Here is a 60948-nt window from a genome sequence, read left to right on the forward strand (position 1 = left end):
TACATCGATATCAAGCGTCTGGTCCCGGTGCAGTTCGATGGCAGCAGGCAATTTAAGTTGTTTGGGCATGAATAAGAAGGTCATATGGATCTGTTTCTGTGCTGTAATTCTGTATGACTCTATTGTACCACATGGTGTCAAAAATGAGGGTGCTAAATCTCCATAGGATTCAAAGAAGTTTGGCTTACAAGCAAGAGACAAAGCCTGGGAATAAAGGTGGGGGTGGGGGAGGGATTCTGGATGGCATGCCAGAGGGTTCCGTGTTGAGGCTGCCTCCGTAACGTTAGATTTCAATGATCGGGATAGACAGATTGATCGTTCTGTAGCCACGCTGCAAACGAAACGAAGATAGGCGAATAAGCAGTAGGGTTGAGAACGCAGGCAGTCTGCAGAGAAATCTAACCTTGTAACACACGACTGGGTTCACATTGGGGGGAAAGTTTCAATAACCTGTAGGCTGGATATTAGTCCATACCCATTGCTGAATGCAATTTCGAGAGTGACTGATGGAGTCTAATACAAGAGGGCATGATGTAAGGTTTGCAGGGCGCCCATTCAGAACAGAGATGCGAAGAGATTTTTTGAGTCAGAGGGTGGTGAATCTGTGGAATTTGTTGCCATGGGTAGCAGTGGAGGCCAAGTCATTGGATGTGTTTAAGGCAAAGATTGATAGGTATCTGAGTAGTCAGGGCATCAAAGGTTATGGTGAGAAGGTGGGGGAATGGGACTAAAGGGAAGATTGGATCAGCTCATGATGAAATGGTGGAGCAGACTCGATGGGCCAAATGGCCGATTCTGCTCCTTTGTCTTACGGTCTTATGTGATTTATTTTTCATGTGTGTTATTCCTCTTCCTCCTTCAGTCCAAGGTAGTGTTAATCTCAGTGGGTCTGAGTGTAAATAGTCTTTTCTAAACTTGTCATTTCAGTTCTTACTTATCTTTGTAAATTTTACTGATCGAAATGGGACTAAGATTTTTCATTAAAAAAGTCAATGTCGGTATTGATGGAAGTGTTTATGGCCTTTGTTCTATTTGTTAACTATTGAGCTCTGTTCCGCAGTTTTTTAAAGCCTTGAAATAAATTTTGTCAAAGGTTTTCGCAATATTGCACTACTTTCTATTGTCTTTGCTTGTTGGTTTTTCAGATACGTGGTTATCAAGAGTCCCAAAGAAGGGTCATGGCTGGAAATGTTGATTCCCATCCATAGATGCTGCCTGACCTGCTGATCTTCTCCAGCACTTTGTGTGAATTTCTCTTGATTTCTTGCATCTGCAGGTCCTCCTGTTTCCCAGATATTTATATGTTTAATGACAATAACAAGCCGGTCGTGGGGTTGTGTGGCTCTGTTGGTGAAATATTAAATAAAATCATTAGATAAGAGTTGGCATAGGGTTGGGCGGTGTAGAATCTGTGGGTAGTATTAAGGAATAGCAAATGTACAAAAAGACCCTGATGGGAATTGTATAGTGACCCCAAAACAGTAGTAAGTATGTGGTGCACAAATTACAATGAGAGATAGAAAATGAGTGCCAAAAGAGCAATGTTACAGTAGTCATGTGGGGATTGTCATGCAGGTGATTAGGAAAATCAGGATGGTGTTGGTCTCAAGAGGAGGAATTCCTAGAATGCCTACAAGATGCTTTTTTTAGAGCAGCTCGTGGCTGAGCCCACTTGGGGGGTCAGCTATTCTGGATTGGGTGTTGTAATGAACCGGAATTAATTAGGTCACTTGAGTTCAAGGAACCCTTCGGGACAAGTGATCTTAATCTGATCAAATTCACCCCGACATTAGAGAAGGAGAAACTGAAGTCAGATGTGGAATAAAGAGAATTAGAGAGGAATGAGAGAAAAAAAATGTCAAAATTGATTTGAAAAGAACACGGGCAGGGATTAAAACAGAGCAACAATGGCTGGAATTTCTGGAAGCAATTCGGAAGTCACAGAGAGGAAGTGGTATTCTAAAGGTAAGGTGACAAAACCGTGGCTGATAAGAGAAACCAAAGACAACATCTAAAACAAAGAGAGGGCACAGAACAACAAATACTGGGAAGTTAGAGGATTGGGAAGCTTTTAAAAATGATCAGAATGCAACTAAAATCATTAAAAAGGAAAAAATAGAATACTTAGGTGAGCTAGCCAGTAATATTAAAGAGATATCATTTTTTCTTCAGGTACGTACAGTGTAAAAGAGAGGCAGAATTGGATATCAAACCACTGGGGAATGATGCTGGAGAGGTAGTAATTGGGTGATGGTGAAAGGTGATGGCTGATGTACTGAATCAGTGTCGTACTCTTTGGAAGACGCTGGCAGGAGTATCGAAGTCCCAGATGTCAGTGGTCAGAATGTGTAAAGTTACGTTACTCGGGGGAAAGTAGAAGGAAAGGCGATGAGCTGTGATTTTTTTTACTGGAAGGAGAAATCGATATTCATGCCTTCAGGTTGGAGCTATGCAGTTGGAATATGATGTGTTTCATTTCAACCCTGAGGCTGTCACGTTGAACAACTCCAGCCATTGCTATTCTGCCATCATCCCTGCTAGTGTCCCCTTCCAATCAACTTCGGTAAGCTCTTCTCCCGTGCCTCCGTAGTTCCCCTCACCCCACTAATAATGATGCATCTTGTTGTACCTTTCCCTTCTCAAAGTGCAGGGTGAATTGCAACAAGTTATGATCACAGCGTCAACATGTTTCCTTTACCATAATCTCCCTAATCAAATTTGGTTCTTTTGACAACACCCAATCCAGAATCAACATTTCTCAAGAGGGCACAATTACAAGCTATTCTAAAAGCATCTCATTAGTATTTTCCAAATTCCCTCTCTTGTGATCAAGCACCAACCTAATTTTCATAATCTACCTCCACCCATCCCACTCATGGACTATTTGTCTCACTCCCATCGGGGGTAGATATGCAGCGTCCTCACCAGGACTACCAGCCTCTGGGACAGCTACTTTTCCCAAGCAGTAAAGCTGATAAATATCTCTACCCTCTAACCCACACTTCCACAACACCAAACACCTCTACTTTAACATTTCCTCTCTGTCATCTTATATGCAGGCATCCTATGCCGAGCGTCACTTTATGAACATATAATCAATCCGTGTACAGTATATAAGCCGTGGATATATGTTGCTTTTATTGTGTTTCTGTATTGCATTGGAACTGGAGTAATAATTATTTCAACCTCATTTACACCTGTTTGCTGGAAATGAAATTAAACAACCTTGAATCTTGAATAAACATTTCAGCAGGCTGCAGCGTCACATTTCTGTCTCTCAGCGTTTTTGCGGCAGAGCGCCATCGGGTGACAATGGAGTCCACCGATCTGGGGGTCCTGTTATTATGGCAAATCACCACTAAGTGGCAGTGTTGTCCATAAGAGGGAGCGGTTTACAGCGGTAGAGTTGTGTAGTGGACTGGAAGCCAACTGCAAGTGGATGAAGTGCCAGACCTGCCCCTAACCACTCTCCTCACTACTAGTCAGGGTCCCAAACAGTCCTTCCATTTGAGGCAACTTTTCAACATCGTGCCTGTTGGGATCATCTACTGTTTCCAGTTTTCCAGGTGTGGCCTCCTCGACCTGATGTAGTCTCTGCGTTCTGCTCTCTGTCCCGGTGAGATTCTGCAGATGCTGGAGATGCAGAGTAACATACACAAAATGTTGGAGGAAGTCAGGAGGTCAGGTAGCTTCTATAGAGGGGATAAAGCAAAACAGATTTCCTGCCGAGACCCTTCATCAGGACTGGAAGTGGGGAGAAGCCGGAATAAGATGGTGTGGGGATTGGAAAGAGTCCAAGCTGGTAGGTGATAGGTGAAGCCAGATAAGAGTGAAGGTGAGTGGGTGGGGGAGGTGGGAGATGAAGTGAGACGCTGTGAGGTGGTAGGTGGAAAATGCAAAGGACTGAAAAGGAGGAATCTGATAGGACAGGAGAGCGGGCCATGGGACAAAAGGAACCAGAGGGAGACGATCCGCAGCGGAGGAGAGAGAAGTGAGGAGACAGAATGGAGGAGACTGGCGTGTGGGTTGATGAAATGAAAAGGTGGAGATAGAAGTTAAAGATATCGATGTTCATGCCATCCGGATGTAATATGAGGTGTTGCTCCTCCAACCAGAGAGTGCACTCATCGTGTTAGTTAAACAATGAACCGGAAGGGAGAGTGGATTAATAATTTTCCCCTGGGATCTCTATTAAATCAATCCTCTCTCACCTTAAACCAGTCCTCTCTGGTTGTTGATTCCACAAAAATGGGGTAAAAGAAAAAAATAAACTTAGAAAACCTACAGCATAATACAGGCCCTTCGGCCCACAAAGTTGTGCTGAGCATGCCCCTAAATTAGAATTTACGAGGGCCACCCATAGCCCTCTATTTTTCTAAGTTCCATGTACCTATCCAGTAGTCTCTTAAAAGACCCTATCGTAGCCGCCTCCACCACTATTGCCGGCAGCCCATTCCACACACCCACCACTCTATATAAAACTTACCCCTGATATCTCCTCTGTACCTGCTCCCAAGCACATTAAACCAGTGCCCTCTGTGGCAGCCATTTTAGCCCTGAGGAAAAGCCGCTGACTATCTACACGATCAATGCCTCTCATCATCTTGTACACCTCTATCAGGTCACCTCTCATCCTCAGTCGCTCCAAGGAGAAAAAGCCGAATTCTCTCAACTGCGCACATTCTCCGTTTCTGTACACTTATAGTTTGGAACACCTGCATAATGTCGGCCTCATTAGTAAGTCTTCGGAATCTGTTGAATTTATAACACTGCTAGTGTACTGTAGAGAGTCATCTCAGGCCTGCTAAACCCTACCACTGATTCTGTTCCAAGACTGTCCTTTTAAATCCTCCCCTGTCTTAATAAGCTGGTAAGGAAGGCGGGCTCTGTCGTGGGCAAAGTACTGGAGAGTTTAACATCGGTAGCTGAGCGAAGGTCGCTGAGTAGGCTACGGTCAATTATGGAAAACCCTGAACATCCTCTACATAGCACCATCCAGAGACAGAGAAGCAGTTTCAGCGACAGGTTACTGTCGATGCAATGCTCCTCAGACAGGATGAAGAGGTCAATACTCCCCAATGCCATTAGGCTTTACAATTCAACTGCCAGGACTTAAGAACTTTTTTTAAAGCTATTATTAATGCTTTTTGAGTTAGTGATTTAGATGCATATCATATTATTACTGAGTTAAGTATTGTATGTAATGAGTTTTTGCTACAACAAGTGTATGGGACATTGGAAAAAATGTTGAATTTCCCCATGGGGATGAATAAAGTATCTATCTATCTATCTATCTGTTGTTCCCCTCTTGTTCTCCCTGTGGAATGGGTTTCAGTCACCACTTTCTGGGTGAAGAGGTTCCCCTTGAATTATCTGCAGACTGAAGAAGACGAGCTGACTGCTGTTCTGTCCAACATGTTCTTCGCCCCTCTTATCTCTGGACTGAGGAAGAATTACTTTGGTAGTTAACCTCCTTATTCACGACTCATTTCCACATTATGGATCATTTCCCTGCTTCTAAAAGTTGTTGAAAACACCCGTCCTTTAAAGACTGAAAGCGGAATGGGGAACCACCTGTCAGATGTTCAACGAAGCAGGGTCAGAAACCCAAGGGGGGTCTACACAGGGCAGAGTTTGGGGCTCTGGGCAATGGTCGGGTGATGAAGAGAAGGGAATCAGTAGTGGGACGTGGCAACGAATGACAGAGTCGCAACATTTGGAAGCTGATTGACAGAGAAAATCTTTCGGTTGTCTGACTGATGACACAAACAATGCCTGTGGTGCGGTACTCCACTGGTCGAGGAACACAGGTGTGCTGGGAATGGTTTAATCTGTTGGGGGAGTTGTTCCTGTTTGTTTATCCTATAATATTATATCCGGATGGTTATTATGGATGGCCTATCTGAAATAATGTATTGATTATCATATAATTTGTAAGATTTTGACACTAAAACTGTATCGGGCTTGAATTTATGGTACCTCTATGAAGTGATGGAGGGCATTCATGAGTTTGTATTTTAAAGCAAGATTTTGGTGAATGATATTTGCCATTTGTTTGTACCTTTGTAAGTAATGTGATTGAGTTACTGCTGCAGGATCCTGGAATGTGTTGGATTGTGTCTGGTTTCTCTGGCATTTTCTGCACTTACTGCCTTGTTTGTTTATATTTCATGTATTTTTGATGTTTTCCCCCTTTTGTAAAACATCTTGTCCTGTATTTCTGCAGGGAACCCCTTTTTGAGAGTCTCCAACTCTCAGTCAGGTGCCCAAGGCTTCCTTGTCACCATCTCGTCTGCTCAGATCGTTGGGATGTCTCCCATGGAGGATCGTACTCATTCCACTGGTTAATGTTTTCTTCCAGAGTGATGATTTATTGTTCTGAGTTGGCCTCTCATTTAAGTTTTCTGGTCTGTATTTCTTATCACGATTGCATATACACACATGGAGTGCTGAATCCTGTTCATTTTTGATGAAAATATATACTTAAAAGTTTTATCTGACTGTTTTTTCTTGTTTTTTTAATTGAAGTTCATCATCAAACATTTCCAGAAGATGTATCTCAGATATTGTAGATATATATCATATAATCATATATGCCACAAATCTCCGCATAGAATTTATCTGAGGTATACACTTATAGAAAAGAGTGAAAGAAAAAACAAGCAAAAGGAAAAAAAAAAACTTTGTACAAGTCGGGAGTGATCTTTTTTTTACAACATATTCATTGATTTGTGAGAATAAAATCAGGCCTATGAGGCATTATGTAGTTAAACCATTTTTCCCAGTATGAATCAATTTGTTCCAGATTATGATTATCTTCTCCATTTTGTAAATGTCCATTGTAATTTCCATCCATGCATTTAAAGTTGGGCTCTCCTGTGATAACCATTTCCTAGTAACAGTCTTTTTACCAGCCGCCAACAATATATTCATTAAATATTTATCTTTTTTTCAACCATTCTTGATGTATATATCCAAAATATATGGACTTACTCCCCAAGGGTATTTCACATTTAAAGATGCCATGTCCGGCATTGTGTATCCCCCTCCAATAGTCTTTGATAACAGGGCAGTCACAAAAAATATAATAATGATTTGCATTTCGATTTCCAGTTTCTCCAGCAAACAGCGAGGTTACTATCATAATGGGATTTCTAAAAGGGTGTAATAAAATATCTTATCAAGTTTTTCAGTCGGAACTCCCTCCATTTCTGAGAACTGGTACACTTCCATTGATACCTCCATTGTCCATTCTTCCTCAGATATAATTTCTCTCCTTGCTTCTCCCATTTTGTTTTAATGTATGAAATCAAATATGTTTTAAGATTTGACAAACCCTGATGCATGCTTGAAATAATTCTACTACCGTTATCTGAATTATATGCTTTTCTAAATAGCTCTAACATGCATATACTTGCCTTGGTTACAATTTTAAGCATCCTATTAACATCCTGACGCATCTATATATACTGATAAAAATCTTGTTTTTCTAAATGTTTCTCTTTCAGCATTTCAAAGCTGAACAGTGTTCCTTCTTTCATTATGTTGCAAAGAACTGTTATTCCTTTAGCTGTCCAGTCCTTAAATCTAGCATCCAATTTATTTGGTGTAAAATCCGAGTCATATGCACACCATTTAAGAATTGCAGTATCTCGCTCGAGATTATATTCTTTTATAGTAGTTTTCCATATTTTAAGAGTCAATTTCACCCATGGATTATCAATAGTATTTATGTACCTTTGCAAGTTATTATCAGCCAAAATTGCTTGCATGGGGATGGGAAGTACTCGCTCCTCAATGTTTTTCCATTGAGCGTCATATGATGGGTTGCTCCAGCATATCACAGCTCTCAACTGTGCTGCAAAATAATAACCTCTAAGAGAAGTTAGGCCGCATCCACCCTTTTCCTTTGCTAATTGCAAAGTTTTGAGACGAACTCTAGGCCTTTTACCTTGCCAAATATACCTTGATAACATCTTGTTCCATTCATTGAATTGATTTTGATTAATATCTATTGGTAGGGTCTGAAAGAGATATAACAGTCTGGGCAGTATATTCATTATAATAGACTCAATCCTTGAACTGAAACTAAAAGAAAGGAATCAGGTTCCATCTTGCTAGATATTCCTTAATGGTTTTTTTTATATAAAGGCTGATAATTACATTCTGATAATGTTGCCTAATCTTTTGGCATAATGATGCCCAAATATTTGAAAAACTCTGTTTGCCATGCCCAGGGATATCTACTTTCAATTTCTCTTGGTGGGCTATAGTAATATGAAAGTAATTGGGTTTTATCTGTGTTGATCTTGTATCCTGATAATTGACCATATTGTTCAAAGGATTGCATCAATCAGGTAGAGTATGTTGGTTGCCCTAGATAGATCAAAATGTCATCCACATAACAAGCCAATTTATGCCCTGTCCCTTTACTAGTAATTCCCCATTTTGTCTGATGTATTGAGCAAATGGTTCCAGATATAATGCGAAGAGTAGTGCTGACCATGCACAACCCTGTCTTGTGCCCCTTTCCAGGGTAAGACTATTTGATAAATATCCATTGATTTTAATCCTAGCGGTAGGGTTGTCATATAGTGCCTGTATAGTTTTAATAATTGTTATGGAAACCAAATCTATGTAAAACTCTGTAAAGAAAATTCCAATTAACCGAATCAAATGCCTTTTCAGCGTACACGCTTATCACTATTGCTTTGATTTTATTTTTTTGTATATATGATCCATAATGTGAAGTATCCTTCGTATATTGTGCAAACACGAGGAAATCTGCAGATGCTGGAAATTCAAACAACACACACACAATGCTGGTGGAACACAGCAGGCCAGGCGGCATCTATAGGGAGAAGCACTGTCAACGTCTCAGGCCGAGACCCTTCGTCAGAACTAACAGAAAGGAAAGATACTAAGAGATTTGAAAGTAGGAGGGGGAGGGGGAAATGCAAAATGATAGGAGAGGACCGGAGGGGGCGGAGTGAAGCTGAAAGCTGGAAAGGTGATTGGCAAAAGTGATACAGAGCTGGAGAAGGGAAAGGATCATGGGACAGAGGCTTAGGGAGGAAGAAAGGGGGAGGGGAGCACCAGAGGGAAATGGAGAACAGGCAGAGTGATGGGCAACTAAATATGTCAGGGATGGGGTAAGAAGGGGAGGAGGCGCATTAACGGAAGTTAGAGAAGTCAATGTTCGTGCCTTTCTTTCTCCCTTATCACTATTGCTTTGATTTTATATGAATTTGTATACAAGTTCCCTCTCTTCAGCAAGAGTCATTCCTTTGCCACCCGGCTGGCAGTTTCCGCAGCCGCAATCCCCGCATTTTGGCTCGCGTGCTGCGCCAATACTATCCCACTTCCGATTTCCACAGCAGTTTTCTAGAACACGAAAGATGTCATCTGCAGTTTTATAAGTACTGAGGCAAAGGTCTCTTCTGACTTTGTCGTCAAGACTGTCCAGCAGTTGAACCTTTTTCACCTCTCTTGAACCGGTCGGCTCTCCCTGCCTCTAGAGTGTTTCCCAGTCCTTTCTCCACCTGTGAAAATCACGTCTGCTGCCAGGAAACTTGGGAAGGGCCGTCGGTTTCAGTCTGATGGCTGGCGTGGGAAAATTGGAGGAAAAGCCCAATGCTGTCGGTGTTAGTCTTTCAGCATCCTCCTTTCTCCTTGCCTGTATGAAGTGGGCCTTCTTGGAAACCAACTTAGGGACGTTGAGTTCGAGCCCCTTTAGGCGACTCTGAAGGTGCTTCCGATCCCCTGGCGGGATCCATCGTTCCCAACTCCTTTGCTGTCATTACCAGTCCTTGCAGGTGGTTAAGCATGAAGCCATACGCCTCCTGGTGGCCATCGGGTTGTACAGCAGCGACATCTTCACATTCATCCTCTGCTGCTTGTAGTGCTGTGAGCAACTCAACATTTCCAAAGTTGGTCCAAAGAGTCTCCTGGATCCGCCTTCTGATTTCCTTTAGTTTCAACTCACACTCATTTGCCGTCTTTGCCAGGTCGGCTTTTTGCTGTTCAGTTGACACAGCTACTTTCTCTGTGTTCAGCTCCGCCTCCCGTTCTGCAGTGAGTCCGGCCTCCGCATCATCATTGGCTTCCATGACTCTCTCGGCTTCCATTGTGAGTTTATGGAAACTCACTCTGAGCTCCTCTTCAGACATGTCTTCATAGGTCCTGGTAATGCTGTTGGCCAGACGAGAAAACAATCTTTTTGCTGTCATTCTCTCCAGCTTGAGTTGCTCAACTGATTTCCCAATAGCTTGATCAGCCATGTTTGATTCCCTCTGCAGGCTGTTCACAGGTGAGAGTACAACTTTTTAGTGATGTTTTGATGTTGTTTTATCTGAACTTGATTTCCTTCCTTCTTCAGGACTCCAGGTTATTGCTCTTGCTGTTCCAGCTCAAAGCTCCCAGATTTCTGTTTCCTGGTCAAACAGTTTTGTCAAGCAGTATTTTCACTGTCAACCAGTTTTTCACTGTCAAGTCGGAGTTCTTGCTCCCATGTGCAGCTTCCCCACTTGAAAGGGACTGAATACGCCCACCCGAAGGTTTTAATACGATTCCACTCAATGACCAAACAACTTTCCTTCGTTCTCCTTTTTTATTTTTATTTTCGCAAGTGTGGCAGTTGGTAATTATTAGTCAGTAGTCATAAATAATCAGCGGTAAGTCAGTCATTAGTCTAGTCAAGGATAGTCATAAGGCATTAGTCAGAAGGCAGTGGCAGTAGCATTAGCATTAGGATCAGGTGAAAAACTGGCTGCCTCTCGGACTTCGGAGACGATTTCGGACCTGCACCTCCGTTTCTCTACTGGACCATTATGGTTCCAAACTGGGTGAACTCTCTCGAACGTTTGCGAGCTCTTCTTAAGCCTCGCGCCGTTTTCAAAAAGTGCCTGCATGCGATGATCCCGATGGCGGAGTTAACCCAAACACAGTGACAGCAGTGCTCCTTTCCCTGAAACAGTCTCAACAATTATTTAAAGTTCGGCATCTCACCGCGGGTTGTGACGCTGCTCCTGGCTGCCGATGTGACGCTGTGGGTTCTGCCCAAATGTTCTGGGCAGAAACCACCCTCAGGCAGCAGGTTCCGTCCTCTCTGCCAGTGAATTCTTGCTCTTTCTTAATACCTTCCTGAAACTCAAGTATGACTTGACAATCATGCACATTTGCTGGAGGTAGCCGAGAGAATCTCTTCCCAAAGTCTGAGCAGGTGATCGGCCTCTACCCAGTGTGAACTCGCTGGTGTCTGCGTAGGGCGGATGAATCTCTGAATCCCTTCCTACATTCTGAGCAGGTGAATGGCTTCTCCCCAGTGTGAATTCGTTGGTGACTGTGTAGGCTGGATAACTGTGTGAATCCCTTTCCACAGACTGAGCAGATGAACGGCCTCTCCCCAGTGTGAACTCGTTGGTGACTGCGTAGGGTGGATGAATCACTGAATCCCTTCCCACAGTCTGAACAGATGAATGGCCTCTCCCCAGTGTGAACTCGTTGGTGACTGCGTAGGGCAGATGAATCACTGAATCCCTTCCCACAGTCTGAACAGATGAATGGCCTCTCCCCAGTGTGAACTCGTTGGTGACTGTGTAGGGTGGATAACTGAGTGAATCCCTTCCCACAGTTCGAGCAGGTGAACGGCCTCTCCCCAGTGTGAACTCGCTGGTGATTTTGTAGATCAAATAATTGAGTGAATCCCTTCCCACAGTTCGAGCAGGTGAATGACTTCTCCCCAGTGTGAACTCGCAGATGTCTCTGTAGGGTGGATGAATGACTGAATCCCTTGCCACAGTCTGAGCAGGTGAATGGCCTCTCCCCAGTGTGAACGTGTTGGTGACTCTGTAGGTTGGATGACCGAGTGAATCCCTTCCCACATTCTGAGCAGGTGAACAGCCTCTCCCCAGTGTGAACTCGCTGATGTACCAGTAGGGTGGATGACTGAGTGAATCCTTTCCCACATTCTGAGCAGGTGAACGGCCTCTCCCCAGTGTGAACTCGCTGATGTATCTTCAGTTGAGATGACGAAGTGAATCTTTTCCCACAGTCTGAGCAGGTGAATGGCCTCTTCCCAGTGTGAACTCGTTGATGTACCTTCAGTGTGGATGACTGAGTGAATCCCTTCCCACAGTCTGAGCAGGTGAACGGCCTCTCCCCAGTGTGAACTCGCTGATGTATCTTCAGTTGAGATGACGAAGTGAATCTCTTCCCACAATCTGAGCAGGTGAACTGCCTCTTCCCAGTGTGAACTGACTGGTGTCTCAGTAGGTGAGATGACTGAGTAAATCCCATCCCACAGTCTGAGCAGGTGAACGGCCTCTCTCCAGTGTGAACTCGTTGATGTACCTTCAGTGCAGATAACTGATTGAATCCCTTCCCACAGTCTGAGCAGGTGAATGGCCTCTCTCCAGTGTGAACACGTTGGTGTGCCAGTAGGTCAGATGACCGAGTGAATCCCTTCTCACAGTCTGAGCAGGTGAATGGCCTCTCTCCAGTGTGAATTCGCTGGTGTACCAGTAGGTAAGATGACTGAGTGAATCCCTTCCCACAGTCTGAGCAGGTGAATGGCCTCTCTCCAGTGTGAACACGTTGGTGTGCCAGTAGGTCAGATGACCGAGTGAATCCCTTCTCACAGTCTGAGCAGGTGAATGGCCTCTCTCCAGTGTGAACTCGCTGGTGTACCAGTAGGTAAGATGACCGAGTAAATCCCTTCCCACAGTCTGAGCAGGTGAACGGCCTCTCCCCAGTGTGAACTCGTTGGTGAGCCATTAGGTCAGATGACCAAGTGAATCCTTCCCCACAAATTCAGCAGATGACCAGCCTCTGCCCAGTGTGAACTGACTGGTGTGTCCACAGGTGAGAAGACCGACTGAATCCCTTCTCACACACAGAACAGGTGAATGGCCTTGCCCAGTGTGAACTTGCTGATGTACCTTCAGTTGAGATTACCGACTGAATCCATTCCCACTGTCTGAGCAGGTGAACGGTCTCTCCCCTGTGCAAAATGATGGACGTGCCAGTTGGTCAGATGACCGAGTGAATCCCTCCCCACAGTCTGAGCAGGAAGGATGGTTGATTGAATCCCTTGCTCCTTAAATATCTAGTCAGAGACAGCACAACTGGTGTGTTGTGTTTGAATTCCCATAGACAAATTCCTTGTCGATTTTAACCTGTAAAAAGATTTAAAAATCAATCAGTGGGTGAAGGACAACATTTCAGATGAGATCACTTGAGTTGCCAAGGTGTGATCTGACATCACACTGTTACAGTGAAGTTCAACACATTGGAGAACGAAATCTCCTTCTAACTGGGCACAGTGCTGGTATCTGGAATGACCCCCAAACTCTCCAATGCTCTGTAAGAATGGGGCACTTATGCCATTTCCAGTCTGTGACTTGGCTCTGTTTGACTCTGTCCATTTGAATTATTCCCTCTTCCCACTGAGCTGAAAGGGTGTCTGGCCCCACAGTAACAGAAACCCTCTCACACAAATAGCCTTTGTTGACGTGCAGCTGGGGTTTTCCTTTATGTAATGTTCATTTAAAGTGCCACAGTTTCAATGCCATGTCAATATCTCCTGACCTGGCTGGTGGCGTAGTGGCATCAGTGCCAGACTTCGGGACGAAAGGTCCTGAGTTCGAATCCAGCCGGCTCCCCAGCACGCTTTCCTTCCGTGCTGGGTTATGAGCTGGTGATCACTTTGGAAACTCACCCGGCAGATGTTCCCCTGAATGTTTCTCCTTTCACCCTTAACCCATGGCCTCTGGTTGTAGTCCCACCCCATCTCAGTGGTAAAAGCCAGCTTCCATTTTCCCTATCTATAAACCTCATAATTGTAGTATACCTCCATCAAATCTCCCCTCAGTCTTCTACATTCCAAGCAATAAAGTCCGGACCTGTTCAATCTCTCCTTATAACCCAAGTCCTCCAGACCTGGCAACATCCTTGTGAATTTTCTCTGAATTCTTTCAAAATCTTTCCATCTTTCCTGTAGGTTGGTGGCCAAAACTGCAAATACTCCAAATTAGGCCTCACCAATGTCTTGTACAAAGTCAACATAACATACCATTCAGTGCTTTGGTTTATGAAGGACTATATGCCAAAACCTTTCTTTCTGTCCCTATCAAACTGTGACACCACTTTCAGTGAAATATAAACCTGTATTCCCAGATCCCATTCTTCAACAACACTCCTCCATGTCCGACCAGTCACTGTGTAAGACCCACCCTGGTAGGTCCCACCAACATGCAACACCTCGCACTTGTCTGCATTGAATTCCATTTTCCATTTCTCAAGCCATATTTCCACCTGATCCCGTTCGCACTGCAAGCCATGATAGTCTTCTCGCAGTCCGCTGAATCCCCAGTCTCGGTTTCATCCACAAATTTGCCGATCCCTAACCATCTTATCATCCAGATTACTGATATAGATGACAAACAACAACAGATCCAGCTCTGATCCCTGTGGCACACCACTAGTCACAGGCCTCCGGTCAGAGAGGCAACCATCTGCTACCACACTCTGGCTTCTCCCAAAGACAGTGTTTCATCCAATTTACTGTCTAATCTTGACTGCTGAATGACTGAACCTTCTTGACCAACCTCCCATATGAGACTTTGTCAAGTGCCTTGCTAACGTCCATGTAGACAACGTCCACTGCCTTGCCTTCATCCACTTTCCTGATACCTTCCTCGAGAGACTCTATAAGACTGGTTAGACATGACCTACCATGCACAAAGCCATGCTCTCTATCCTTAATCAGTCCACATCGATCCAAATACTTATATATCCGGTTGCTGCACATATGTTCTAATAACTTTCCCACTACTGATGTCAAGCTCACTAACGTAACATTTTCTCGTTTCTCCTTAGAGCCCCTCTCGAACAGTGGAACAACATGGTCTGTCCTCCAATCCTCCAGTACCTCACCTGTCACTAAGGATTATTTCAATATCTCTGCTTGGACCCCGACAATTTTTGCACTTGTCTTCCGCAGGGTCCTAGGGAACAACTTGTCAGGCCCTGGGGATTAATCCACGCTAATTTGCCTTAAGACAGTAAACATCTCCACCTCTGTAATTTGTCCAGGGTCCCTGAAGTTGATGCTGCCTTGCCTCAACTGTATCGACTCTGTGTCCATCTCCTGAGAAAATACAGATGCAAAACTACTATTTAAAACCTCCCCCATCTATTTTGTCTCCCGTATAGATTACTATTCTGATCGTCCAGAGTGGGCATGTTTCAGTTCTGACCTTCTCCATGTTTCTGTGACAGAGAAGCTGGCCAAACCTGACTGGAAGGGGAATCTGGTAGGAGTGACGACAGAGCAGCAATGGCTGGAGTTTCTGGGAGCAACTCGGGAGCTGAGTGATAGACACATCCCAAAGAAGTGGAAGAAATGGAAAGGTAGGAGGACACAACCATGGCTGAAATGAGAAGCCAAAGTCAACATAAAAGCCAAAGAGAGGACAAATAATAGAGCAAAAACTATTGGGAAGCTTTTAGAAACCAACAGAAGACAACTAAAGAAAGTCAGATGAGCTCAGGGTGTGGAAATATGATATTGTAGTCATTAATGTGTCTTGGTAGCACCCAACAGCCTGAGGAATTTAGAGGAACAAAATATCCAGGGCCTCGATATCTCTTGAAAACAAAGGTTCCCTGCACCAGTTACCTTTCAACTTTTATTTTGGCAGGCACATACAAACTCTACACCCTCAAAATTTCACTTCTGAAGAACCCCCACTTACCAAGTACTCCTTTGCCAGAAAACAGCCTGTCCCAATCCACCCTTGTCAAATCCTTGCAAATACCATAAAAATTGATCTTTCTCCAATTTAGAATCTCAAGAGAGGTCCAGGCCTCTGTTTTTCCGTACTTACTTGGAATCTCATGCCATTATGATCACTAGACACAAAGTGTTGCCATTCACTAATTTCTGTCCCCAGCCCTGGATCGTTTCCCAACAGCTTATTGCACACTTCTACGCCGGATGTTTTACGTACTGATTAAGGAGCATTTGACAAACTCGACCCCATCTAGTCCTTTTACAGTATGGGAGTCCCAGTCAATATATGGAAAGTTAAAATCACTTACTATATCAACTATTGTTTCTTGGTGTAGTCTGTGAACTCTCTACAAATTTGTTCCTCTAAATCCCTCAGACTGTTGGGTGCAACCAATTCCCAGTAATGCCTACGATATCACAATTCCATGCCCTGGGCTCATCTGGCTTTCCTACGATGCTTCTTGCATCGTGATTTCCACAGCTCAACACATCCATCGCACCATGCTCAAGCATTTGGTTGCTGACTGTATCTGAGGTCTGAACAACATCTGTCTGGTGTCAAGAAAACAACCTCTCCCTCAATGTCAGAAAAACCTCTGACGCTGAATTTTGTGATGAGGATGCAGGAAAGGTTTTCTTCTGATGACTCTTCCATGAAGGTCATGTTTGTGCAGGTGTTGCTGCACAGTAGAACAGTGCACCACCACTCCAGAGGCTGCTAAATCTTCCTGAAGGTCTTTTTACAGTCAAACAGGGGTTTTGATTTGCCTTTCTGGCAATCCTACGAGTAGTTCTCATGGAAAGTTTTCTTGGTCTTCCAGACATCAACTTGACCTCCACCGTTCCTGTTAACTGCTATTTCTTAATTACATTACGAACTGAGGAAACGGCTACCTGAAAACACTTTGGCATCTTCTTATAGCCTTCTCCTGCTATGTGAGCATCATTTATTTTAACTTTCAGAGTGCGAGGCAGCTGCTTAGAGGAGCCCATGGCTGCTGATTGTTGGGACAAGGTTTGAGGAGTCAGGGTATTTATAAAGCTTTGCGATTTGCATAACCTGGCCTGTCCTAACGACGACTGTGAACAAGCCATTGTCCTAACAAGCTAATTCAGGTCTGAGACCTTGGTAAAATTTAACTGAGAGCTCAAATCTCTTGGGGTGCCCAAACTTTTCCATGGTGCTCCTTTCCTTTTTCTCACTCTAAAATTGTATAAAACATAATAGTACACTAATATTGCTTAAATTTGGAAAATAATATTTCATCTTTATGAATTTTGGAGACCAGTTCACCTTCTACTCACTTATTCATAGTAACAGGAAGTTTGACCAGTGGTGCCCAGCCATTCGCATACCACTCTATGGGATGAGGTGCAGAGCACGGGGTGTGATGGGAGAGGGGGGGAGGAGGAGGAGGAGGAGAACTGAGAGAGGGCAAAGAGGGAGAATGCGTGGGGTGAGTGGTAGATTTAGAGGGTGAGAAAGAGGGGAAGACAGTGTGGGATACAGGAGCCAGCAGGCGACCAGAACAGAAAACAATACTTCAGGTGGGATCTGACCAGGGTCCTAAATAGCCTCAACATTACCTCTCGGCTCTTGATTATTCCATGATTATTAAAGGCCAATGCACCGTATGCTTTCTTAACCACAGAGTGAACCTGCACAGCTGCTTTGAGTGTCCTGTGGACTCGGACCCCAAGATCCCTCTGATCCTCATATATAAAGACCATTACTGAAGATCTACAACCTACAAGGATCCTTGTTATAAATTCCACTTTGCATTTAAATATTGTTGATGTATGTATGGGATGAGGTGCAAAGTGAGGGGTGTGACAGGAGGGAGGGAGGGAGAGGAGAGCGAGAGAGAGATTGAGAGAGGGAGAGGGGGTTGAGAGACTAAGAGAGAGAGAGGGTGAACGCGTGGGGTGAGTGGTGCATTTAGAGGGTGACAAAGAAGGCAAGACAGTGTGGGATACGGGAGCCAGCAGGGAGAGTGTTTGGGGGGGAGGGGGGATGTAGGGAGACAGATAGAGAGGAAGAGGGCTGGAAATGGAGGAAGGTACAGAGTGGTGGAGGTGAGTGAGTGAGAGAGAGTTAGAGGGAGCCGAGAGCGTGTGCAAGAGGGGGAGATGGAGATGGGAAGGCAGAGGGTGACTGAGAGTGAGATGGCGGGTGATAGGGGTAGGGGCAGGGATTGTGGGATGGGAGAGAGAGAATGGAAGAGTAAGAGAACCAGATAGAGGGGAGAGAGTGTGAGAGAAATGAAGAGAGGCATGAGAGAGTGAGGAGATGAAGAGAGACGAGAGAGGAGTACGATTTGTTACTAGAGGAGTAGAGAGAGTGGTGATAGAGAAGGAGAGCATGAGGAAAGGGGTGAAAGAGTGGGAGGCTGGTCGAGTAGCAGTGTAACTGAGAGGGATAGGGAAGAGAAGAGGGGAGGGAGAGTGGCGGTGAAGAAACAAGAATGATTGAGGGGCGATGATAAGGAAGGGGTGAGGGAAAATTGAGACAGTGAGGGAGAGAGGGAGCAAGAAGGGAGGGCTGGAGTAGAGGAAGAGGAACTGTGAAGAGGGTGTGGTGAGGGAAATGGGGTAAGTAGCTAGGGGTGAGGGAGAAAGACAAGGAGATTGGTGTGTATGATTTGAATTGTTAGACTAACTATTCACTCAGTCCCCAGTTGCAGGGTCATTAATCACGTATGTTCACAAGTCACCGAACAAATCCACCGTGGGATTACGGTTCCATGCTGGGAATTATGAGTGTGAGGGCAGCTTGCTGTTCTCGGTGTCGGATGTGGGAGGTCCTGGAGTCTCCCAGCCTCCCGGACGTTCACATCTGCACCAGGTGCGCCGAGCTGCAGCTCCTAAGGGACTGTGCCAGGGAACTGGAGATGCAGCTCGATGACCTTCGTCTGGTCAGGGAGAGTGAGGAGTTGATAGAGAGGAGTTATAGGCAGGTGGTCACACCGGGGCCATGAGAGGCAGACAGGTGAGTCACGGTTAGGAGGAGGAAGGGGAAGAGTCAGGTACTAGAGAGTACCCCAGTGACTGTATCCCTTGACAATAAGTACTCCTGTTTGAGTACTGTTGGGGGGGGAGACAGCCTACCTGGGGGAAGCAACAGCGGCCGTGCCTCCGGCACAGAGTCCGGCCCTGTAACTCAGAAGGGTAGGGAAAGGAAGAGGAAGGCAGTAGCAATAGGGGACTCGATAGTTAGGGAGTCAGATAGGCGATTCTGTGTACGCAGTCAGGAGACCCGGATGGTAGTTTGCTTCCCTGGTGCCAGGGTTTGGGATGTTTCTGATCACGTCCATGATATCCTGAAGTGGGAGGGTGAGGAGCCAGAGGTCATGGTACATATAGGTACCAATGACATAGGTAGGAAAAGGGAAGAGGTCCTGAAAGGAGAATATAGGGAGTTAGGAAGGGAGTTGAGAAGAAGGTCCGCAAAGATAGTAATCTCGGGATTACTGCCTGTGCCACGTGACAGTGACAGTAGTAATGGAATGAGGTGGAGGATAAATGCGTGGCTGAGGGATTGGAGCAGGGGGCAGGGATTCAAGTTTCTGGATCATTGGGACCTCTTTTGGGGCAGGTGTGATCTGTACAAAAAGGACGGGTTGCTCCTGAAACCGAGGTGGACCAATACCCTAGTGGGGAGATCTGCGAAGGCTACTGGGGAGACTTCAAACTAGAATGAATGGGAGGGGGGAATCAAATTGAAGAGACTAGGAGAGAGGAGGTTAGTTCACAAGTAGAGAATGCTTGTAGACAGTGTGAGGAAATCTAGGAATAATGGTGCATATTTCCCTGAAGGTGGAATCTCATGTGGTGGTGAAGAAAGCTTTTGGTATGCTGACCTTTATAAATCAGAGCATTGAGTATAGGAGTTGGGATGTAACATTAAAATTGTACAAGGCATCGGTGAGGCCAGATTTGGAGTATTGTATACAGTTCTGGTCACCGAATTATAGGAAAGATGTCAACAGAGTACAGAGAAGATTTACTAGAATGTTACCTGGGTTTCAGCACCTAAGTTACAGGGAAAGGTTGAACAAGTTAGGTCTTTATTCTTTGGAGCATAGAAGGTTGAGTGGGGGCTTGATAGAGGTATTTAAAATTATGTGGGGATTGATAAAGTTGATGTGGATAGGCTTTTTCCTCTGAGTGTAGGGGAGATTAAAACAAGAGGACATGAGTTGAGAGTTAAGGGGCAAAAGTTTAGGGGTAACACGAGGGGTAACTTCTTTACTCAGAGAGTGGTAACTGTGTGGAACGAGCTTCCAGTGGAAGTGGTAGAGGCAGGTTCGATTTTGTCATTTTTAAAGAATTGGATAGGTATACGTACAGGAAAGGAATGGAGGGTTATGGGCTGAGTGCATGTAAGTGGGACTCGGTGAGAGTAAGCGTTCGGCACAGACTAGAAGGGCCGAGATGGCCTGTTTCCATGCTGTAATTGTTATATGGTTTTACCGCGTACGATGCTGGTCTCCATATCCGACAGCGGGGAGTTTTAACACATATGGGGACCAACTGCAACTTGCCGTACAATATCAACCCCAGCTGATGCGGGTGTTTCTCCTGTTCAGTTGGCAGTGAGAAAGGGGTTAATCTTGGGTTTTTGAAAATCGAGGACCGGTTGCAGTGGGAAAGAGCCGGGACCAAGCCGGACAGCTGGAGGCTCCGGGCTCTCCAGTCTTGCATCCCTGGTTTTAGTTTTGCACTGAGTCAGGATTGCGGGATCAGTTTGCTCTGGTTCCCCAAGCTGGGAGGGTGGATGTGGGTGAAGGGGGCCTGTCTATGTGACGGTGTGGGGTGAATGGTCAGAAGGGTGTGGGGCCACTGGCGGGACAGAGGGTGGTTGGGGTACTGTGGGTTATCGGAAGTAACATGACCTGGGTGGATGGGCAAGGGATAAATTACGTTGTCAACGAGGGTGGATGTGGTCCACTGGATCAGACAGTTCAGCTCGCGTGTCCTTTCAGGAGGCCGCAATTCTCTCTTCATCTTAATCACTGACTAATCTTCCTGTTAACATTGAGTTTGTTACAGAGCCCCAGGGTCTGGGAATGGCTGGGTGGTAGGAGGCACAGGGTGATGGTGAGAGGCTGTTTCTTGGACTCGAGTCCCGTGCTTAGTGACGTTCCCTGAGGTACGCCCATTGCTACTTGTCATCGATGTCAATAATCTGGTTGAGAAAGTACAGGGTATGGGTAGAGAGTTTGCAGCAAGTTCAAACAAATACTGTTTTTGAAAGACAGTCAGCATAAACACTCCCCTCTCCTTCCGTCTCCCCACTCAGAACTGACCAAAAGCTACATCGGAGGATGCAAGATCTTGAACTGAGTAACCACTGTGAGGGAATGGGAGTGGTTTCAAAGGGCTGGGCTGCTGGAAGCACATTACCAGACCTGGAGTGATTGCAACTGGGTCTGACAGAGGCATAACTGGTTCTTCTGGGCACATTCTGTCTCACTCCCAACTATTTCCTACCTTCCTTTGTACAGTTATGTAATGTCTAAAGGACCAGTGTTTGAGTAAACGAGACTCACCAAACTTTCTCCTGACTGAATCAATGGAAACCCTGAGTCAGATGCGTTCTCTCCAGTTGATGCTCTCAGTCCTCGGGCTGGTTCACTTGTTGCTGTTCCCTCATCTTCAGTCGTGGTTTGCCTCCAGTTGGAGTTTTTCTTCAAATAAATCTCTCACCACAGGTCTAACTTTAACCAGAGAGACAATGAAGCACATTAATAATGAAAAGGAGAACTAAACATTTCTGCTTAATGTTACTAAGAACAAAACTCACTGAAATTTAAACACTGAAGGCAGATTTAATGATCTCAGTGAACAATCTTTTATTGTCCCTCACACGTCACAGGATAATATGGGATAAGAAGCAGTCATCATTCAGTCATGGTAAGACATAAGACACAGGAACAGAATTAGGTGATTCGATCCATCTGGTCTGCCCACCATTCAATCATGGCGGATTTTTATTCCAACACCACATTCCTGCCTTCCTCCTGTAACCCTGCAGCTACTTAGCAATCATGAATATATTAATCTCTGTCATAAATATACCCAAATCGCAGCCTCAACCAAACTCTGTGGCAACAAATTTCACAGATCAGTCATCTTTTCGCCAAAAAAATTTTCTCATCTTATTTTTTAGGGGAAGCATCTTTATTCTGAGACTGTGCTGTCAGATCACAGACTCCCTGTCTAATGGAAGCATCCTCTCCGTGTCCACTGTATCCAGGCTTTTCAGCATTCGGTAGGTTTACTTAACAATACATCCCCCCACCACCCCCACCGTCCCTCTGAACTCCATTGAGCAGAGGTCCAGAACCATCAAATGCTCCATCGATCATTCCTGAGATTACTTATGTAAACCTTGTTAGCAACAACTGTACTGAGCACATTTCCAGGAATAACAGACAGATTGGTATCAGGATAATTTAAAGGGAAACGTTGTGCTTTCTTTACTGTTCTACTATCACATGTGTTGGCGCGTGGCCAAGTGGTTAAGGCGTTGGTCTAGTGATCTGAAGGTTGCTAGTTCGAGCCTTGGCTGAGGCTACGTGTGTGTCCTTGAGCGACGACACCGGTGCCAAGCTGTATGGGTCCTAATGCCCTTCCCTTGGACAACATCGGTGGCGTGGAGAGGGGTGACTTGCAGAGACTCCAACGGAGGCCTACAAACTATCACAGCCATTTTCATTTCCAGGTTAAGACAGGTCCATGTCATGAAATATAAACCAAGAAATAAAAAGAAACTGGAATTACCAGAAACACTCAGCAGGTAAGGAACAGCTTACAATACAATTCAATGAATAACATTTCATCAGATTGAGCTCAAACATTTTCAGTTTTTAGTGTAGATCTCCAGCACAGCTGCCTGATTTCCACTGTGTGACAGTGAGGGGGGGGGGGGGGGGCGGAGATTTCCAAACACAGTTTGAACACCAGACTCAGGGTCTATTTCTACGGAAACAGACCATTTACTCACAGCCTCTTCCTGTGAGGATGGAATGGGAACTCATCCTCTCCTCAGATTGGCAGTCATTGCTTCCAAAGGAACTCCAGAAACAAACATCTGATCCCAGACCAGAAATACTCGATCAACACCTCACAAGCCCAAACAGCTCAATCCCGGGTCCATTTTACCTGGATCAAAAACCGTGATCTCCCAGGACCCAACCTCACAGACTCACACAGCTGAATCTGCCACTCACTGACCCTGAACGTCTCACACATTGGCCCCACATCTCACACTGGGTAGTGCAATCTAGGATTTCACCACAACCAATGTCCAGCTGCTCAAAATTTCTGCTTCATTGCAGGACGAGCATCCAGCCCCATCTGTAGAAGCTCAAATCAACGTCAAAGCCAAAACACCAACAGTTCCATTTGCCTGGAATGCCGATCACAGGATTAGAGCCCAAGCACCAACTCTCCCAGTACTCTTTGCTGCCAGTAAAATGCTGCAGTGTGTCAGCCCGTCACTTTTCATAAACTAGCACCTCCACACCAATGCACAACAGAACTGGGACCTGATGACCCTCCGGCATTCCAACTAACAATAACCGATTCTGGAAATGACTCAGCGAGGCCAAAGGTACAAAAGAACACTTCCCAATGAAGACAAGGGTTGGAAGAAAGTTTGCTGATATATAACATTGAGGAGGTGGGATACAAGGCGGACTGAGGATGACCCAGATGGTTGATGTATATCACTGAAGCGGGGTTGGGTGGTGTGAGGAGACTGGACAGAGGTTGAACAAGATGAGCAGATGGAACCAGGTGGGAGAAGGGATCAAGGACGATCACTGATGGTCCTCCAGCAACACATAGATACTGAATGAATAGTACATACTATTGTACAAAAGATTCTAAAATGACAGAATTAGCAAAAATAACAAGAACGTTGCCAGATATACTTTGACCCTCACCAGATTTTTATCAACACACCATACAAAGTTTCGCATCCGGACACTTCACGCTTTGCACGGTAACTACTCTGCCCGTGACTGCGAGGAACTGGTAAGACCTTTGGATCCAGATCAGCACATCACAGAAACCATTCTCCCCCCTAGACTTCCCAGTCCCTCGGTAAAGCAGGCAGTGAAATCAAAGATCCCCATAACCTGGGACGTTTTCCTTTCTCACCCACCCCAATCCGGGAGAAGACACAACAGCCATAAAGCTCCAGGACAAATATGTGGAGCCTCAGGAAGCTAGGCGAGTTTGGGGGAAGTTAACGGGACTCAGTGGCCAACATCAGATTTCCCCAACACAACATGGAGGATGCGTGACCACACACCTGGAGATTGTGAACATGCACAAAGAGATCGTTAGATCTATGGTTAAATGGAAGGGGCAAATGGAAGGGGCAAATGGAAGGGGCAAACGTGACCGATGGGGACTTACACCCCATGCATAGACTCCAACTTCCCAGCATTCTGTGGAAATAAACAGACGCCCCTCACATCTCCTCTCACCTTAAATGTGTCAGACATTTCAAACCCTCAGGAAAAAATATACCCTCTGTCCACTCTATCTATTCGTCTCGTAATCTGATAAACGTCCATCCAGTCTCACCCCAGCCTGCGCCGCTCTGGAGAAAACAACACAAGTTTGTCCAGTCTCTCGTTACAGCTCATGCCCTCTAATCCAGGGAGTATCCTGGTGAACCTCTTCTGCGCCCTCTCCAAAGCCCCGACATCCTTCCGAGAATGGGGGCGACAAGAACTGTATGAAACACTTCAGATGTGGGCTGACAAGTTTTACAAAGCTGCAACACAACTTCATGACTTTTGAACTCAGTGCTTCAACTAATTAAGACAACCATGCCATTTGCCTTCTTAACCACCCGATCAATCTGTGCAGTCGCCTTCAGGGAGCTATGAACTTGGAGTCTAAGATCCCTCTGATCATCGACACTGTTCAGGATTTTGCATTTAACACTGTATTGTCTCATACATTCAGGGCTGCAGTGCTACCAGAGCTCACCGGAGAGCCGCTCTGACACCTCTGTAAAAAAGTCAAAATAAACAAGCACGGAATTTAACAACCCCGGATATTAAATAGAGGGAATTTTACGGAAGCGGGGGTGTTGGCTGGTGGGGAAAAATACCACTAATAACATTAGGATACTTGATCGTTTTTGGTGAAATCCTGGAGCTGTGACTGTTTTTAATTTAGGTATTTGTGAAATTCCTTCTCGCTCGACCCGTTGTCCTAGGAAGCAGGGAAATACCTGTACACAAATGTGAGCATTCTTCCGCTCTTTCCAATGGTTAACATTGGATACCAGGAAGGAGCTATATTAAGCAAGGAATGAACATGGAAACCCAAGTTTAAAAGTCAAAAACAATGAAAGAAAAATTCACTGCTCGCTCATCTTCGGCCTGATTTTAATGAAATATTCAAGGTAATCATCCAAAATCTTCTTCTACACCTGGATAAATTTAGTTTTGTTTTGGAAGCCAAATGGAAAAAAAAAGTCTAGGCTACAAGCTAGTTTTACGTCATTTCATATCATTAGTAGCTGATTAACTCCTTGGCCTCGCTCCACCAACTGTAGCTGATGGGAAAGAGGCTCTTTTTCTCTTTGTGTTGATAGAAAAAAGAGTAATTTAGTGAGACAATGAACGAGGTGAAATGCATTTCCAAACCTCCCAAATGGTTGCACTCCTCCCGTTAACATTTGTCACTTCCAAAATACAATATTTTCTATTCGTATAGTTGCGATAATAATTTATGTAAAGATTCAAGCTTCTTTAACTTTTTTATATATTTAAACACTAAACAGGATGTATAAAGGTCGAACCATGTAACACCTGACGTGTGAGGATATTTTGAGTATCGACACTCACAGGTAAACTTCAATATATTGAGAAACGGATGGAGCAGTGGACCCAGAGTGAAGTGATCAGCAGGTGAGAGGTCGTAAAACGACAGAGAGGATGAGAGGGAGTGGGAGGGAGGGGTGTGAGGTAAATTTGTTCACCAGAAGGGGAAATCGATATTCATGCCATCAGGTTGGGTGGGGGCACCCAGACGGAATATAAGTTGCTGATCCTGCACCCTGAGGGTGGCCTCATCTTGGCAAGGGATGGGATGACTCATCGGAACGGGAATGGGAATCGGAATTGAAATGTTTGGACACCGGGAAGTCCCGCTCGGAGTGGATAGTTCAAAGGTAAATTTATTATCAAAGCAGGTATTCATAAATAACGCTGAGTTTTTTTCTTCTCCAGAGAACCATGAAACAAAGAAAGCATGAAAGTCGTTCAGAGAGATGTTATGTACTCATGACTCATGACAGTGGTACCCTTGTCACGTGACTGGTGTTGAAGCTATACTGGACTTGAGGTAATGGTCTTGTGATGGTGGAGTGACGTCATTTTCCTGCCAGTAGAGATCATGTGACAGGTTTTTTTTTACAGGGTATAAAAGGAGAACCCCTCCCTGTGAGGAGGGGCAGTTCGTGGCTGGATTTGCCATGTTGACTTCATGCCACTGCGTGATTTAATATTATGATGCAGTTTAGTTGAAAGATGAAGTTTTATCTAACGCCTGAAGTTTAAAAGGTCATTGCCAGCAGTTTCTTTACAATACTGCTAGCTGAGAATCAGTGGAGAGTGAAGATCGGAGTTTGGGAGTTAAAGATTGAGGAGAATCGATTTTCGACGGTGAAACAGGTTCGACCTTGTTTGATCCTAATTCGGAAGGATTTCGTTGACTATTCTCGTGTTAATCCCTGGGATTCCAGAAAGCATTGAGAATAGTGCGGTAAAGGAAAGCTCAGTGCCTTTAAGCCGCTTCGTTTCATAAAATACTTCATGGGAAAAGTTCGACTTCTGGGACTGAAGAAAAACGACGTGAAAGAGTATTTAAATCGTCTTAAAAAGTCTCTCCTTTTAAATGGACTGTGAGCATTTCGAACTTATGGCAATACTACTTTAAAGAACTGTTCTTGCAACATCGCTTTAAGGACTGTAAGCTTCATTGCTTTAAGAACTGTTTAAGCTGCCGCACAGCAGTTGATTTCCGGTTACGTTAGTGTTTTGGTTCCTTTTATAACCATATAACAATCACAGCACAGAAACAGGCCATTCCGGCCCTCCTAGTCTGTGCCGAACTCTTAATCTCACCTAGTCCCACCTACCCGCACTCAGCCCATAACCCTCCACTCCTTTCCTGTCCATATACCTATCCAATTTTACCTTAAATGACACAACTGAACTGGCCTCTACTACTTCTACAGGAAGCTCATTCCACACAGCTATCACTCTCTGAGTAAAGAAATACCCCATCGTGTTTCCCTTAAACTTTTGCCCCCTAACTCTCAAATCATGTCCTCTCGTTTGAATCTCCCCTACTCTCAATGGAAACAGCCTATTCACGTCAACTCTATCTATCCCTCTCAACATTTTAAATACCTCGATCAAATCCCCCCTCAACCTTCTACGCTCCAATGAATAGAGACCTAACTTGTTCAACCTTTCTCTGTAACTTAAGTGCTGAAACCCAGGTAACATCCTGGTAAATCGTCTCTGCACCCTCTCTAATTTATTGATATCTTTCCTATAATTCGGTGACCAGAACTGTACACAATATTCCAAATTTGGCCTTACCAATGCCTTGTACAATTTTAACATTACATCCCAACTTCTGTACTCAATGCTCTGATTTATAAAGGCCAGCATTCCAAAAGCCTTCTTCACCACCCTATCTACCCTTTTGGGGGGTTTGTTTTCAGTATTTAATAAACCTGTTATTTGTTATAAAAACTCCTTGCCTAACTCATATATTTATTGTTGCCTGAATCCGTAACATAAATATGGGGCTGCGTCCGGATTGGATCATTTGAGTTTAAATGCTTGTTGAATTTTGAGTCGGTGTTTTGGAAACGGGGAATACTCGATTCTTTTGTTTGATTGGCTTCTGAGTGGTATTCGGCAACGATGAATATTGATGAGTTTCTGGTTTCGCCAGGCGCGGAGTTGTTAGCGAAGGCGAAAAAAACCGCGGTATCTGAGATAGCTAGTAAATTACAACTTAAAGGTATTTTGCAGACTACATCTAAGGCTGTAATACAGAGAAAAATCGTGTCACACTATGTGGATTCAGGTGTTTTTGATGAATCGACTTTAGAGTCATTTCCAATAAGTAATATAGAGATGCAGTTGCAAATTGAACAAATGAGAAAGTGCAGTGCAGATAGACATATGGTGCAGGGTCACGTCGAGTTACATTGTGAGGCCGAGTCCATTTTATCATTCATTTGGCTTATAACTGCAGACAGGAAACCGTCCTTCAGCCTGGTGGTACACCAGGTACACCTTTAAGGCTTTTGTATCTCTTCCCCGATGGGGGAGCGGGTTTAGAGCAAGAATGTCCAGGTTATGAGCTTCTTTGTGTACATGGCCTGCTTTTCCGAGGGAGGGGAAGTGTAGGGAGAGTCCATGAAGTGGAGGCTTGTTTATCTGATGTTCTCTGCTCTCCAAAGTTCTCTGCAGTTCCTTGCAGTCATGGGCAGAGCAGTAGCCATACGAAGGCATGAAGTATCGACAAGGAGCTCAGAGACCTCGGCCTTCACCCTGCCTTGTGTAGCTGGATCCTGGACTTCCTGTCAGATCGCCGGCATGTGGTAACAGTGGGATCCATCTCCTCTGTCTCTCTGACTCTCAGCACACATACCCCACAGGGTTGTCTCTTTGGCCCCCTCCTTTACTCTCTCTGCACCCATGACTTGTGTAGCCACCCACAGCTCCAATCTGCTAATTAAATTTGCTGAGAATACTACATTGATTGGCCTAATCTCAAATAATAACTTTCAATCGATCAAATGCCTCCTGACAAGGTTCAGTCCAAACAAACTTTTCACCCTTCTTCAGGAGATTGGTCAGAGGAAGAGCGATAGCAGCAAAGTTCTTACAGAACTTACGATAATATCCATCCATTCCCAGAAACCTTCTAAGAGCCTTCTTAGAGGTCAGAATAGGAACTTGAGAAATTGCCTGGACTTTTGCCTGAACAGGAGCCAACTTGCTTTGACCTACAACATAGCCAAGACATGTCACAGAGGCATGGCCATATTCACTCTTAGCCAAGTTAACTGTAAGGCTGGCCTGGGAAAGCCTGTCAAACAGCTTTTCTACTGCAGAGATATGCTCTTCCCAAGTGTCACTCCCTGTGACTAAGTCATCAATATAGGTATCTGTGTGTTCTAACCCTCGAATTACAGAATCAATCATTCTCTGGAATGTTCCTGGAGCATTTTTCTTTCCAAAAGGCAAAACATTGTATTCATACAACCCAGATGGTGTCACAAATGCAGAACTTTCTCTACCTCTGTCCGTCAATGGAACACACCAATACCCTGTCAACAGATTAATCTTTGTAAGAAATTAGCTATTCCAACCTTATCAATGCAATCATCTACCCAAGTGACAGGATAGGCATCTGTTTTTGTTACCGCATTTATCTTCCCATAATCAGTGCCTCTGAGACCTACTGAATCTGTTTCCACATTTACAACAATTGCTTAGCCAATTTACATTTTCTACGTTCATGCGATATGGCTGTTGTTTAATCAGTTTGGCTTGACCAATATCTGCGTCATGTACTGAGACCGTGGTTTGCTTGGGAACATCGGGAAATAAATCTTTAAACTTCAGAATTAATTCCTTCAGCTGTTGTTGTTGCTTTGGCTGCAGATGAGCCAACCTGTTATTAATGTTTTCCAGAACAACCGAGTTCATTAGTCTAACTGGGACAATGTTTGGCTTGTGAAAAGTCTCAGACGAGTCAATTGTTTCATTCTCAGGGTTGCCAGATTCATATATTTTGACAACAACACTCACAGATGGTGCCTGATTGTCAAAATAAGGCTTTATCATATTTATGTCTACCAGCTGTGTTAGTTTACCTCGGTCGTGTGTTGTAATAACATAATTCACATCATTAAATTGAGAGACTATTTCATACGGTCTATTGAATTTCACCTGAAGTGGATTCGTCAACATAAGGCAAGCACCTTATCCCCCACCCGGTATTTTCTTTCGCAACCCTGCTTCTCAAACCAACACTTCATTTTGTTTTGAGAAATCTTTTAAGTTTTGTCTCGCTAGACTACAGAATTGGTGTAGTTTATTTTTGAACTTTAAAACATAGTCTAACAAGTTAACATGTACATCCCCATCAATCCACCGCTCCTTTTACAAGGTCAAAGCTCACCTCACTCTGCGACCAAATACAAGTTCAAATGGAGTAAAGCCCAATGATTCCTGAACCGACTCTCTTACTGCGAACAAAAGTCGTTTCCATTTTCAACACAGTATGTCTTAATCATTGTTTTGGGGGTAGAGTGAAATCTTTCTAAAGCCGCTTGTGATTCCGGATGGTATGTAGATGATGTAATTTGGTTTGCTCCCAGTTCATAAACTACCTGCTGGAATAATCCAGATGTAAAACTACTTCCTTGATCAGACTGGATTTCTTGAGGCAAATCGAATAAAGTAAAAAAAAACCTCGGTAAGAGCCTTCGCCACAGTTTTAGCTTTAATATTTCTGAGAGGTATTGCCTCCGGGAATCTGGATGCAGTACACATAATAGTTAGCAGATACTGATGGCCAGCTTTAGTCTTTGGCAATGGGCCAAAACAAAGCACTATAACTTTGGAAAACGGTTCACCGAATGCAGGTATAGGCTGGAGTGGGGCCACTGGGATGACCTGATTAGGTTTAGCCAAAACTTGACAAGTGTGACAAATCCCAGCATTAATTTCTGGTTTACCCTGGTTATCCCTGCTACTCTTTTCAAAACTCTTATTCAGGGTAAACATAACCTTATGAGTTAAAGCAAACTGATCTACTAATCTAGCAGACTCCTGCATAGTGGCAGCATAATTTCCATCTAAATATGTCTTTATGTCATCAGGGACGCACTTTTTGAATTCTTCAATTAAAACCAACACTTTCAAGCTGTTAAAATCATCATGTACATTTTTATATGTGCACCAGTGGGCAATACACACAAATTTCTCATAAGCAAATTCCATATACGTCTGGTTCACAGATTTCTTCAAATTTCTAAACTTTTGCCTGTATGCTTCTGGGACCAACTCATAAGCTTTGAGCACAGCCTGTTTCACTAGGTCATAATGTGTGGTGCGTGACCATGTGGTTAAGGTGTTGAACTAGCGATCTGAAGGTCATGATTTCGAGCCTCAGCCAAGGCAGTGTGTGTGTCCTTGAACAAAGCACTGAACTACACACTGCTCCTGCACGTTTATAGCCCAGTAGCGACAATGGGGGGGGGGGGGGGGCGCGCAGCATAAATAAAAAAATAATCAGCTGCTTCAGCAACTGTCAAGGCAGAATAGGCTTGCTAAGCCTTCCCCTTAATTACACTTTGTAAGAGAATTTTCTGTCTGCTTAACTGCCTCTGCATTTCCACAACCTCCATCTTGAATTTTTCTAACTTCTACTGGAGCTCAAGCTCACGAGGTTTACTTTCAGGAAACACCTCCAACTCATCCACTTTAAACACACCCTCGGATACATAATGTTCAGCTATTATCCTCTGCATCTCTGCCCTCCTCATTGTCAATTTCACCTTAGCAAGTTTTAACGTTTTAGCAATACTCAACAACTCAATCCTTCTGGTGTCCTCTAATGCCTGAGAGGTTCACACTTCCAGATATCTATCAAAATCCATTGCTGCTGATTTTCCAGGCACAAATAAATCAATAGGGATTTCCAAATGATATCGATAATAAATAAATCCTTAAATTTGTTCATATCCCAGACGCAGCCCCATTTTGTTACAAACCGTAACGCTTTAAAAATGAACCAGCAGCAACAGACTACTCCCAGTGGCCACACATTTTAATTCCACGTCCCATTCCCATTCTGATATGTTTATCCATGGCCTCCTCTGTCAAAACGAATCCAAACTCAGGTTGGACGAACAACACCTTATATACCAGCTGGGTAGCCTCCAACCTGATGGCATGAACATTGACTTCTCTAACTTTCGTTAATGCCCCTCCTACCCTTCTTACCCCATACCTGACATGTTTAGTTGTCTGCCTGTTCTCCACCTCCCTCTGGTGCTCCCCCCCCCACCTACTTATCCTTCTCCCGAGGCCTCCCATCCCATGATCCTTTCCCTTTTCCAGCTCTGTATCACATTCGCCAATCACCTTTCCAGCTCTCAGCTTCATCCCACCCCCTCAGGTCTTCTCTTATCATTTTGCATTTCACCCTCCCCCAACTACTTTCAAATCTCTTTCTATCTTTCCTTTCAGTTCGTCCTGACGAAGGGTCTCGGCCCGAAACGTCGACAGTACTTCTTATAGATGCTGCCTGGTCTGCAGTGTTCCATCAGCATTTTGTGTGTGTTGTTTGAATTTCCAGCATCTGCAGATTTCCTCATGAGTGTTATGTGTATATATGTGTGTAAATATAACTCCCAAACTATTGAGCTCAGGGCTTGGAGTCTTGAGATGGTAAAGTATTAAAGTTCAGTTCAACCATGGAATACGTGATGAGAGAAAGATATTTGTAATCAGGGTAAATGTTGAGAGAAGGCAATTATGTCGAATTCCACAGATTCCATGGTGGTAAAATGAGAGAACAGTCACTGTAGATTTTATCCATCATCTTTACAAATGTACTTACAAATTATCACCAAAAGTTACTCGTCATAAGGGGTATCATCTTCAAATGAATGACCACACCACAGCCAGGCAAGGGTTAACACATAAGTGGTCTCCACAGGATATCCCAAATCAGATCCACTCCTATGGATCAAATGAGGGGACAACCACACATTCGATATATGGTGAATTGATAATTAACCCACCCTTATGGGCAAAGGAAACTTCTAAATAGTGACCCTTGGCCACTAGTTCCCTGGTTTTGATCCTTCCATTTTTCCTCCTTCGTCTCCACCTGACTCTGAGTGTCTGTGTCCTCGGTTAAAACTAAACAAAGCTGGGAGTGATGTAAACAAGCTGCAAGTCAGACTGATTCGCTTTCTTAATCTCTCTCTCTCTCTTAAAATGACACTCCACAGCAAACAAAACCTAGGGATTCATAACAATGGCCACTCCCCATTGCGAACTGACAGGTGTGCCAGTAGGTGCGATGACTGAGTGAATCCCTTCCCACATTCTCAGCAGGTGAACGGCTTCTCCCCAGTGTGAACTCGCTGATGTCTCTGTAGGGTGAATGACTGAGTGAATCCCTTCCCACAGACTGAGCAAGTGAACGGCTTCTCCCCAATGTGAACTCGCTGATGACTCTGTAGGTGAGATGACTGAGTGAATCCCTTCCCACATTCTGAGCAGGTGAATGGCCTCTCCCCAGTGTGAACTCGCTGGTGTCTCTGTAGGTTGTAAGAGTGAGTGAATCTCTTCCCACATTCTGAGCAGGTGAACGGCTTCTCCCCAGTGTGAACTCGCTGGTGACTCTGTAGGGTGGATGACTGAGTGAATCCCTTCCGACAGACTGAGCAGGTGAACGGCTTCTCCCCAGTGTGAACTCGTTGGTGACTCTGTAGGGTGAATGACTGAGTGAATCCCTTCCCACAGACTGAGCAGGTGAACGGCTTCTCCCCAGTGTGTACTGGATGGTGTTTCTGCAGGTCAGATGACTGAGTGAATCCTTTCCCACATTCTGAGCAGGTGAATGGCTTCTCCCCAGTGTGAACTTGCTGATGTCTCTGTAGGGTGGAAGATTCAGTGAATCTCTTCCCACATTCTGAGCAGGTGAATGGCTTCTCCCCAGTGTGAATTCGCTGGTGTCTCTGTAGGGTGGAAGAGTCAGTGAATCTCTTCCCACATTCTGAACAGGTGAACGGCTTCTCCCCAGTGTGAATTCGCTGGTGTCTCTGTAGGTGGGATAACAGAGTGAAACTCTTCCCACATTCTGAGCAGGTGAATGGCCTCTCCCCAGTGTGAACTCGCTGGTGACTCTGTAGGTTTGATAACTGAGTGAATCTCTTCCCACAGACTGAGCAGGTGAACGGCTTCTCCCCAGTGTGAACTCGGTGATGACTCCGTAAGTCGGATGACCAAGTGAATCCTTTCCCACACACTGAGCAGGTGAACGGCCTCTCCCCAGTGTGAACTCGCTGATGACTCTGTAGGGTGGAAGAGTCAGTGTATCTCTTCCCACATTCTGAGCAGGTGAACGGCTTCTCCCCAGTGTGAACTCGCTGATGTCTCTGTAGGGTGGAAGAGTCAGTGAATCTCTTCCCACAGACTGAGCATGTGAACGGCTTCTCCCCAGAGTGAATTCGCTGGTGTCTCTGTAGAGCGGAAGAGTCAGTGAATCTCTTCCCACATTCTGAGCAGATGAACGGTTTCTCCCCAGTGTGAACTCGCTGGTGACTCTGTAGGTGGGATAACTGAGTGAATGTCTTCCCACAGACTGAGCAGGAGAATGGCTTCTCCTCAGTGTGAACTCGCTGATGTCTCTGTAGGGTGGAAGAGTCAGTGAATCTCTTCCCACATTCTGAGCCGGTGAACGTCTTCTCCCCAGTGTGAACTCGCTGGTGACTCTGTAGGTGGGATAAATGAGTGAATCTCTTCCCACAGACTGAGCAGGTGAACGGCTTCTCCCCAGTGTGAACTTGCTGATGTACCAGTAGGCGGGATGACAGTGTGAATCCCTTTCCACAGTCTGAGCAGGTGAACAGCTTCTCCCCAGTGTGAACTCGCTGATGTACCAGTAGGGTGGATGACTGACTGAATCCCTTCCCACAGACTGAGCAGGTGAACGGCTTCTCCCCAGTGTGAACTCGCTGGTGACTCAGGAGGGTGGATGACCGAGTGAATGTCTTCTCACAGACTGAGCAGGTGAACGGCCGCTCCCTGGTGTGAACTCGCTGGTGAGCCATTAGGTCAGATGACAGAGTGAATCCTTTCCCAGAAATTCAGCAGATGACCAGCCTCTGCCCGATGTGTTGTGAACTGATTGGTGTGTTCACAGGTGGGATGACCGACTGAACCCCTTCTCACACACAGAACAGATGAATGGCCTTGCCCAGTGTGAACTTGCTGATGTACCTTCAATTGTGATAACCGAGTGAATCCATTCCCACTGAGCAGGAGAACGGCCTTTCTCCTGTGCAAAATGATGGTCTTGCCAGTTGGTCAAATGATCGAGTGAATCCCTCCCCACAGTCTGAGCCGGAAGGATGGTTGATTGAATCCCTTGCTCCTTAAATATCTAGACAGAGACAACGAAACTGGTGTGCCATGCTTGAGCTTCCTGGAAATGAATTCCTTCTCGTTTTTAACCTGTAAAAAGATTTACAAAATCCATCAATGGGTGTAGGACAACATTACAGATGAGATTACTTGAGTTGCCAAGGTTTGATCTGGTATCACACTGTTACAGTGAGGTTCAACCCAAGTTGGATAGAGAAATCATCTTCTGACTGGGCAGAGTGCTGGTATCTGGAATGACCATCAATCTCTCTGATGCTCTTCCTGTCTGTATAAGAATGGGGCATTTCTGCCATCTCCAATTTGTGACCTGGCTCAGTTTGACTCTCTCCATTGGTATTATTCCCTGTTCCTGCTGAGCTGCATGGGTGCCTGGCCCCACAGTAACTGAAACTCTCTCACACAAATAGTTTTTCTTGACGTGTAGCTGGGATCTTCTTTTATGTATTATTAACTTAAAGTGCCACAGTTTAAACGCCACATAAAAATTCCTGCTGAAATGACTGGTTGGTCCTCACAGCTGTCAAAAGGGGTTAGAGTGAATTTTTCTATTATTTCAGGTTGTTGTCACAGTCATAAAAAATTTCAACACAGAAACAGGCCCTTTGGGCCATCTAGTATGTGCTGAACTATTTAAATTGCCCACTCCCACACCTCTACCATCCGGGTACCAACACAAACCTCTTAAATGTTGAAATCGAACTCACATGCACCACTCGTGCTGGCTGCTCATTCCACACCCGGATAACTGTCTGTGTGAAGAAGTTTCCCCTCATGTTCCCCTTAACATTTCACCTTTCACCCTTAACCCATGGCCTCTGGTTGTCGTCCCACCCAATCTTCGTGGAAAAAGCCAGCTTGCATTAACACTATCTGTGCCTCTCTATCACAATCAATCTTCTGCATTCCAAGGAATAAAGTCCTGATTTGTTCAATCTTTCCTTATAACCTAAGTCCTCCAGACATGGCAACATCCTTGTGAATTTTCTCTGAAATCTCTGAACTTCTTTTACATCTTTCCTGTAGGTAGGTGACCAAAACTGCACACAATACTTCAAATTAGGCCTCACCAATGTCTTCTAGAAGTCAACATAACATCCATCTATTGTTATCAGTACTTTGGTTCATGAAGGGGAATGGGCTGAAATCATTCTTTCCATCCCTATCTACCTGTGATACCACTTTCAGTGAATTAAGGACTTGTATTCCCAGGTCCCTTTCTTCTACAACACTCCTCCGTGCCCGACCAGTCACTGTGAAAGACCTCCCTTGGTAGGTCATACCAAAGTGCAACAACTCACACTGGTCTGCATTAAATTCCATTTTCCATTTCTAAAACCATTTTCCCACCTGATCCAGATCACACTGCAAGCCATGATAGTCTTCTCGCAGTCCGCTAAACCCCCAGTCTTGTCGTCATCCACAAATTTGCTGATCCAGTTAACCACACTATCATCCAGATTACTGATATAGATGACAAACAACAACAGATCCAGCATGAATCGCTGTGGCACACCACTAGACACAGGCCTCCAGTCAGAGAGGCAACCATCGGCTACCACACTCTGGCTTCTCCCAAAGACAGTGTCTCATCCGATTTACTGTCTAATCTTGACTGCTGAGTGACTGAACCTTCTTGACCAACCTCCCATATGAGACTTTGTTAAGTGCCTTGCTGACGTTCATGTAGACAACATCCACTGCCTTGCCTTCATCCACTTCCCTGATAACTTCCTCGAGAGACTCTGAAAGATTGGCTAGAGCCATGCTGTCTATCCTTTATCAGTCCACACCTATCCAAATACTTACAGTATATACTTGGTTCCTGCACACACATTCCAATAACTTTCCCAGTTCTGATGTCAAGCCCACCAACGTATAATTTCCTAGTTTATTTTTACAGCCTTTCTTGAACAGCAGAACAACATTGTCTGTCCTCCAATCCTCCAGTACCTCACCTGTCACTAAGGATGATTTAAATATCTGTGCTTATTCCCCAATAATTTCTGCACTTGTCTTCCGCAGGGTCCTAGTGAACAACTTGTCAGGCCCTGGGGATTGATCCACACTAATTTGCCTCAAGACAGCAAACCCCTCCACCTCTGTAATCTGTACAGGGTCCATGAAGTTGATGCGGCTTTGCCTCACTTCTATAGACTCTGTGTTCATCTCTTGAGTAAATACGGATGCAAAAAAAAATCTCCCCAAGTCTATGTTATCCCTTCATATGGATTACCATTCTGATCTTCCAGAGAATTAATTTTTTCCCTTGCAATCTTTTTGCTCTTAACAAGTCTGCAGAATCCCTGAGGATTCTCCATCACCTTGTATGCTGGGGCAACCTCGTGCCTTTATTTCTTTCATAAGTGTTCACTTGAATTTCCTGTATTTCATCAGTACCCCATTTGTTCCTATCTGCCTGTACCTGGTATGCACCTCCTTTTTATTGATTTGGGAGAGGAAAGCCAAAGGGGTGATAGATCTGCATGGTGGGAGGTGGGGGTAAGGAGGGTTAAACTAAAGTTGCAGGGTGAATGGGAGCCTGAATAACAGAACAGATAGTGGAGGGGTTGTGAAGACAGATGTTGTTCAGGCCTCAGACAAAGTCAGGAATGAAAAAGTTGAGCATGGTGCAGTGAATATGCTGAGCCCTGTATATTTCAATACAAGGAGCAGCGTTGGAAAGGTGGATGTGTTCAGGGCATGGATCAACACCTGGAATTAAGATACTAGGATCTGGCAACTGTGGTTTGGGACAGGCTGCATTATGGCAAAGGTGTGCTTGGTAAATGGGAGGCCTTCAAAGCAAAATTTTGAAAGTAGTAAGCGGGTATGTCAGAATAAAAGGTAAAGATAGAAACTGTAGGGAAACTTGGATTGCCAGAGATATTGAGACCCTGGTAAAGCACAAAATGGAATTGCATAACAGGGATAGGCAGTCAGTTTCTTATGGATATCAGAAATGCAAGAGAACACATAAGAAATCAATCAGGATGGCAAAAAGATGGCATGAGGTTGCTGTCACAGAAAAGGTGAAGGATAATTCTCAGGGATTCTAGTGATAGATTAAGAGCAAAAGGATTGCAAGGCACAAAGTTGGTCCTCTGGAAGACCGGAATGGCAATCCACGTGTGGAAACAAAGCAGATGGGGGAGATCTTAAATATTTTTCCATCTCTACTTACTCTGGAGATGGACAAAGGGTCTATGGGAGTGTGGAAAAGCGGCATTAACCATTTCAACCCTGGGGGGAAAAAACACTCCTCTGGCCACTCACACGCTCAATACCCCTCATCATTTTATACACCAAAAAATGTCTCTAAATATTAACAAGGAAATTATACATTGCACAATCTACTTTCCACGATTCAGTACATTTACACAGACAGGTGTGTAAAAAGGGCCCAAAGAATATCAGGGACAAACAGGCGCAATTCACCACAACCACAACCTGTTCCTGCTGCTACCATCCAGGAAACGGTACCACAGCAAAAGGACCAAAAGGCTCCAGGACATCATCTTCCACCAGGCCATCACACTGTTTAATTCATGCTGTTATAATTGCATTTCGATGTTATATTGACTGTCCTATGTGCAAACTATCTATTATAAATTACTATAAATTACACATTGCACATTTAGATGATGTAAGGTAAATATTTCTACTCCTCATGTTTATGAAGTATTTATCTAATAAAGTCAATTCAATTCACTATCTGTTCTGGCATTCTGGCTCCCATTCCCCCTACAACTTATTTTAACCACATCACACCCTCCCCTGCTCACTACCACTAGCAAGCCTTACCACTAGGATATTCCTCCCCTCTTGTTCTGTACCTCTAACTAACGAATCCCCGATCAGCCTTTTGACTTTCCTCTGCCAGGTAACACCCCCCAACAGCTTCTAAAGTGGTCCACCTGTTGTTGTGGGGGATGGCCACTAGAGTACTCTGCGATGGATATTTAACCTCATTCCCCTTCCTGACTCTCACCCAGTTTCCTGTGTCCGGCACCTTGGGTGTAACTCACCTCTCTTCATGTTATATCTATCACCCCCTCCAACTGCTGGATGATCTGGAATTCACCCATTTCAAGTTGCAGCTCATTGAAGTGCAGGGTTACAAGCTGCACATCTTGTAGGTGAGGGCATCAGGGACACTGGAGGTCTCCCCTCCTTCCCTCCAATACCCCTCTAATTTGTAATAATCTCCCCTCTAATTTGTAATAACCAGCGTGCAGATAAATCTTGTACTGTGCATTTTTTACTCAGTGACAATATGTGCACAGTGACACACTAGCAAATCACGTTCTGATCTCCTCTGGGTTCGATCCAGTTTATCTGCACTCTCACACAACCTACGTAGCAGGCCTGTAATGGGTAATGAAGGATTTTCTCCAAAACTTTTGCACATTGTCCACATGTGGTTTCATTGCTAAATTACGCTTTAAAAAGTCAGATTTCCAAATATCACTCCACTTCTTCCCACTTGCAAATTCTCCAGCAACTTTTGCATCACCACAATGCACACAGGCATCACCAGTTTCTGTATTCTACATAAATATTCCCCCTGAACCCTCCCCCAATGACTGACGGTGGTGAACTCATTGAATGAAATCCCAATGAGTATGAAGGGAAGGGCAGTTCTCTGTCTCATTGGAGTCTGGCACATTTGTGATGTGAAAGCTACTTGTTTCCCAGGGCAAAGGTGTTTGATATCATTACGTACCCAGAGAGAATGGGACAAAACATGTTCTCACCGGTAGAAAAGTCCAGAGCAAGAGGAGGTAGAGGAAGCAACACACACAAAATACTGGAGGAGCTCAGCAGGCCAGGCAGCATCTACGGAAAAGAGTACTAATGCCGATTTTGTCAACTGCTGATGTAAAAGATTTTGTTCCCTTTCTCCGAGTTCCTAATCCTTGCATTTAGATAGCTGGAGCTCAGCTCTGTCTGAGAGATCCATCGGTTCCCATTCCCTCATCAACCGGAAGCTCCCCGGGTCCTGTGTACGGATCGTGGGGCTGAGAGAGAGGGAAGAGGGCAGGACTGTCCCAGGTTTGCTGGTCACGGTGACCGGATTTCACAGGAATTATCCCGAAGTGGTGTTTAAGATAAAAACACGGAGAAACGCTCTTACCTGCAACCGACATTTTCAAGGCCCTCTGTGTACTGCGCGCATGCGTGAAACTCGGGGACGTCCTCAGCCTGACGCCTGCGCATTTCATCGGCACTTCAGCGCCAGCAAAATTCTTAACGCATGGCCTTATGGGTAATCACGGTGCCATTAAACATTTCTGCAAGCACCGGTTCAATGTCCATACCTCATTTTTTTTATCTTTTGGGTATAGAAAAAATCTGCAGCTGTTTTAATGCAGAAAGCGGCTCCCATAAGCAATATACTCAATATCAACGTGTATCCAATGCCAAAGTAAAATGCAGATATAAAACACAGGAGATTCTGCAGTTGCTGTTAATACAGAGGCGCGCACACACAAAACGCTGGAGGAACTCTGCAATTCAGAGAGCAACTAAGCAGCGGAGTACACAGTCTAGGCATGCTGAAGGGGCTCTGCCTAAACGTTTTCTATTTATTCCTCTCCAAAATTTCTGCCTGATCTGTTGATTTCCACCTGTGTTTTGCAGAAATTACCACCTTTTTTTTCGATCAACCAGTTTCCAAATGCTTCTAATCTTTCACTTTTGACCACATCCTGCTGGTCTTATTCGTCCTCCTCCTCTGGACCCCATCTCTCTCTGAAGCCCCTGACTCAGACTGGCAAATCTTCGGTTTCTGACTCTGCACCATCGAAGATTCACTCGCTAGTCTGCTGTCAGACTTTAGAGGTGCATTGTGTTACGAGACCGCAGGTTCGTTTACTGTGAGTGTCGCTTTAAGTGCCTGAGTGAGGCGGGGCTGTGACATCAGACACACGGAGAGAGAGAACGTCACAACCACAGTGAGCTCATCGTCTTATTCAGCCCGGAGAAAATCATGCAGGAAATTCATGCAGGTGTATAAGATGATGAGAGGCATTGGTCATGTGGATAGTCAGAGGCTTTTTCCCAGGGCAGAAATGGCTAACACGAGGGGGAATAGGTTTAAGCTGCTTGGAAGTAGGTACAGAGGAGATGTCAGAGCTAACTTTTTTAAGCAAAGAGTGGTGTGTGTGTGGAATGCACCGCCAGTGACGGTGGTAGAGGCGGATACAATAGGGTCTTTTAAGTGACTCTCAGATAGGTACATGGAGCTTAGGAAAATAGGTGGCTATGTGGTAGAGTAATTCTAAGCAGCTTCTAGAGTAAGATACAAGGTCGGCACGGCAATGTGGGACAAAGCATCTGTAATGTGTTGTGAATTTATATGTTTCCATGAAATTCATGGGAAATCTCCTATCCCACGGAGTGGTGACTATTTGCAACCTGTCATCTCAGGGAGAGTGAGAGGGGAATGGCAGGGGTAGATTTTCATATTACTGATATGGAACAGAAACATGGGCAGGAACCAGATGGGCTGAGTGGCCTTTCTAGTGTACATAGTGAGTGTGGTAGAGACAGTAAGTACCTGAGACATGGGATTTGATACAGAACTGATTTATCTTTCACAGATCCACAATATTAAACACCAGTCTAGTTTAAGGCTAACATCAGCAGAACAGACTCCTCCAATGCTCAGTGACCAGGGTTCAGTCCTGGGTGCGATGAGCAGCCGCAAGAACTGCAGAATCTGACAGTAACAGTCCCTCATGAACCTGCAGCTGCCTTCAGTCACCGTGATGGTTAAACTTTTAACACAGAGATGATTTGAACTTCCTCCCTGATGTTGGAGCGCTCAGACTGAAGATGTAGGGGAGAAGGAAAAAAGAGATAATAAAGTTGTTTGCACCATTAGGGATAAACAGAGAGGAAGAGGTGGAAAGTTTCTTGAATGCATCTATTTTAATGCTAGGAGCAAGGTAAGAAAGGTAGATGAGCTTAGAGTATGGATTGATAACTGGAAATATGATGTTGTATCTATTAGTGAAACATGGTTGCAGGAGGGGTGTGATTGGCAACTAAATATTCCTGGATTTCATTGCTTCTGGTGTGATAGAATCAGAAGGGCAAGAGGGGGAGGTATTGCAATGCTTGTCCGAGAAAATATTACAGCAGTGCTTTGAACAGGATAGATTACAGGACTCATTTCGGGAGCCTATTTGGGTGGAATTGAGGAATGGGAAAGGTATAGTAACACTTATAGGGGTGTATTAGAAACCACCTAATTGGGAGCGAGAATTGGAGGAGGAAATTTGTAAGGAGATAGCCGATATTTGCAGTAAGCACAATGTTGTGATTGTGGGAGATTTTAATTTTCCACACATAGAAACATAGAAAATAGGCGCAGGAGTAGGCCATTAGGCCCTTCAAGCCTGCACCGCCATTCAGTATGATGATGCCTGATCATCCAACTCAGAACCCTGTACCTGCTTTCTCTCCATACCTCTGATCCCTTTAGCCACAAGGGCCATATCTAACTCCCTCTTAAATATAGCCAATGAACTGGCCTCAACTGTTTCCTGTAGCAGAGAATTCTACAGATTCACCACTCTCCGTGTGAAGAAGTTTTTCCTCATCTTGGTCCTAAAAGGCTTCCCCTTTATCCTTAAACTGTGACCCCCTCGTTCTGGACTTCCCCAACATCGGAAACAATCTTCCTGCATCTAGCCTGTCCAATCCCTTTAGAATTTTATACATTTCAATAACATCCCCCCTCAATCTTCTAAATTCCAGTGAGTGTAAACCTAGTCAACCCAATCTTTCTTCATATGAAAGTCCTTCCATCCCAGGAATCAATCTGTTGAACCTTCTTTGTACTCCCTCTATGGCAAGAATGTCTTTCCTCAGATTAGGGGACCAAAACTGCATACAGTACTCCGGCTGTGGTCTCACCAGGGCCTTGTACAACAGCAGTAGAACCTCCCTGCTCCTGTACTCAAATCCTCTTGCTACGAATGCCAACATACCATTTGCCTTTTTCGCTGCCTGCTGTACCTGCATGCCCACTTTCAATGACTGGTGTACAATGACTCCCAGGACTCATTGCGCCTCCCCTTTTCCTAATCGGCCATTCAGATAATAATCTGTTTTCCTGTTCTTGCAACCAAACCTCACATTTATCCACATTAAATTGCATCTGCCATGAACTTGCCTACTCACCTAACCTATCCAAGTCACCCTGCATCCTCTTAGCATCCTCAAAGCTAACACTGCCGCCCAGCTTCGTGTCATCCGCAAACTTGGAGATGCTGCATTTAATTCCCTCGTCTAAATCATTAATATATATTGTAAACAACTGGGGCCCCAGCACTGAGCCTTGCAGTACCCCACTAGTCACTGCCTGCCATTCTGAAAAGGTCCCGTTTACTCCCACTCTTTGCTTCCTGTTTACCAACCAATTCTCTATCCACATCAATAACATACCCCCAATACAGTGTGCTTTAAGTTTCCACACTAATCTCCTGTGTGGGACCTTGTCAAAAGACTTTTGAAAATCCAAATATACCACATCCACTTGTTCTCCCCTATCCATTCTACTAGTTACATCCTCAAAAATTCTGTAAGATTTGCCAGACATGATTTTCCTTTCAAAAATCCATGCTGACGTTGTCCGATTATTTCACCTCTTTCCAAATGTGCTACTATCACATTTTCACAACCAACTCTAGCATTTTCCCCAACACCGATGTCAGGCTAACCGGTCTATAATTTCCCGGTTTCTCTCTCCCTCATTTTTGAAAAAAGTGAGGTCACATTAGCCACCCTCCAATCCTCAGGATCTAATCCAGAATCTAAGGAGTTTTGAAAAATTATCACTAATACATCCACTATTTTTTGGGCTAATTTCTTAAGCACTCTGGGATGCAGACCATCTTGCCTTGGGGATTTATCTGCCTTTAATCCCTTCAATTTACCTAACACCACTTCCATACTAGCATGCATTTCCCTCAGTTCCTCCATCTCACTCACCCTCATTCCCTTACTATTTCCAGAAGATTATTTATGTCCTCCTCAGTGAAGACAGAACTGAAGTAGTTATCGAATTGGTCTGCCATGTCCTTGTTCCCTATGACCAATTCACCTGTTTCTAACTGTAAGGGACCTACATTTGTCTTAACCAATCTTTTTCTTTTCGTTATCTATAAAAGCTTTTACAGTCAGTTTTTATGTTCCCTGCCAGCTTTCTCTCATAACCTTTTTTCCCTTTCCTAATTAATCCCATTGTCCTCCTCTGCTGGGCTCTGAATTTCTCCCAGTCCTCAGGTGTGCCATTTTTTCTGGCTAATTTGTATGTTTCTTCTTTGGACTTGATACTATCCCTAGTTTCCCCTGTCAACCATGGGTGCACTACCTTCCCTGGTTTATTCTTTTGCCAAACTGGGATGAACACTTGTTGTAGTTCATCCATGCAATCTTTAAATGCTTGCCATTGCATATGAATGTTGAGGAACCAACTAGAGAGCAGGCCATTCCACATTGGGTATTGAGCAAAGAGGAAGGGTTAGTTAGCAATCTTGTCATGCGAGGCCCCTTGGGCAAGAGTGACCATAATATGGTGGAATTCTTCATTAAGATGGAGAGTGACATAGTTAATTCAGAAACAAAGGTTCTGAACTTAAAGAAGGGTAACTTTAAAAGTATGAGACGTGAATTAGCTAAGATAGACTGGCAAATGATACTTAAAGGGTTTACGGTGGATATGCAATGGCAAGCATTTAAAGATCGCATAGATGAACTACAACAATTGTTCATCCCAGTTTGGCAAAAGAATAAACCAGGGAAGGTAGTGCACCTGTGGCTGACAAGGGAAATTAGGGATAGTATCAAGTCCAAAGAAGAAACATATAAATTAGCAAAAAAAAGCGGCACACCTGAGGACTGGGAGAAATTCAGAGACCAGCAGAGGAGGACAATGGGCTGAATTAGGAAAGGGAAAAATGATTATGAGAGAAAGCTGGCAGGGAACATAAAAACTGACTGTAAGAGCTTTTACAGACATGTGAAAAGAAAAAGATTGGTCAAGACAAATGTAAGGACCTTTACAGCCAGAAACAGGTGAATTGATCATAGGGAACAAAGACATGGCAGACCAATTGAATAACTACTTTGGTTCTGTCTTCACGAAGGAGGACATAAATAACCCTCTGGAAATAGTAAGGGACCGAGGGTCTAGTGAGATGGAGGAACAGAGGTTAATACATGTTAGTAGGGAGTGGTGTTAGGTAAATTGAAGGGATTAAAGGCAGATAAATCCCCAGGGCCAGATGGTCTGCATCCCAGAGTAGCCCAAGAAATAGTGGATGCATTAGTGACAATTTTTCAAAACTCCTTAGATTCTGGATTAGTTCCTGAGAATTGGAGGGTGGCTAATGTAACCCCACTTTTTAAAAAAGGAGGGAGAGAAAAACCGGGGAATTATAGACCGGTTAGTCTGTCGTCGGTGGTGGGGAAAATGCTAGAGTCGGTTATCAAAGATGTGATAACAGCACATTTGGAAAGAGGTGAAATCATCGGACAAAGTCAGCATGGATTTGTGAAAGGAAAATCATGTCTGATGAATCTTATAGAATTTTTTGAAGATGTAACCAGTAGAGTGGATAGGGGAGAGCCAGTAGATGTGGTATATTTAGATTTTCAAAAGGCTTTTGACAAGGTCCCACACAGGAGATTAGTGTAGAAACTTAAAGCACACAGTATTGGGGGTATGGTATTGATGTGGATAGAGAACTGGTTGGCAGACAGGAAGCAAAGAGTGGAAGTAAACGGGACCTTTTCAGAATGGCAGGCAGTGACTAGTGGGGTACCGCAAGACTCAGTGCTGGGACCCCAGTTGTTTACAATATATATTAATGATTTAGATGAGGGAATTAAATGCAGCATCTCCAAGTTTGCGGATGACACAAAGCTGGGCGGCGGTGTTAGCCGTGAGGAGGATGCTAAGAGGATGCAGGGTGACTTGGATAGGTTAGGTGAGTGGGCAAATTCATGGCAGATGCAATTTAATGTGGATAAATATAAGGTTATCCATTTTGGTTGCAAGAACAGGAAAACAGATTATTATCTGAACGGTGGCCGATTAGGAAAAGGGGAGGTGCAACGAGACCTGGGTGTCATTGTACACCAGACATTGAAGGGAGGCATGCAGGTACAGCAGGCGGTGAAAAAGGCGAAAGGTATGCCAGCATTCATAGCAAAAGGATTTGAGTACAGGAGCAGGGAGTTTCTACTGCAGTTGTACAAGGCCTTGGTGAGACCGCACCTAGAGTATTGTGTGCAGTTTTGGTCCCCTAATCTGAGGAAAGACATTCTTGCCATAGAGGGAGTACAAAGAAGGTTCACCAGATTGATTCCTGGGATGGCAGGACTTTCATATGAAGAAAGACTGGATCGACTAAGCTTATACTCACTGGAATTTAGAAGATTGATGGGGGATCTTATTGAAACGTATAAAATTCTAAAGGGATTGGACAGGCTAGATGCAGGAAGATTGTTTCCGATGTTGGGGGAGTCCAGAACGAGGGGTCACAGTTTAAGGATAAAGGGGAAGACTTTTAGGACCGAGATGAGGAAAAACTTCTTCACACACAGAGTGGTGAATCTGTGGAATTCTCTGCCACAGGAAACAGTTGAGGCCAGTTCTTTGGCTATATTTAAGAGGGAGTTAGATATGGCCTTTGTGGCTAACGGGATCAGGGGTATGGAGAGAAAACAGGTACAGGGTTCTGAGTTGGATGATCAGCCATGATCATACTGAATGGCGGTGCAGGCTCGAAGGGCCGAATGGCCTACACCTGCACCTATTTTCTATGTTTCTGTCCACTGTCAACCCTTTAAATATCATTTGCCAGTCTGTCTTAGCTAATTCACGTCTCATATCTTCAAAGTTGCCCTTCTTTAAGTTCAGAACATTTGGTTCTGAATTAACCATGTCAATCTCCATCTTAATGAAGAATTCCACCATATTATGGTCACTCTTACACAAGGGGCCTCGCATGACAAGATTGCTAATTAACCTTTCCTCATTGCTCAATACTCAGTCTAGAATGGCCTGCTCTCTAGTTGGTTCCTCGACATGTTGGTTCAGAAAACCATCCCGCACACGTTCTCAGAAATCCTCTTCCTCAGCACCCTTACCAATTTGATTCACCCAATCTAAATGTAGATTGAAGTCACCCATTACAACTGCTGTTCCTTTTTTGCACGCATTTCTAATTTCCTGTTTAATGCCAGACCCAACTTCACTACTACTGTTAGGTGGCCTGTACACAAATCCCACCAGCGTTTTATGCCCCTTAGTGTTACGCAGCTCTACCCATATCGATTGCACATCCTCCAGGCTAATGTCCTTCCTTTCTATTGCGTTAATCTCTTCTCTAACCAGCAACGCTACCCCACCTCCTTTTCTTTCCTGTCTATCCCTCCTGAATATTGAATATCCCTGGATGTTGAGCTCCTATCCTTGGTCACTCTGGAGCCTTGTCTCTGTGATTCCAACTATATCATATTCATTAATAACTATCTGCACATTCAATTCATCCACCTTATTACGAATGCTCCTTGCATTGACACACAAAGACTTCAGGCTTGTTTTTACAACACTCTTAGCCCTTATACAATTATGTTGAAAAGTGGCCCTTTTTGATTTTTGCCCTGGATTTGACTGCCTGCCACTTTGACTTTTCACCTTATTACTTTTTGCTTCTACTCTCATTTTGCACCCCTCTGTCTCTCTGCACTTGTTCCTATCCCCCTGCCACATTAGTTTAAATCCTCCTGAACAGCAGTAGCAAATGCTCCCCCTAGGACTAGGAGGAGGGACAGCCCTCAGTGATTCCTGTGTATGCACCCTGGAAGCCTCAAGAAATGATAATGATCATGAATCAGGCCCCAGATAGAAAAGAAAAACCAGCACAGTTTGCTCAGTGTGTCCACAGTACTATACAAATGTTTAATGCGACTCTGCAAGATTTATTCGGTCTCTCCTGCATGATTCTCTCAGCTGCTAAGGGCAGAAATGGAAGACAGAATTGAGATACCAAACCTATCAGGAGTTACAGGCGGGAAAACATAATGAGAATGAACAGATGGACCAGATCATTCAAGCTTTGGAAAGGGCTCTCCAGCAACCTGTAAACATCACTAAAGTACCTGAATGCAAACGTAAGCCTGGGGAATGGGGACCAGACTATTGAGAGCGATTTGTGGCCTGCTACGGCACCTTCGCAGGAGACCAAGCCTTTAATGATGGGAATCTGTCCCCCCAGTTCAATGCCCTACTGCTCCAATGCTTACCAACTAAGTTAGCCAACATGATTAAAACAAATAATATGGATTGGCCTGACAATGACCGAAATCGAATGCGACGAGCTTTGACATATCATTAGGACCCAACTTTTGAATTCCAATCAACCCCGATGGGAACTAATATTAAAGGTGAATATGCTCAGCGGGAAGAAGGACGCGAGCGGGCTATATCTGAGGAACAGAAATGGGAACAAAAACCTACCAAGGGACAGGTGGGGACAACAACCCGTTCAGAAACTGACAAGAAGATGCTTCCAACCATGAGTGCCAACCCTCAGGAAGAGCCCAATGTAATATTGCAAGTTGCTGGAATTCCAGTTCCGTTTATGATTGATATGAGGGCAACCACAACCACTCTCGATCAGGAAATAGTATCGGAAAAGGGATTCCAGCTATCAGACGCTACAATCACTCTATTTGGGTTCGAAGGCACGGCACGTACGTATTCACGTACCCAGCCACCGCAGGTGGAATTCCAGGGGAACCAGTGTGAGGTTTCATTTACTGTCACCACCAGACAGGGGTGTAATCTCGTAGGGAGAGACTTGCACTGTCCGTTGGAAGTCGAGAAGCACGGACAAGGATATCACGCTGGAACTGCGAACAACTGATAGCTTCCACTGACCTCCCAGTGGTGAGCACTTTATCTGGACTCCAGTACATTTGAACCCCTTCTGCCAGCGGCCGACTCTCATGTGACTCTGTGTTATGACCCTACGTGGTGCTCAACTGAGGAAAGCTAATATTATGCACCCCCCGAGTGACAGAAATTCCCAGTCACGGTGATTGGAGAGGTTAAAGTAAGAGACGGCATTGCATTACTGGCTGAAGTTCCAGATTTCTTTTGGCGACAGACAGGTTTGGTGGTTCCCCATACCACCTTCAGGGTTTGCCCTGGGTTCAAGCCAAAGAGACTAGGGCTCCTTGCCTACACCCTGTCGAAACAGGCCTCCATCACCGAGGGAGACTGGCAAGACTTTGTCGTGGGCCAACTCCGATACTGGAAGGAGTCTGAGGTGAAAATAGGACATCTGGTAAGACATTCTTTCAACAGTGACCGAACCCAAGATGTGATAACCCATCTCTGGGCAATTTCAGTCCATGAAGTCAGCCCTCCTGTCCGGATCACAGTGAAAGAAGGACAGACTCTCCCATCCATTCCGCAATACCCCCTCTAGCCCGTCCGGATCACTGTGAAAGAAGGACAGACTCGCCCATCCATTCTGCAATACCCCCTCTAGCCCGTCCGGATCACTGTGAAAGAAAGACAGACTCTCCCATCCATTCTGCAATACACCCTCTAGCCTGTCCGGATCACTGTGAAAGGACAGACTCTCCCATCCATTCTGCAATACCCCCTCTAGCCCGTCCGGATCACTGTGAAAGAAGGACAGGCTCTCCCATCCATTCTGCAATACCCCCTCTAGCCTGTCCGGATCACTGTGAAAGAAGGACAGACTCTCCCATCCATTCTGTAATACCCCCTCTAGCCCATCCGGATCACTGTGAAAGAAGGACAGACTCTCCCATCCATTCTGCAATACCCCCTCTAGCCTGTCCGGATCACTGTGAAAGAAGGACAGACTCTCCCATCCATTCTGCAATACCCCCTCTAGCCCGTCCGGATCACTGTGAAAGGACAGACTCTCCCATCCATTCTGCAATACCCCCTCTAGCCCATCCGGATCACTGTGAAAGAAGGACAGACTCTCCCATCCATTCTGCAATACCCCCTCTAGCCCGTCCGGACCACTGTGAAAGGACAGACTCTCCCATCCATTCTGCAATACCCCCTCTCGCCCGTCCGGATCACTGTGAAAGAAGGACAGACTCTCCCATCCATTCTGTAATACTCCCTCTCGCCCGTCTGGATCACTGTGAAAGATAGATAGATAGATAGATACTTTATTCATCCCCATGGGGAAATTCAACCTTTTTTCCAATGTCCCATACACTTGTTGTAGCAAAAACTAATTACATACAATACTTAACTCAGTAATAATATGATATGCATCTAAATCACCAACTCAAAAAGCATTAGTAATAGCTTAAAAAAAGTTCTTAAGTCCTGGCAGTTGAATTGTAAAGCCTAATGGCATTGGAGAGTATTGACCTCTTCATCCTGTCTGAGGAGCATTGCATCGATAGTAACCTGTCGCTGAAACTGCTTCTCTGTCTCTGGATGGTGCTATGTAGAGGATGTTCAGGGTTTTCCATAATTGACCGTAGCCTACTCAGCGCCCTTCGCTCAGCTACCGATGTTAAACTCTCCAGTACTTTGCCCACGACAGAGCCCGCCTTCCTTACCAGCTTATAAAGACGTGAGGCGTCCCTCTTCTTAATGCTTCCTCCCCAACACGCCACCACAAAGAAGAGGGCGCTCTCAACAACTGACCTATAGAACATCTTCAGCATCTCACTGCAGACATTGAATGACGCCAACCTTCTAAGGAAGTACAGTCGACTCTGTGCCTTCCTGCACAAGGCATCTGTGTTGGCAGTCCAGTTTAGCTTCTCGTCTAACTGTTCTCCCAGATACTTGTAGGTCTTAACCTGCTCCACACATTCTCCATTAATGATCACTGGCTCCATATGAGGCCTAGATCTCCTAAAGTCCACCACCATCTCCTTGGTCTTGGTAATATTGAGACGCAGGTAGTTTGAGTTGCACCATATCACAAAGTCCTGTATCAGTGTCCTATACTCCTCCTCCTGTCCATTCCTGACACACCCCACTATGGCCGTGTCATCAGTGAACTTCTGCACATGGCAGGACTCCGAGTTATATTGGAAGTCTGATGTGTACAGGGTGAACAGGACCGGAGAGAGTACGGTTCCCTGCGGCGCTCCTGTGCTGCTGACCACCGTGTCAGACCTACAGTCTCCCAACCGCACATACTGAGGTCTATCTGTCAAGTAGTCCACTATCCAATCCACCATGTGAGAGTCTACTCCCATCTCCATTAGTTTGTGCCTTAAGATCTTGGGCTGGATGGTGTTAAAGGCACTAGAGAAGTCAAGGAATGTAATCCTCACAGCACAACTGACCCCATCTAGGTGAGAGAGTGATTTGTGCAGCAAATACGTGATAGCATCCTCCACTCCCACCTTCTCCTTATACACAAACTGAAGCGGAACCCGGGCGTGCCTGGTTTGTGGCCTCAGATTCTGTATTATCAGCCGCTCCATGGTCTTCATCACGTGCGACGTCAAGGCAACAGGTCTGAAGTCATTCAACTCCTTTGGTTGTGGTTTCTTCAGTACCGGGACAATACAGGATGTTTTCCACTGTCTGGGTAATCTTCTCTGATCTAGACTCATGTTGAAGATGCGCTGTAGTGGTTCTCCCAGCTCAGTCGCACAGGCCCTTAGTAATCGTGGGGAAACTCCATCCGGTCCAGCCGCCTTGCTGGTACAGATCTTCCTCAGTTGACCTTCCACCTGTGCAGCCGTAATCCTGGGCGTGGGCAAGGTCTCCTGTGAGTGGCTATTTTCCTGTGAGGGAAGTAAGCCTGGTGTGGAGTTCTGCGGTGAGGATGAGATTGTGCTGTCGAACCTATTGAAGAAGTTGTTCAGCTGGTTCGCTTTCTCCACATCTCCACTTATGTTTGCCCCCCGCTTTGCACCGCATCCGGTGATGATCTTCATCCCATCCCACACCACATCCTCTCCCATCCATTCTGCAATACCCCCTCTAGCCTGTCCGGATCACTGTGAAAGAAGGACAGACTCTCCCATCCATTCTGCAATACCCCCTCTAGCCTGTCCGGATTACTGTGAAAGAAGGACAGACTCTCCCATCCATTCTGTAATACTCCCTCTCGCCCGTCCGGATCACTGTGAAAGAAGGACAGACTCTCCCATCCATTCTGCAATACCCCCTCTAGCCTGTCCGGATCACTGTGAAAGAAGGACAGACTCTCCCATCCATTCTGCAATACCCCCTCTAGCCTGTCCGGATTACTGTGAAAGAAGGACAGACTCTCCCATCCATTCTGTAATACTCCCTCTCGCCCGTCCGGATCACTGTGAAAGAAGGACAGACTCTCTCATCCATTCTGTAATACTCCCTCTAGCCTGTCCGGATCACTGTGAAAGAAGGACAGACTCTCCCATCCATTCTGCAATACCCCCTCTAGCCCGTCCGGATCACTGTGAAAGAAGGACAGACTCTCCCATCCATTCTGCAATACCTCCTCTAGCCCGTCCGGATCACTGTGAAAGAAGGACAGACTCTCCCATCCATTCTGCAATACCCCCTCTAGCCTGTCCGGATCACTGTGAAAGAAGGGCAGGCTCTCCCATCCATTCTGCAATACCCCCTCTAGCCTGTCTGGATCACTGTGAAAGAAGGACAGACTCTCCCATCCATTCTGTAATACTCCCTCTCGCCCGTCCGGATCACTGTGAAAGAAAGACAGACTCTCCCATCCATTCTGTACTATCCCCTCTAGCCTGAGGGAACGTTTTATGAGGATGGAAACTCTTTTGTGGATCCAGCAGGATAACAATATTCTGACTATGCAATAGTGATGGACAGTGAAGTAATTGAACAGGCCTCTTTTGAAGCAGCTGTCTCCGCCCAGAAGGCTGAGCTGTTTGCTCTGACTCGTGCCTGTATCCCAGCAACAGACTAAAGTGGGAACGTTTACACAGACTCCCGTTATGTATTTGGAATTGTACATGACTACAGGGCTCTCTGGGAACATGGGGATTCCTGACTTCCTCTGGCCACCCCATTAGTAATGCCACCTTTGTAAAGAACTTACTCACCGCTCTACAGCTACCTCGAGTTTTGTTCTTCTCAGGGGTATGCCTCTGAAGAGGAGTGAAAACTGTGGTCCCAGATGGGGTGCCAGAAAGACCCTGACCTAGGTTTTTGGATCTCCCAGCGGGACAGGTTTGTGTTCCTACACAGTTTTTACCAATATTGGTCGATTATATACATAATTGTACACACCTGGGAAAGGAGGGAATGGTTGGTAACCTGTACCCTGCACACCGGGTACGACTCCCTTGACAGGTGGATCTTTTTCGTGTCTACAAGTTCATTTTATCGAATTGCCTAGAGCACATTGCTATAGATACTGCTTAGTTATTATAGATGTGTTTAGTAGATGGATTGAAGCTGTTCCAACTACCATTAATACTGCTGTGACTGTTGTGAAGGTATTATTAAGGGAAATAATTCCCAGGTACAAGCCAGAGATGCTGAGTTCAACAATGGCTCACACTTTATGGTGAAAGTAAATGAAGGAGTATGTAACAAACTAGCTATCAAGCAACAATTCCACTGTGTACACCACCCACGGGCCGCCGCTATAGTGGAAAGAGCCAATGGCACTCTGAAGAGTAAACTGGCCAGACTAACAGTGGAGACTGGACTCACTTGGTTGAAGGTCCGACCATTAGCCCGATTCCACATGAGGGTTACCCCACAGGGGAAAACAGGGCTGTCACCAGCTGAAATCATTTCTGGATGGCCCATGAGTACACCCTGGGAACAAAGTCTCAGGATTAAAGGCAAAGTGAATAAGAATAAGGAACCTTGGTTCTCGATGGATAATGGAACTCTGATAAAGAAGAGAGAGATGTATGACATGTATAAGAAATAGGGAGCAAAGAAGGTACTTGAGTAGTATAAAAAGTGCAAAAAAATACTTAAGGAAGAAATCAGGAGGGCTAAAAGAAGACATGAGGTAGCGTTGGCAGTCAAGGTGAAGGATAGTAAGAGCTTCCACAGGTATATTAATAGCAAAAGGATAGTTAAGGGATAAAATTGGTCCTCTTGAAGATCAGAGTGGTTGGCTATGTATGGAACCAAAAGAAATTGGGGAGATGTTAAATGGTTTTTTTGTGTCTGAATTTACTAAGGAAACTGGCATGGAGTCAATGGAAATAAGGCAAACAAGTATTGAGGTCATGGAACCTATACAGATAGAAGAGGAGGAGGTGCTTGCTACCTTGAGATGAGTAGATAAATCTCCAGGACCTGACAGGGTATTCCCTCGGACCATGAAGGAGACTAGTGCTGAAATTGCAGGGGCCCTGGCAGATATATTTAAATGTCGTTATCTACGGGTGAGGTGCCAGAGATTTGGAGGATAGCTCATGTTGTTCCGTTGTTTAAAGCAGGCTCTAAAAGTAATCCAGGAAATTATAGGCTGGTAAGTTTGATGTCGGTCATGGGTAAATTATTGGAAGGAGTACTAAGAGATAGGATTGACAATTGTTTAGACAGACAGGGACTTATTAGGGAGAGTCAACATGGCTTTGTGCATGGTAGGTCATGTTTAACAAATATATTAGAGATTTTCGAGGCGGTTACAAGGAAAGTGGATGAAGGCAAGGCAGTGGATGTTGTCTACATGGACTTCAGTACGGCCTTTAACAGGGTCCCGCATGGGAGGTTAGTTAGGAAGATTCAGTCACTAGGTATACATGGTGAGGTAATAAATTTGATTGGGAATTGAGAATGGGAGAAGTCAGAGAGTGGTAGTGGAGGATTGCTACTCTGAGTGGAGGCCTGTGACTAGTGATGTACCACAGGGATCAATGCTGGGTCCATTGTTATTTGTCATCTATATCAATGATCTGGATAATAATTTGGTAAATTGGATCAGCAAATTTGTTGATGATACAAAGATTGGAGGTGTAGTGCACAGTGAAGAAGGTTTTAAAAGCTTGCAGAGGGATCTGAACCAGCTGGAAAAATGGCAGATGGAGTATAATACAGACAAGTGTGAGGTATTGCACTTTGGAAAGTCAAACCAAGGTAGAACATACAAGGTAAATGGTAGGGTACTGAGGAGGGCACTATAACAGAGGGATCTAGGAATACTGAGACAAAATTCCCGAAAAGTGGCATCACATGTAGATAGGGCAGTAAAGAGAGCTTTTGGTACATTGGCCTTTATAAATCAAAGTACTGAGTATAAGAGTTGGAATGTAATGGTGAGGTTGTATATTGCATTAGTGAGGGGGAATTTGGAGTACTGTGTGCAGTTTTGGTCACCGAATTACAGGAAGGATATTAATAAGGTTGAAAGAGTGCAGAGAAGGTTTACAAGGATGTTGCCGGGACTTGAGAAACTGAGTTACAGAGAAAGGTTGAATAGGTTAGGACTTTATTCCCTGGAGCGTAGGAGAATGAGGGGTGATTTGATAGAGATGTATAAAATTATGATGGGTATAGATAGAGTGAATGCAAGCAGGCTTTTTCCACTGAGGCTAGGGGAGAAAAAAAATCAGAGGACATGGGTTAAGGGTGAAGGGTGAAAAGTTTAAAGGGAATATTGCGGGAGAGGGGAGCTTCTTCACAACTGGGTCTGACTGGTACTGGCATAACTGGTTCTTCTCGGCACATTCTGTCTTACTCCCAACTATTTCCTACCTTCCTTTGTACAGATATGAAATGTCTAAAGGACCAGTGTTTGAGTAAATGAGACTCACCAAACTTTCTCCGGACTGAATCACTGGAATCTCTGAGTCAGATGGGTTCTCTCCAGTTGATGTTCTCAATCCTCGGGCTGGTTCACTTGTTGTTGTTCCCTCGTCTTCAGTCGTGGTTTTTCTTCCAATAAACCTCTCACTGCAGGTCTAACTTTAACATGAAAGATAATGAAGCACGTTAACAATGAAAAGGAGGACCAAACATTTCTGTTTAATGTTAGTAGGAACAAAACTCACTGAAATTTAAACGTTGGCAAATATAATGATCTCAGTGAACAATCTTTGATTGTCCCTCACACATCACAAAACAATACGGGATAAGAAGGAGCCATCATTCAGTCATGGTAAGACACAAGACACAGGAACAGAATTAGGTGATTCAATCCATCTGGTCTGCTCCACCACTCAACCATTCAAGCAGGGCTGATTTTTATTCCAACACCATATTCCTGCCTTCCTCCTGTAACCCTGAGCTACTCAGCAATCATCAGTATATTAATCTTCACAAATAGACCCAAATGGCAGACTCAAATTCTGCGGCAACAAATTCCACATATCAGACATCTTTTGGACAAATTTTTTTTCTCATCTCAGTTTTAAAGGGAAGCAAGTTTATTCTGAGACCGTGCTGTCAGATCACAGACTCTCTGTCTAATGGAAACATCCTCTCCGTGTCCACTGTTTCCAGGCTTTTCAGCATTCGTTAGGTTTACTTAACCATACATCCCCCCACCACCCCCACCGTCCCTCTGAACTCCATTGAGCACAGGTCCAGAGCCATCAAATGCTCCTCATATATAAATCCGATCATTCCTGAGATTATTCAAGTGAACCTCATCAGCAACAACTGCACTGTACACATTTCCAGGAATAACAGACAAATCGGTTCCAGGATAATTTACAGGGAAACGTTGTGCTTCCTTTACTGTTATACTATCACTCCATTTCCAGGTTAAAACAGGACCATTTCAGGAAATTTGTATTACACTGGAGCGACCGCCGTCGCTGGGCTATGAACGTGCAGGAGTAATGTGTGGCTCAGCTCTACTGCGGGGAGCTGAGGCTCGAACCATTCTCCCCCTAGACTTCCCAGTCCCTCGGTAAAGCAGGCAGTGAAACCAAAGATCCCCACAACCTGGGACGTTCTCCTTTCTCACCCACCCCACTCCGGGAGAAGACACAACAGCCATAAAGCTCCAGGACAAATGTGAGGAGCCTCAGGAAACGAGAAGAGTTCGGGGAAGTTAATAAGACTCAGCGGCCAACATCACACCACGTGATCTTGCGTCACAAAGCGGAGGGCGGGGCGAATCTGCGGCTCACAGTCTCACGTGACCTGTCGGCGGGACTACCATTTCAATTCTGCGGAAACAGACAGCCTGGGCTCCTGGTTTGTATCGTTCAATGCAGATTAAGTGAAGTCGACACATTTCTGACGAGCCCAGATAGTTTGGAAACAAATGAATTCCTGGCCCTCAGTTCGGGGCTCACGGTCAACATCGGATCTCCCCGCTCGGGATCGGTCTCAATACTCACCGATGGGAAAGTGATATCTTCGGCCCGCAGACAGTGATCCCGACGGAAGAGACAAAAGTCTTTCCCGAACACACAGCCGACCCACTTCAGCTCGGAGCGGAGAGGAAAACACCGTCCAACCGGAGACTGTGAACATGCGCGAAGAGATTGTTACATCATCGGGAGGCGGGGCCTCGGAAACAGACGCGCAGATGCTGCCCATCTGCGGTTAAATGGGAGGGGCAAACGGGATCACGTGTCAGGATTGGCGACACCCCTCCCCACCCAGGCAGAGACTCCAGCTACTCATTAGTCTGTGGAAAGAAGCAAACTTGCCGCTCACATCACCTCTCACCTTAAATGTATTAGACATTTCAACCCCCAGGAAAAATATATCGTCTGTCCACTCTATCTAATCCTCTCGTAATCTTATAAACGTCCATCCAGTCTCACCCCAGCCTGAGCCGCTCTGGAGAAAACAACACAAGTTTGTCCAGCCCATCGTTATAGCTCATGCCCTCTAATCCAGGCAGTATCCTGGTAAACCTCTTCTGTGCCCTGTCCAAAGCCCCGACATCCTTCCGAGAATGGGGGCGACCAGAACTGTATGAAACACTCCAGATGTGGTCTAACTAGTTTTATAAAACTGTGTTACGAACTGTAACGTTTTAGAAACGAAACAGCAGTAATGGAGTTCGCACTGGAGTCTGGTTTTGATGTTAAAACCATTCTCTTTACTAGGATCTACTTATAGTAACTTAATGAAATAAAGGAAAGTTAACAGTGTTATGTGTATATATGTGTAAATATAACTCCCAAACTATCGAACGTGAGGGAACAAAGCTTGGAGTCTTGAGATGGTAAAGTAGGAAAGTTCAGTAATCCACGGAATAAATGATGTGAGAGAGATATTTGTAATCCAGGGTGAAACGTAGAGAAAAGGCCGTTACTTCAAAATAACTGCAGACGACGTTCTTACCCGCTGAATCCGTCCACATACGAGTTATCAGCGAAAGTGACCTGTCACAGGAATACCGTCTTCCGGGGGTTACCACACAACATACCCAGGCAAGGGTTAATACAAGATATTCCAAAACCCACTCCTATGGATTATACGAAGTGACAGCCACACACGTTCGTTGCGGTTCTGTGTTCTGATGATCAACCCACTCTTGTGGGCATAGGAGAGTTCCAAGCCTCAGCTGCGACTAACTGAAGCTATCAGCTTTTCCAGTCTCTCTCTCTGTCTCTTTAGACTGGCCGACTGCCTGTCTGCAGATCTCTCTCTCTCTCTCTCTCTCTCTCTCTCTCTCTCTCTCTCTCTCTCTCTCTCTCTCTCTCTCTCTCTCTCTCTCTCTCTCTCTCTCTCTCTCTCTCTCTCTCTCTCTCGTGGTTCAGTCCACAGTCAGCGCTGTCAGCCTGTGACTGACGTCATAGCCCCGCCTCCTTGGAGTCTAAGATCCCTCTGATCATCGACACTGTTCAGGGTTTTGCATTTAACAGTGTACTGTCTCATACATTCGACCTACCGAGCTGACAAGATGATCATCACTAATCAAATCTCACTGAGATTTCTCAGGTCCTGTTGAATTTATTGCCAAGTGCACAAGTACGGGGAGGTACAGGGACAGAGAAACACTGACTTGTGGCAGCATCACAGGCAAGTACATTCAGATAACACACGGAACACAAATTATACGATTCTCTGTCAGTAACAATCTGTAAATATGTTTTAAGTCATTAAGGATATATAAAATACATTTTGTCATGATCAATATTAAAATGTGCATTTTGAGTCAACAACAGACTTGGAAATGTTGAATTTGATACCTGTCTCCATTCCTTCTGTAATCCACAACCAGCTCCTGTGTTTTTGTCACAATGTGGGAGAAGTTGTTTTCTTGACCCCACTGTGTCGGGGTGATGACTTCTTCTCTGTAAGTTGCCTCGTTATTATTTGAGATTAGGCCAGTCAGTGTAGTGTCATCACCAAATTTAATTAGCAGATTGGAGCTGTGGGTGGCGACACAAGTCATGGGTGCACAGAGTAAAGTAGGTGGCAAGAAGCCAACCCTGTGGGGTATGTGTGCTGAGGGTCAGAGAGAGAGAGAGAGGTGAGCGAGCCCATACTTACCACCTGCCGGCGATCTGACAGGAAGTCCAGGATCCAGCTACACAAGGCAGGGTGAAGGCCGAGGTCTCTGAGCTTCTTGTCGATACTTCATGCCTTCGTATGGCTACTGCTCTGCCCATGACTGCAAGGAACTGCAGAGAACATCAGATAAACAAGCCTCCCCTCCATGGACTCTTCCTACACTTCCCCTCCCTCGGAAAAGCAGGTCATGTACTCAAAGATCCTCACAGCCTGGACATTCTTGCTGCAAACCCGCTCCCCCATCGGGGAAGAGATACAAAAGCCTTACCCGGCTCAAGGAAGGCTTCCTGTCTGTGGTTATAAGCCAAATGAATGATAAAATGGACTCGGTCTCACAATGTAACTCGACTTGACCCTGCACCATATGTCTATCTGCACTGCACTTTCTCTGCAACCATAATGCTTTGTTACAGTCATTGTTTTGTCATTTTCATTTTTCATTTTTAGAATCTTTTTTATTGCTACATAATCTTCGACAGCTATAAAATGATACAAAACTTCAATATATTAATATGTATGCAATTAATAAAGCTGAAAGAATTGATTGTAAATGATCAAAATGGAATGATACATGTATAGAAAAAGGAGGGAAAAAAGAACCCCATCTAACTCGGGAAAAAAACCCACTAACTACAAAAAAAGGGAAAACATCCATTAGGAATGAAACCCACGAGCAAAACGTTTGACCATCATCTAAATATAAAATAAATCATCAACCTCATTTCATATTTATAAAAAAATTGTAAAGAAACCATATAGCATAATTCATATTAAATGATAATATTTGGCAAAGAACCCCATCTTCTCACAAAATCGAATCGGGGATCAAAAGTTCTACTTCTAATTTTTTTCAAACTAAGACATAACATTCCTTGAGAAAACCATTCAATTAATGTAAGGGAAGAAATATCTTTCCATTTTAATAAAATAGCCCTTCTTGTCAGTAGCGTAACAAATGCAATTACTTGTTGATCTGAAAATGAAATACCCTGAATCTGATGTGGAGCTATTCCAAATAGAACAGTCAATCTATTAGGTAGTAAATTAATTTTCAGAGCTTTAGAACTTGTTGAAAATAAAGACTTCCAAAACGATTTTAATGATGAACATGACCAGAACATATGTGACAATGCAGCTACTTCAGTTTTATATATATCACAGCATTTGACTATACTAGAAATATTTTAGATAGTCTCTCCTTTGTTAAATAATAACGGTGAACAATTTTAAATTGAATTGGCACATATAGAAGAAGAATTTCCGTTTTTCAAAACTCGAAGCCAATCTTCATTAACAAAGGCCATATTAAGTTCTCTCTCCCAATCTTGTTTAATCTTTAGTGATAGGTTCGCTTTTTGTAACAAAAATAAGTTATACATTCTGCTAATGGAAACTTTCTCGAAGGGATTCAATTTCAAAATGGTATCGAACAAATCAGATTCTTG

General features: G+C 44.7%; 1 protein-coding gene across 1 annotated transcript; it reads right to left on the bottom strand.

Moving 5' to 3' along the window:
• Positions 1-10977: 10977 nt before the first annotated feature.
• LOC140721714 (uncharacterized) lies at positions 10978-40193 on the bottom strand. Its single transcript, XM_073036499.1, is given in 3 exon segments — positions 10978-12742; positions 33085-33571; positions 40181-40193. Coding segments are annotated over 3 exon segments (2265 nt in total).
• Positions 40194-60948: the final 20755 nt, after the last annotated feature.

This window comes from Hemitrygon akajei, unplaced genomic scaffold, assembly GCF_048418815.1.
Source record: "Hemitrygon akajei unplaced genomic scaffold, sHemAka1.3 Scf000060, whole genome shotgun sequence".
Classification (NCBI taxonomy): domain Eukaryota; kingdom Metazoa; phylum Chordata; class Chondrichthyes; order Myliobatiformes; family Dasyatidae; genus Hemitrygon; species Hemitrygon akajei.